This window comes from Anopheles ziemanni, chromosome 3, assembly GCF_943734765.1.
Source record: "Anopheles ziemanni chromosome 3, idAnoZiCoDA_A2_x.2, whole genome shotgun sequence".
Lineage (NCBI taxonomy): Eukaryota > Metazoa > Arthropoda > Insecta > Diptera > Culicidae > Anopheles > Anopheles ziemanni.
Genome location: NC_080706.1, coordinates 4,536,999 through 4,607,205, shown reverse-complemented (window position 1 = coordinate 4,607,205; position 70,207 = coordinate 4,536,999). Strand labels below are relative to the sequence as shown.

At 46.0% G+C, this 70,207-nt stretch overlaps 6 protein-coding genes and 3 non-coding genes across 9 annotated transcripts; 3 read left to right on the top strand and 6 right to left on the bottom strand.

Moving 5' to 3' along the window:
- Positions 1 to 38,964: 38,964 nt before the first annotated feature.
- Positions 38,965 to 41,723, bottom strand: LOC131289331 (putative sodium-coupled neutral amino acid transporter 10). The gene is made up of 4 exons (XM_058318564.1): positions 41,533 to 41,723; positions 41,356 to 41,473; positions 40,883 to 41,285; positions 38,965 to 40,822 (listed from the first exon to the last, which is right to left on the bottom strand). Exons 1-4 carry the CDS (start codon positions 41,617 to 41,619, stop codon positions 38,965 to 38,967), a joined length of 2,466 nt encoding a protein of 821 aa, XP_058174547.1. The 5' UTR covers positions 41,620 to 41,723.
- Positions 41,724 to 42,273: 550 nt separating this feature from the next.
- Positions 42,274 to 49,523, top strand: LOC131289327 (uncharacterized). Its single transcript, XM_058318558.1, has 5 exons — positions 42,274 to 43,307; positions 43,385 to 44,200; positions 45,081 to 46,023; positions 49,067 to 49,243; positions 49,318 to 49,523. Exons 1-5 carry the CDS (start codon positions 42,274 to 42,276, stop codon positions 49,408 to 49,410), a joined length of 3,063 nt encoding a protein of 1,020 aa, XP_058174541.1. The 3' UTR covers positions 49,411 to 49,523.
- On the bottom strand, positions 44,309 to 44,380 carry Trnad-guc (transfer RNA aspartic acid (anticodon GUC)). Its single transcript has one exon. It is a non-coding gene; the product is annotated as a tRNA-Asp (tRNA).
- On the top strand, positions 44,582 to 44,653 carry Trnad-guc (transfer RNA aspartic acid (anticodon GUC)). Its single transcript has one exon. It is a non-coding gene; the product is annotated as a tRNA-Asp (tRNA).
- On the top strand, positions 44,972 to 45,043 carry Trnad-guc (transfer RNA aspartic acid (anticodon GUC)). Its single transcript has one exon. It is a non-coding gene; the product is annotated as a tRNA-Asp (tRNA).
- On the bottom strand, positions 46,089 to 47,895 carry LOC131289018 (protein disulfide-isomerase A6 homolog). The gene has a single exon (XM_058318210.1). The coding sequence runs from the start codon at positions 47,705 to 47,707 to the stop codon at positions 46,388 to 46,390; it is 1,320 nt and encodes a 439-aa protein (XP_058174193.1). The 5' UTR covers positions 47,708 to 47,895; the 3' UTR covers positions 46,089 to 46,387.
- On the bottom strand, positions 49,335 to 51,270 carry LOC131289017 (microfibrillar-associated protein 1). The gene is given in 4 exon segments (XM_058318209.1): positions 49,335 to 50,003; positions 50,072 to 50,808; positions 50,876 to 51,045; positions 51,119 to 51,270. Coding segments are annotated over 4 exon segments (1,413 nt in total). The 5' UTR covers positions 51,189 to 51,270; the 3' UTR covers positions 49,335 to 49,567.
- A 165-nt stretch (positions 51,271 to 51,435) lies between these two features.
- LOC131286852 (male-specific lethal 3 homolog) lies at positions 51,436 to 53,341 on the bottom strand. The gene is made up of 4 exons (XM_058315856.1): positions 53,117 to 53,341; positions 52,854 to 53,032; positions 52,616 to 52,782; positions 51,436 to 52,551 (listed from the first exon to the last, which is right to left on the bottom strand). Exons 1-4 carry the CDS (start codon positions 53,222 to 53,224, stop codon positions 51,518 to 51,520), a joined length of 1,488 nt encoding a protein of 495 aa, XP_058171839.1. The 5' UTR covers positions 53,225 to 53,341; the 3' UTR covers positions 51,436 to 51,517.
- Positions 53,342 to 55,809: 2,468 nt separating this feature from the next.
- Positions 55,810 to 69,572, bottom strand: LOC131287662 (uncharacterized). Its single transcript, XM_058316734.1, has 13 exons — positions 69,390 to 69,572; positions 69,100 to 69,259; positions 65,798 to 65,831; positions 62,086 to 62,233; positions 60,590 to 61,677; positions 60,414 to 60,514; positions 60,103 to 60,352; positions 59,907 to 60,033; positions 59,592 to 59,838; positions 59,057 to 59,516; positions 58,348 to 58,745; positions 56,716 to 58,280; positions 55,810 to 56,679 (listed from the first exon to the last, which is right to left on the bottom strand). Exons 1-13 carry the CDS (start codon positions 69,570 to 69,572, stop codon positions 55,810 to 55,812), a joined length of 5,631 nt encoding a protein of 1,876 aa, XP_058172717.1.
- Between the last annotated feature and the right edge of the window lie 635 nt (positions 69,573 to 70,207).

Genomic DNA, 70,207 nt, shown 5'->3' with positions numbered 1-70,207 from the left:
GATGCAATTCCACCGCACCGAGCTTCATTCTGCATGGGAACTGCATTCACAACATAAAAAGTTAAAATCATGTTTTTCCAATATCAAGAAAATGATGTTTATTGTAAGTCTACAATCAATATTTAGGCCTCGTTATTGCAAAAAGGCTCATCCGCAGGTAGAAAAAAATTCAATTTCTGATTCATGACAAACTCATTTGGAGTATGTGCAACATGAAAACCAAGACCCCCAAAAAAGCGAAACAACAAGTTTTCCAAGAAATCACTGCATAAATGGATGAAGAAACAACTTTATTAAGGTTTATCTTCGAGAAAATTCTTGCTTCAGCAATCTGTTTGCACAATTTGGAGATCAATTTAAGCCATTCATAGAGGAACTTTACCGTTGAAATGTGTTATTCATTAATAGGGTGACACATCTCTTTCATAATGAAGGAATAACACCTGAATCTGAAGGAAAAACAAAGTTAGGACTGTAGTCAAAATTAATTTCTGAACTTTCCTTCCAAACTATGATGATGATACATTTCAATGTTTGCCTGTTTGCTTTGGCAACTGTCTTCAAATTGTGGATTATTTTCAAGAAAACAAATTAAGAAGATTTTAAAATACTCAACGAAAAGAATTATACCGTATTTGACGACTTAAGCATTTGAATTATTTAACTCAAAATATAACATAATGAATCAGATAATAACAACGCGTGTAACTTTTTAATCCAGATTGAATGCCTGAATGCTCCATGTCATCGTTAAAAGAGAATCTTCATCATAAATTATCGAGCGGTTTTGGATCTCGTTGATGTATTCCTTTTTATTACATCTCTTCTACAATGTTGTTGCCTGTTTGCAACGAGGGATCTATTGTTTGCAGCTAAATATATCCCTCAGTATTCTGTGTATTGCCAGTAACAAAAGGCCGATGTGTTTTCGCGGGAAAACCCATGCTAATAAGATTGGAAAAGGCTTTTATTCTGAGAACGTGTAAACACGGTTCAATACCGTATGGTAGGATTTGTTGTCAATTATAAACATGTCTCTCCAACATAAGGCCATCAAAGAAAATGTTTCTTAAAGTAACTTGTTGTTCAATTCGAACTCATGATTAATTGCGGAGGGGTAAATACAATTTAAAGTAAAGTTGTAAACAACCTGTTGTTTGCCCTTAGAAGCGAGTTCTTAACGCCATTATTTTACATTTTCGGGATTAAGTCTAACACTTTTCCGCTGAAATGACTTTAGCGCGTGGTTTTCTTTGGAAATATATTTCTAAGCACAAAACCAACCGCGTTTGGCATATCACGAGTAGAGAGATTAAATTTCCCCAATACCAAATTGTGTCGGTGTTGGACGATAAGCCTCTAAACTGACCACCAACCATTGACCTGTGTGGTTTCTTCGTGGGATTTTCCAACACCCATTCTTTCCTTGCCACTGAAAGACTTTTCCTAGCCCCACCACACGATGGATCCCCGGGAAAAATGAGAACAATAAGGCCGGCTCCTTGCAATAAGCCCTTCCAATAAGTCACCTCGTACGTGGACGCCCAAATCCGATTAGTTCCGTGCGCTCGCCGGCGATGGAAGGGCCGAAGGTGATGATTATTGCTTCTTACAGTTGTCTGCAGTTGTGTTTGGCTTTCGTGACCGGCAGCAAATCATTCCCGCGCGCAGCCATTTCTGATATCAAATTAGAGGCCCTAATGCTTGTTCGACCACTTGCGTTCAACGTTCCAACTGCTAGCTTCTAGCCGGCCTATGCCGCTGGAAAGTAGATGAAAACGAAGGAAAAACGTCAGAACTAATCGATAAAAGCGGCCTCCGTTGGGTACGTTGACGATTGTGCGCTGACTTTTATTTCCTTCTTCTGGCAAAAGTTTCGCCTAAACATGCGAACGGACGTCAGTGGCAGTTTCAAGCTGTTTCTGGTTGGCGAAAAACAATGTAATAAATCCATTCGGAATTGGTTGTATGTGCAAGCCTGCCCCCGAAGAAATATCACCCAGAGGAACGAGGAAAACATTGTATGTCACTCGTTAAAGCTAGCCTCGCCCCACACCGAGTGTACACTTCTCTTCGTGTAATTAAAACTCCACCAACTGGCCCACCAATCATTTTCGAATCACTCGTTTACTACCAATTTGCCGTAATTAAGCTGGTTCGCTCGAGGAAGCCGTTTCCTTTTGCGAAACGACCGTAGTTTTGAAGCTCCCTCGCGGGGGGACTCGCCTTTACTCCGGACCGTGAAGCATCACGAAGGGAAAGGACCCGTTGAGAGGTCGAATCGAAACGAAGCAAGACATGGTCAGGGTCACGCGAACACAAATCGGCTTCTGCAGGTCGTGCACGGTCGAACACGGAAAGGTGGATCGATTCGAACTGCGACAAGTTGTTTACAAGCTTGCGGTTCGTGATGAATCGAAATTCGTCATTCGCTATACGAAGCAAGAACTTGTGCTGCCAAAAAAATTTTGTTTGTAAAGCCAAAAACAGCGCACGTGTGGGTAATTTTCGGAAATCCTATGTTCTTCGAGAAATTTCGAACATTATCTTCTAGATGTTCTATTTCGGGCTACTTTTAGTATGTTCCTTGTGTTTCTCAATGTTTCTGCGCGAGCTGTTTCCATTGAGGTGAACCTTTTTGGAGAGGCTCCATTCACAAGCTCATTGTATTTGTTGCAGTTCTCTACACGCCAATAAACAACCAACGTGAAGTAGGATGAGGGAACAGGGCCTCGGATAGAATCAATTTTACAAAATAACTTGTTTGCTTTAATAATACAGTATCTGTAACACATTCCGTGGAACGGTTCGGGCTTATCGATAGTTACAAAGAAATACGAAATACGGAACTGAACACGCCAGCAGCATCCATCCCGAAAGAATACGAAAGCTTCCCGGAAAAGATTATCTGGTACGGACAGGCCTGGCCTAAAAAAATCTTGCGTAGATCCTACATCCTTCGCCTTGGGAAGAATCTAGCTCCAGGACGGCTTAAATTCCCTGCAAAGCATATTCGTATGTTTTCTCCTTCCAGTACCGAACTGGAAATCATTCCCAGAAGTATGCACTCTCCAGGCGTGTGTAACTATTGAAACATTGTTTCGAGGCGAAACACACTCCCGACATTGTATGAAAAACGATCCCAGATTCCATTTGTTTGCCTTAGTGATGGGTAGATACGACAAAAAATCGGAACCGCTTCCGAATGACTCCACCAATATCGGAAGCGGCTCCGTAAGGTAGGTGCAATACTCCGAGCTCGGAACCGTCTGGAGCCATCCGGAACCGTCGGAGCCGTCAGCCGGAACCGTCCGGAATTGACCGGAGCCGGAGGCGTCCAGAGCCGTCCGGAGCCGTCCGGAATCGTCCGGAACCGTACAGAACCGACCGGCTCTGATTCCGGCTTAGTAAAACCCACGATTTCGTCCGGAACGTGCGGAGCCGTCTGGAATGTGCGGAGCCGTCCGGAATCGTCCGGAACCGTCCGGAGCCGCTAGTCGGCACCCGGAACCGTCCGGAACCGACCGAAGCCGGAGGCGTCCAGAGCCGTCCGGAATCGTCCTGAACCGTCCGGAACCGACCGGCTCTGATTCCGGCTTAGTAAAACCCACGATTCCGTCCGGAATCGTCCGGAGCCGTTCGGAGCCGTCCGGAGCCGTCCGGAACCGTCCGGAACCGACCGGAGCCGTCCGGTGCCGTCCGGAGATGTTCGGAGCCGTCCGTAGCCGGCTCCAGCTGCCGACTAGCGGCTCCAGACGGTTCCGGACGGTCCCAGACGAAATCGTCGGTTTTATTAAGCCGGAATCGGAGCCGGTTTAAAGATGCTCGGAAGCGGTTCCGGGCGGTGGGTGCGGTTCCGAGAACCCATCACTAGTTTGCCTGTCCTGTCAGAGGCAAACGTTTGTCTTTGATTTTCCTCCCCGTTTCACTTGCATTTGGAACCAGAAATGAACAAAAAACCACAAAATTCTACCTACTATTCTAATCTACTTTCATTTTTATAAAAAGGTGCATGCCGATAAATTGAAAAACGTTCCTTTGCGAGCATTTCTCCTTATTGACAAAACATCGACAAACATTACGCTGTTGATATAAATTTCATTTTTATGTCGCTTTGATTTACGCACAATAATCAATTCGTTCGCGAACGGGTAATTTGGAAGGGTCAAAAACAGAAAACCGCACCGTTTAGAATGCAGTAAAATGGCGTATGAATATTGCATCCAATTTGATTGGCTTTAAACTCAAAATCGTGCATCCCATCCCGTGTCGCGATCATAGATTTGCATTCCGAACGCGGGAAACAAACCTCAATCATTTAGGCCGATTTATTGCATTTGAAACGCCGGCACTATACGTGTTCGAGAGTTGGCTGCTTTGGCGCATAAAAATCACATTCGCCAATCGAAATAAATTAAATTTTATTGACCACAATTTAGCATTCAATGAGCCGGAACAGATTTGTGCTTCCTCCTCCCTCTTCTCCCCAGCTTCCACCGAAATTCGTAATTCAACCCACGCTAAACATCATAAAACATAAAACACCGAAGAAAAGGGGGAAACGGGGGTGTTGGTGCGAAACTGAACATGAAAACAAAAACTCCCGAAAGGACATCCATCCATCAACCGGGTACCGACGAGACCATCAAATTGAATCCTGATTGCGTCAGCAGGTGGCCAACGCGGAATGCATAAGAACCCATTCGATTCGATTTTTGGTGTGCCCGCACACGTACACGTACGACGCACAAAGTCGGGGAACATTTTCTCTTCGATCTGCATAATCGTGTTTAAAATTCTTCATCAAACGTATTGCCTTTTCCGCCCCGCGAAAGCCACACATTCTTCGAGTTCCATTCCTCCGTCGAGGCGTCGAGGAACATGAATCAAATAAAATCACCACACCCATTATGTTTATGGCCCCCGTCAGTCAGTCAGTCGGTCGATGTCGGCGATACACATACAGTCGTCTCGGAGCTATCAAAACCAGATTTATGTCGCCATTATGATTTCCACATTCCTTGGCGCTACTGGGAGAAGGCGAGAAGCGGAGAAAGATTAAAGCTGCAAAGGAGCGTGGAAAGAAACTGAACAACTCCAAGACAGTTGCGCCAGACGAATAAAATATGAAAAGCGGCAGAAGGCAAAGCAGATGGTGGAAAAACGAATAAAGTAAGATGAAACATTGATCCAGCGGGATGAAATTAGGCACCCATTCTCGGTCCTGGTGTTAACCGTAAGCCTTCCAAAGCACTAATGATTCGAATTTATTGCCGGATTGTTGCTTAAAGACACTTGAAAATCGCGTCGCGTGCGCCCCGCGTTCGTTCGCAATCATTTTCCAACTCCCCTGGGGAATGAATTTTCACAAACGAGCGAACCGAAAACCAAACGTCCTGAGACTGGGCGTTTCGACATTTCCTCGCCACACACCTATACGAGCTTGTCGCAATTCGTCCGCTTTACATTTTCTCCCTCCCCCCCGGGGCGGCGTTTGTGCCGTCTTTTTCCTAACGCTTGGCCGCCGTTGACTGCATTTCCGCTTTTGAAGATGGAGGCCTCCGACGTGGTTTTGCAAACGCATCTCAAGACAATGGAAATTTATGTGCAGCCTCGTGCAGGGCATATGTAAATAGTGTTGGGTAGGGCCCGCTTTACATATCCGTACCGGGTTTCCCACTCGTTTGTTCGGCTGCCCCTTCCCGGAAAATCCTTTCGCAAAGCTTCGAAGAACGAGCCGGGAAGGGTGGAACGTTTGCCCTTTTCCCGAAGAGAAAATCCGTAAATTTTGTGTCACACAAAAAGGGCTTTACGAAATCTAATCATCCCGGGGAGGACCTCGGGCGGGCGGGCGGGCGGGCAGGCCGGGCAAAGAAAGGAGTATTCACCCCGTGCACGAGTAAATCGCCCGGAAAACTGGTTTTAGCTAAGTAAATCCAGCATGGGCTTGGCACGCCGAAGGAAAACGTACCACGTTCCCCCATCGTATCATCGTTTCTCAACCTCAAGATACTTCCGTGTTTAGGTTCTTCGCAACCTCCGTCCAGGACGTGGGTTTTCCCAAAGGGAGTGTCATAAGAATGTCATCGAAACGGTGGGAGCCCAGAAAATCTGGAGGAATTGTTGGATTTTTCATAAGCACACAGGAATGCTAATAGCGACGAATTTCGATGCTAATTTTCCGGGAAACACGATTGATGGTAATCGAGTTGGGATAAACGGCATTATTCGAAATGTTTATCCGATAAACGATGTTGATACCAGAAAAGGAGTAATTTATTGCAATTAGTAGAACTATTTCGTCTCCCAAAACGTTTTAGTTAAGCAGAAAAAAGGTTGATAATTGTTGTGATAAATTCCATTCAAACATTACCCATAGACATGTTTCCGTCGTCCGCTAAATATGATTGAATCGTTTTTTCTCCTAAACAGTTTAATTTTGGTTGAACCCATAGCACGGAAGAACAATCTGTTATGTTCACAGCCTTGCGCTGGAACTGAGCAGCATGTTGCATCATGTTCCACAAGCCCAACGTATGATCGATTAAGTCGAAACTACCGATTTATGCGAACAGCAAAAAGAAACTCTCTGATGTTCATTACTCCGAACGAAACACGATTCACCCATCATCGGTCATCTTCACTCACCTTTGCTGCGGAATGGGGCAAATGAGGGAAAATAAGGCTTGGAATTATGTTTCGATTTTTTTTGCATCCCTTTCAAGCTACTTTCCTTTTATTTCCTTCGCATCCCGCGGTCAAAAACAGACCAGACAATTAAAAAAGAATTAGGAAATCCCCCAAAGGACATACCGTACCGCGTATGTTCGTTTGGTTTGCTTGTTTACTTTGCGATTTTCGGTTTTTGGACGATGTGGAAATGTGGTTGGGAATACCGTTTAGCCCCCTGTCAGCGGCATGACCAACGAGATCTTATCAATCAAGCGAACGGTTCTCGTGGGCCGAGCACTGCTGACATGCCGGGGAATTATGACGAAAAACGTCGTGTGGGGTCCTGGTTTGGAGATGTTCATTCATTCATTCCATGCTTACCATCGAACGTCGAATGATGGATTACGATTCCTCGACTTTCGGTTTGCGAAAGCGTTGGGTGAGGTTTTGGCGGATCTTTATTTTTCGGCAGGTAAACGAACTAATTACCTCATAAAGATGTAAGTAGCCTCTCGTCAGGTGTATTTTTCATCGTCTTCAGCATGTATTTTCAACATTATAAACCTGTGTCAATGTTTACAAAAACCTTACAGATGAATGTTTCTTCATTAAAATGTTTGCTCAATGTTGCAAGTTTGATACTTAAAATACTTACAAAAAATACCGACATTCAAATGGTGAAACACCATTTCGTTATTCTTACAATTTCAAGATTTAAATCTATTTCAATTGGGAGAAAATCTAATCTCGGATGATGCCAAATACCTAGAAAATGGAACGCGATGAAAAGCATAATTGGATTTCCATTATTTTGCCAATCTACTCGATACCGTTCAAATGCACCTGATTGGGTTGGAAGCAATGTTGTGCCAGTGACCTACGAAATAAAATGAAAATCTCTATGCATAATTTAAGTACAGCGTAGGTTTCGTTCCATTCAACGAACGAGAACTTCAACGAAAGCTTAATGCTCGCCTGGGTCATTGTTCCGCATGTCCTTTCCTAAGAAGTTATTCTTATGCCTCATGGCAATCCCCGTTGAAACATTAAAAATATCTCATGATCCAAAATTATTTGCTTCCGAAGTATAATGAAATAAGGCGAGAGCCTTCCGCGAAGTCAGGTAGTACTTCCAATATTTCTTTCCGTTGAAAGAATCTCGGTTTGGCTTCCGACCGCCCTTCTTTGATGCAGTTTGGACTATTGTTGTGCTGTAAGCAAGGACACACGTTTCAAGGGAGAATTTTCCATAACATCGTGTACGTTCTATTGTGTAATTTTCTTCCCCTAAAACACTCCGGACATAACTGAGTCCTTTATTTAGTAAACGTCTTAAGGGAAGAAAACCACCGCATGAACTTGTGTTTGACGGTCCGGTAACGATGATCCGATGATTTCGGCCACCGCCGCTAGTCCTTCATTGTGGCAAACGATGCAACTGACATCGCAATCTCCATCTCCCGTCGGAAAGCTCGCGAAGCTCGACGTCTCAAAACCAGTGCACTTCCGGCCATAGACTAACAAAACCAGATTTTCGTTCCCTCCGATGGTTGTTACTCAGGATGCACTTACACACACATACCCACCTACGTGTGAATCTAGTGATCCGAATGCAATGTTTCCCCGGAGGCATTACAACAGCACGACGGAAAAGCGCCACGACCGCAGCGCTTGAAGAAAGCTGTGCTTTGTTATTTGTTCGGCACGGAGGTTCCTTGGCTTCCGGGAGGACGTTCGTACTCGGCAGGGCTGCGAAAAGATGGTTTCCGCGGAAGTAGTTTCAAGGAGGTGGTGCTGCACGAGGGAAGCGCAACGTCCATGTAGCCGCCAGGGAGGGAAGCGTGCAGCCGCAAAGGCTTGCTGAGATTGAGCAAATGTTGGTTCGGGCGGGGAGAAAGCAGAAGCGCATAGATTTGCACCGAGAACCAGACCGAGCTTAGCATTCCCTTCGGAGCTTACTTTGGGGCACCGGATGTTGAATCCACAGTCTCCGCCCATGATGGAGAAGCAATTTTCAGTGAACATGGAGCAGAGTTTGAGCAAAGTATTCCATCGCCGTCGGTGAACCAGCTTTGAAGTTCTGTTCCAATGTTTTCCACTTGACTTTCCTGGTCTTTTTTTTTTCATTTTTGACCGTTAGTATTTTGATCAAATTTCCTTAAAATTAATCCTGTACTACAATTGGCAGGGAAAAATTTCCAATAACTTTCCCCAGTAACTCTGTTGCTCTCTGAACCAGACACACACACAGGGTCTACCATGGCTTAGCATTATGTTCCTCGATTGCTCCACTCATTGCCGATCGCTTATGATTTACAAACTTTCCCTTGCATCCTTGCGCAAAGTGGGTAAAAGCAAAGTTCACCTTCCCGGGCATTTATTCCATCGGGAAAAAATACACCGATCCAAGCAAAAAAGGAGGGAACTGGGGGAAAAACCAACGCTGCAATGATAGAAAGCCACTCGAAACAAGTGAAACAATTGCAGCAGTTTAAACAAGCTCTTTTCCAGCCCATTCCCGTTGTGATTTGAGCCGGGAAGGAAATCGGAAAAGCGGCGAGGGTTGAGATAAAAAAAAAGCAGTGCTCCCAGCGATAGTTCCCATGAAAGCGCCACTCCGGGAGGAGAAAAAAAAATCGTTCTACTAGACACTGGGCCGTGCAAAACTTTTCCAATTTTCACCGTTCTGCGTTTCGAACGGTTGCTTCTTTCATTCGCCAGCCAACCGTCAAGTGTGTACAAAGGAAGCGAGGAAAAAGGACTCCCTCGGGTAGGTCCATTCACTTCCTTCCTTCCTTTCTTTTGTAGCGAAATTTTCTATCGCCCTTTAAACTGTTCACTTAAACTGCTAACCTCTCCCCCCTTCCAGTTCCGTGCGGTTTGGAGCTCCCGATACTCGGAAGGTCTCCGCTGGCAGTTTGCGAAACCTTCTCTTCCTTACTAGCGGGCGGTATAATCGGGTGGGTGGAAAAGAAAATTTTCCCTACACTCCACGTCTAAATAGTGTTACATTATTTCCACCTCGGTGCGACACACGTTGCAATGATGGGGAAAATTTTAAATTAATCTCATCTTTTCCATTCCCGAAAAAGCAAATATTCATTTTGTGCGCCATCAGCAGTTGCGGTGATATTTAAAATAAGTTTTTCTGTGGTGTGGGGTATTGTAAACGGCCAACATCACGAAATTCAAGTAAATCTCATATAAAATAATATGAGAAATATTATAATAGCATAGAAAGGATACATTCGTAAAATACTCAAACAAATGAAACGGTATGTTAAAAAACTATAATGTCTTAGCTAAAGAGTAAAAACAAAGCAATTAACGTAAACTAGTTGATAATAATCATAAGAGAACAAAATAAATTGTTTACCGTTAAAATTCCCTTTTCAAGACATTAAAGCACATGTTGCAAATCTTTGAAAACGTATTTCATTCATATTCTCTTGTGCTTTCGTCATCCAACAAGTTCCCTCCACGAACCATCTGACGCACGGTAGCCGAAAAGACTAAACATACTTCAAAAGCAACCTACAATATCAACCTAATTTTCGTCCCATTCATTCCCCCTTAACGTCCTCTCCCTTCCCCTTAGCATAAGGGAGCGGGATCCGCTTTCGGATGGTCTGCCTGACAGTAAATGGAGCTCACACACACACACACACACACCCACCCACCCAAAAGTTGAATTGGGCCTCCCTGAAAGTATGACCTTAAATTTCATTTTCCCAACCGAACCGAAGGTGAAACTTTAAGACATTTCAATGTGCCAAGAACGCGTTTCCCATTCATCTTCTACGGGCTGCGGGTGTGATGTTGTTTCGCCGCAAGAAAAAGCGCCCGTGGGAATGGGTTCGGAGCAAATTAATTTTTCAAAAGTATTCGCCTCATTAAACTTGAGCTTGCGGTCGCTTGGAACACGCCAAGTTCTCCGGTAGCCAGTCCGGGATCCTCAAGGACAACTTTCTGCCGCGCGAACCGGGTAGAGAACGGTTGCTGAAATTCCTGTGCAAGTTATGCCGAGGAAAAGAAAAACTAAAGATGCAAACGGGCCGAAAGGAACATGAAATGGAAAACGATCTAAATAGGAGAAACTACAGCAGTTCAGTCATTGCACCACCTGTCTCCAGCTTATCAGTAACAGTCGGAACCAGCAAGCGACATTCTTATACCTGACATTTAAGCTTTTCAAAGTTTGTTTCATCTGAACTGAGATTCAAATATAATTTTCCAGCCATCTCTAAAAGAAGTCACTTCATGGACTGAAAATAAATTAACAAATTTCAACAGACATAAAATCTGCTCATGAAAAACATGCAAAAGAAGGCCTGTCCGGCTTCCAATGCAGTAAAGCACAAACAGTTTTCGCATTCCAATAAACCTATCTAAAAATAAACTGACCGGAATCGGTTTGATTTGCTCGTTCGGCTGGAAAAATATTTACATCATTCAAACAAAAACAACACACAACGTTTGGTGCCTCCGAAAAGACGGAAACTCCTACACTGGCGTTTTCCAGTCTTGATAAAAAAGCACACACTACTAGACAACGAAGTGGCGTGAGTATTTTCGGTACGTGTAGAGAGCTGAGCTGTTGGGCGAAATTGATTAAAATCGTCCTGCCAGTGTCTGTTAAGCGGAGCAGCGTCTCTGTTGTATCCCGGATGCTGGAGCATCTCCAATCCGGCCATGGACTACCATCCGGTGCATCGTAAGTCGACCAACACAAACATTTTGTTCGCACATACGCCAGCCAGCCGGGGGCTTACACGAGCTACCAGGCTAAAATTGGGATCCCAAGGCGAAGCTTGTGTCATTCTCCACTGACGAAGGCGTCATTCCGGCGAGTAACGGCGAGTTTCATGTACGGAGATTATTATTGGATCTGCCGAGAATGGCACGTGCGATTATGGCTTTGATTGCTTCCGGGTTGCAACATATTGTTTTGGCATCACCCGTTGTATCCCATTACATGTTGTATTAAGCAACACTCGGTGCATTCGCCGCACGCATTTGAGAGGGATATTCAAATTATTCCATCGGTTGCACGGAATACTGATTGGGCTTCCCAAAATTGCCGAACAGAAGCTGATACGCACTGATATTGAAAACCATAAATTATTCTACGTCCAACGGTGGTTTTAAAACAGTGGTAGTTTAAACTTGTGACACTTTGAATGAATGAAGACAGGACGCTTAATCACTGTGCGTTTGTTGCTGTTTTTCTAGAATTAACGCCAACCCTCGTTATCTCCAACAACATGCTCTCAGCTCTTGTTATACCGGCACGTGTTGGTGTGTTTGCTATGCGCCGGCCTTTCGTACGACAACAGAACGCCAATTACACATTCATTGGTTCATTCTAAACCCATCGCCATTTTCGACGACACCATCGAGGCGACGTTTGTGTTGCTCTATTGCATTAACATAATTATGATAAATGAAAATGTTATTACTTACAATCCACCGGCTCCCCAAAGTTTCCACACCTCGGCCACTTCGGCCTCAAAGTTTCCACACCTTCCGCAGCCTAGCTTACGTCGCGTTCTCTCGATTCTAAAAACCCATAGCTAAGCTTGTCCATTCTCGGCAACTTCCTCCCACTCCCGCTCCTTGGCAATGCCAAGATGCGGATTTAATGTGGCTTTATCTTAATAGAATGAAATCCTTCTCCGGCGACAACCAAACGGCCATTGTAGGAGAGCTTTCCCTCGGTGCTGCCGAGTTCGGTTGGTTTGCTTCACCTTCGCCATTTCGTTTGCCTCATCGGTGGAAAAGAAAAGACCGCCCATTTTGGAATCAAAAAAAAAAAAGTGTAAAATACCAAGCCAAACACAGAACCGGGCGGACGAAGAAGCGGTGGACGAATTTCCCCGAAGGTTCCACTCCATTGTGGAAAATAAGTAAAGCAAAGAAAAACATAAACTTTCATTTCACTTTTTTCGCCCGGAGGTTCGTAGCAAAGTTGTAGCCCGAGTTGTCAGCACCTTCTCCCGAGGTCCGTTGTCGAAGGATTTTTGTTAAAGGGAACCGGTGGTGGTGAGTTCACGCAAAAAGGACTATGGTTTCCGTGGGGTTGAAGGAATTTTAAAGCGCTGGGATTTTTACCTTGAACATACTTGTACGTCATTCTGGATGAAGGAAGAAGGTTGGAATTTGAGAGTCGATTATGATTTATTTTACTGGCAAAAATATAAAATCATTACATTTGAAAAGTGAAATCAAGGAACGGTTTTTAATCAAACTAAAGCGTGATGAAATATAAATTTACACTCTCTTTTAACAAAATAAACCACCACTTTTTATTTGACACGTTAAAATCGACCTTCCACAAAAGTATCACAATCTTTAAAATCGCAATAAACGAAACAAGCACAGAAAGTAACCGTTTACTTTTTTTATTTCTTCAAAACAACTTTCGGTAAGCCTTTCTCCGAAGGTTCCAAGCGGAAAAACGAAAAAAAAAGAAGATAATCACCTCGGCCGCGCCATCATGTGGCTTAAATTATGAGCCCGCTGATAATTATATTAAGATAAGCGCGGCTGCGAAACACTTTGTGGTGAGCTTTTACTCACGGAAAGCCACCATCACCACGACCAAAGACCACGACGGTGTGGTCGAAAATGGTCCAAAAGTTGAAAAATTACCTGCCAGCCCGAGTGATCACATTTCTCATCCGCTAATCTACCGTTCGGCAAATAAATAAATTCTGGCAAACACCGCCGGCACCGAATTTCAACTCTTTCACGAAGAAATTCGTGCAAAAGATCAACTATTGGTTTTCATGGAGTGCTGTTTATCACACTGTTTATCTGTGTTGCGCGAAGTTTGAAAGTAAATAAGGCCTGAGGAATGTTGTTCATTCAAGTGGTTTAGTCTAGAAGTATCCATGGAACTGAATAAAATAATAAGTAATTAAATTTACTTTCCTCGTTGTTCTTGTTGTGGTATTTATGCAAAATACCAGTTCCTTATTATCGCTGCATTATAAATATACTTTCATTCACTTAGCAAAAACAACCTAGAAGAAGAGTGCACAAAGTGATGGTTCAGTAAATAATCCATAAGGTGGATGGCAAACAAAACACAAAACTTACTGCCAACTCCCTTTTTTATCCCGAGCTTGAAACAGACAGGATACCAACATAAATTCTTAACACGTTCTCATATCCACCATTTCCCTGTTCCGACGGGTTTCAACGGGGCCAGGAAAGTATGCTTTCAGTGAAGGAAATTGTCGCCTGACGTAGCTTATTGCATTCCTGCTTCGCGGCCGACGGAAAGAAATCGACAAAAAAAAAACAGCTGACAACTGGGAACTGGCGTACGAATGTTTTTTGCAAAACCGACCCTAAGTGGGTCGAGGCGGAAGACTTGCGGCGATGGTATGCATTTTTGCAGCCACCGAGCAATGATTATTGTAAGGACGAAACCTCCGGGATGCCCGAGTAAATCGTACGGAAACGAAACAAGCTGCGAACAAGATACTTATGGGCAGGAGAAAAGCAACTGGAATTAAACATACACGTTGCGTTCTTTACAACGTCTTTATTGGAAATATCGGATGGAACATTTTTCTTAGATTTTATTCATTTGTCAAACTATTTGTTCGAAAGTGCGATAAGAAAATGTGTCTATTGATATGACCACAACTGTTTGTTGTTCTAACACAGCAGCAGTACAGCTGACGTGCCTGGAATGCATCTCTCCATGACAAACATAGGAATGTTTCGCGCGAGAAAATTGAATATACATGAATACTGCACGATGCTCTTTGCTCCCGCATGAGCAATTAACATTCAAATTGAAAGCAAAGCCCGACGATTCCCTTTTGTGTATGGTTTTCTTCTATCGATCTAGTTCTTGCACTCGTGCTAATGGTGGCAGAAATCACTGCTTGCATTTTAGTCAAAATATATGATTTTTCTTTATTTGGATACAAACATCCTTCAGTTTTTTCACAATTGCGAATTGGGCATGCGATTTGAATATACGCGCAGAGCAGATCGTTGTTTAATAATTCAAACTATCGTTCCAACTATCTCGGCATTGTTAATTAAAACATAAAATACCCGAACAATGTTTTTCGGCAATGCAACATTTTGCATGCGCGCAAATAAAATGTGAAGATAAATAAATGAAGTAAGCACCAGACAAATGATACCGTTTCCAAAGCGCAAATAAAACCGTCCTAGCACACAACACAACCGATACTAAACAAATTCATGAACAAAACTGGGAATGCAAAAACAAAAAAGGAAATTTCCTCCCGTTGTACATGACGATTGTTTCCTTTGGATCATAAATAAAATTAAAATAAGGCAAGAGGAAAAATACAACCAACGCACGTAAAATAGAGCACGCGGGACTGCAAATAAATAAACATGGTTCATTTATTGCCTTGGGAACAAATAAATATCTCATCACATTTCGTTCGGATCGCGCACGCCATGCACTCAAACATGTATGCATCAACATGATCATTGCGATTGCTTGGCGCTGCGGGGAAAAGTGGGTGCTCTCAAAACAAAACAGAAAAACATAAAAAAGGATAACTTCATAAAGAGTATGCTTGTTTGTAGCGCTCGTACATAATGTGATTCATGAAAATCATGCATTTCGGCAAATAAAGAAAGGGTTTTATTCTTCATTTTCCTGTTTTTTTGGGAACGAATATAAAGGCAAACGTTTTTGCAATATGTGTATTAGATATTAATCAACGAGATTACAAAAAGAAAAATATGTAGTTTTTAAAGATTAAATCTAAAACAGTGTTACCATCTCGAATTCGATCATTTCAGAAGTGAACATTAATTCCCAGTTATTTGCAGCTAGCCACTTTTGCTTGCCATCTAACAAACTACGATAGTGAGCTATTTTTAATGAAATCTGCTCTACAAAGGCTTTGCCTTTAGCAACCGTGATTTTTTCCACACTCCCATCATCCCGACACACACGTTCGACCCTCGGCTCGATGGTGTCGTTAAACGATGGCCCCTGTCGGTGGTTGGAAAACCCCGTCACTTGCAGTGTGCACCCGGGAGAACGCAAGCAGGACCCGAAGCTAACACAGTTTTGCTCGTTAACGCCCCGCCGATGATGCCCGGTCGTTGCAGTTTTCCTTTCCGGAAGCGCAAGGATGTGAGTTGAACCCGTTACAACGTTTGTGTGCACTTACGTTGTCGTACAACGTGTTGCCTGTTTCCTTAAATCGAATTACAACTTTCACCACGCCCCATTTCGAGGAGTGGAGGTGCTTCGTTCATAGCTACTTGTTGTTAAAGTGATGTCTGGTTTTCTTTTTTCACTTCATCAGGTTAAAGTCTGAGACAAACAAACAAACGAGAAACGAATCTGAGAGCTAGTTTTAAAATGGTTAGCTACGGGAAGGGTAATCTACCGACTTGATATTTTTGTCTGTTCCTTACCTTTGTCTACTCACCACAGAGATTTAGAACATCACTTCACCGATTGCTATTTCCGAAACATTGTTTTACTTCTCGCAACCAATGGTCTTTCTTTCAATCTTGCAAAGCTAACTCTTGTGCAAGAAAACGTGCTAACATCACATGCAAGCCAACAAAAAAGAACATTCGCAACGTGATTCTTCTGCTATTTCGAACAAACTTTAACTTTACTAAACCAAATTTTACCAAACTAAGCAATCCTTGACTCACTTGTATTTCTTTTTCATTGTTTATTACAACTCTCCAAACATCCCAATCAATCAGATGGGCCAAAAAGTAGCCTGAGGAGCGAGAACGCACCGGACCACCAGCATCGACACGATTCCGCGAAGATAAATGATGTTTCCGAGCCCCCTTCCCCACCTTCCCAACCACCCAGCAGCCAGGACATGCAATTAAAATATCGACCAACATCGTCGAGCGAGCGAGCGCACGGCACGAGGCGGCATTCCGGTAGGAAAATAAACAACACATAAAATTTTATGGATTTTTGATGAAATTAATTAAATTTCAATTAGTTACTTGATCCTTTGCCGTAGGGTGCCACCGTGGTGGAGGAAGGAAGGCTGGAAGGAAGTTGCAGTCGAGTTGGATTGCAGTGTTTGTGCGTGGCAATGTTCTTGGAAAAGTTCTTTTCTTCGGAGGAAAGTTTGCGGGACCGGAGATGTTCAGCCTGCCAACCTCCTCCGATTGGCAAAGCGAGCGTTTTCCTCCGGGCAAGAGGAGGAGGAGGAGGAGGTGGAGAAGATAAAAGCACGGCCGAGTGGAAACCACTCGCGTTTGCCAAATGGCACTCCGAAGGGCCATCGTAAACTGGCTGAGGTAAAATGAAACGAGGCGAAAATATGTGTTTGAGCAACAGCGTCGTGTTCGGCGTCATTAAAAGGCGAAGCTTTCCAACCCCCCCGCCCCATTGGAGGTGTTTCCGTGTGGTCGCACACGTTTTCGGAAAAGCCCGTATGCCAAACCCGGAAGCAGATCTTTCGCTGCATTCGAAACAGAAAACCCCCGCAAGAACGGAGGGGGGACGTTAGCATCACTTCGCGCAAGAAAGAATTCAAAGTTTGCTCACTTCAAATCGCAGTGATGCCGAAGCGACTACGACTTCTTCTTCGATAACTTCTATCCTCACTCCAACCAAAAGGGGGAGGAAGCAAAGGCATTCGTAGACGACACAAGATGACACGGGGCGAAACAGAAGCCAGCTAAAGCCGTTTCCCGCAGATCGGACGGATTATTTCACGTCGAGTGCAGCAGCAGCAGCGAGTCGAGCGAGCAGACAGAATTTTTCATCACAGAAAACTATTTCGGCTTGCAAAATTAATGGCGCATCAGGACGCCGCAGCGCCTCCAGGAGTCACCGCTTCAGGGCTTGCCCACAACGCCACGGGACCGGCGCTCTTCGCAATTTGCCCGTCCCGTCCGACCGATTTAAAGTCACAGTTGGTGCACTTTGTTTGCATCTTTAGCGAAACACTAAAATGCAAATTTGTCACTCGGCCGAGGCTGGTTCCTCGATGCGATGGACACCTTCCAAGCAGACACGGGATATGGCAATTTCTGGAACGAAATTAGTGTGACTTGTAGCGCAAAATATGAATAAGGAATCACCGACTGGGAAGAAGGGCTCTTTAATCGGGGTTCTTGTTTGTTTTGTACTCTGAACTTTTATCCATCACACTTTGAGTGAGCTCTCAGTTGGCGAAACGTGGCATTGAATGGCACAACTTTTCATATGAGACTGCTTTATATTTTTACTCCGGACCCTCCCTGAAATTAAAGCACAGAATTAAGTAGGAAAGGATCTCGCTTTCTACAGAAACCATCCTCGTTTGCATTGCGCCGTTTTGTATGAAACATTATGCACCACGCAGCGTACCCTCCTCCATTTCCATTCGCTCAATCAAGCGCTTTCTAATTGCACAGTTGTATGCTAATATTCCCAGCATCATTCACCGAACGACCATCTGGAGCATCCTACTTTTCTCGGTGTGCATACACTTTTTGCCAGCAAAAACCGGAAACAAATACAAACTGAGCAAATGGATTCCCGAGAAAGGATTGAGTGGTTCTTCCCGTGTACTGTTAACTTTTTCCATGTAAACGGTGCCATTGGAAATAATTTGCATCATTTGACGTTGGTTGTTCAACAGACTGTTTCAATTCGAGTCGAAACTAAAGTGTGGAATTCCGTTTACGAACCCGTTACATCGCCACTGAAAGCACGAGCATAAATAAAACATTATTGAATTACATCCAGCAACCTGCGATTTCCACAATTCATAAACGCTCGACCCGAAAAAAAGGTGCCGCAATTGGAACCGTTTTAAAATAATTGTAATCCGCGTCGCATTAAAAAAAATCCCATGAAACTAATTCGAAAGTTATTGCGTTCGCACTTCGCACATCGTCTTGTTAAGCCAGATTCCATTCGGCGCTCAGCGTTTCGGTTCGCGTCGTCCCGCGAGTCCTCCTCGGGCTCCTCCGGTGGAATCATTAAATCCAATTAATAAACCAACTTTACCATCGTTACCCTGCTGTCCCTCGGTCCCCCGCAAATCCTCGATCCGAGGGAACGGGACTGACTATTCATTGTTAATATCGCTGCAGGTCCTTCGGGGGGATGCGGCTTGCTTGGCGCCCGCCCCGGGCCTCGGTCCCGGATCCCGGACAACCTGTTTCCGTGGGACGATAAAAATTAATTTAATTATCATTTCATTGCTCCGTGCCTCGCTCCGGAACCTTCCACCCGGTACGCGGACGCAAACTCGTTTCGAAAAGATATTAATACGCTACAAGATCTCGTTCGATGAGGCCACGGCTGCGATGCCATTTTCCCGATCGTTACACTTAATTAAGAGGCTTACCGTGGAGCAAGAACTGCGAGTGCCGTTGCTTTGGGGTTCTGGGGAACTGCAACGGACGTCATCTGCCAACTGGCGTTGGACCGGAAACGCAAACAAGATGAGGCGATCCTTGACACTGAACATGTATTCTTTATTGCTAGTTACTATTTAATCATAGGTACGATCGATTAAGACATCAAGGAAAATCAAGCCTCAAAGGAACATAGCTCATTAATAATTAAAATTAAACAGATACTCAACAATTTAAGTTTAATTATGGTTCATATTTTACGTTTAACTACAGATGAAAGACGAGAAAGTTAATAAGGAAACTCTTTTTAATAACAAGAAAATTTATCCATATCAGAGATAAACGCTTCCTCCTACTAAATCCCAAAGAGGGATGCGCCGATGCTAAAGTGTGATAATTACACAGCTAGTGTTTTAAATATCAACCACAGATCAACCACCCTCGGAGCCGACGCCACGATACGATCAAACGAACCCGTACCACAACATCTGCAAACTGATTTCACAAATTTGGAACGTCCCTCTTTTGCACATAACATGCCCGCGGTTCGCCGCAGGAAAAGAGGTTTAATAACAGGTTTTCCTGACCAGTCCCGGATGCACTGCGATGCACATACACACCGAATCTGCGAACATGATGGATTATGCAAATCGGTTATGTCATATCGAGATCGCCTACCATCACGATCCGCATTCGGTCCTCCTCTGTGCGAGATTCTTTCCGTTCCCTATCGCGAACAAGATTCATCTGAAAGCTGCTTTCCCAAAAGAATCTTCATCCGGATCGACCGAGAAAAAAAAGGATCGAAAAATGCATGTCAAAAACCAGAACCCTCGAGCCAATCTCGGGAACGAAATTTTGCTGCTGTACACAAGTCACTATCGCGATGTCATATCTTAGGCGGCAAGTGGCCGGGAGAGCCTTTTGAAGGGATCTCAGGACCCGGCTCGGGTTTGCCGTCAGCCATTCCGTTGGCACCGGCACCGAAATGGCACAAAACCGTGCCACGCCTCGTTTCTCGCTCTGCGGAGAGGATGTTGAAAAACCGAGTCGGATTTGTGTTGCTTCATTCTTTGGTGGAATCCGCATGCGATATTAAAGTTTGCGCTGTCGCTGATGATTTGCTTGTTTTCTCCCAAACTTCACGCCTTTGTAATTCACTTGAACACTTGCCAAAAATATCATAAAAGTACTCGGACATCGTTCGGTTCCTAAAGACTGTTTGCTGTACCGAAGTGAAGCTCAACGCAATGGAGCTCGAGATCTCGCCAACTGGCCTCCGTTGGATAGACATCTGTAAAGTTATCCTGCGCTGTAAAAACTCGAGGGCGCGAAGTGACAGAAACATACGTTCCAAACTCTAACTCACACCTTGCCCTACGCCAAGGCAACGGAATGCAAAAGGAACGCCTTTTCCGGAATATAAAATTAAGTTTTTGGTTGCTTAATATCGCTTACGATGAAGAGATGCGAGGCACTTTTTGGGCGAACCGAACCGACTCTCATCCTTCCGTTTTCCCCCCACCATCCGCCGGTTATTTTTGCTCCCCATTTAGCCTACAAATTCCAGCCCAGTTCTTCCAGCCCAGAACAGTTGCTCAACATGTCGTTTTCACTTGTCCTGCTTCTTGCGAACTTTCCGCCCCGCGAGCTGATGCTGCTCGTGACACTTGCTAATTTCTTTTGCGTTTCACTTTCTACCTGCACGCGGGAAAGCGTCCCGGTCGTGGGGAAAATAAAAATTACTTCTCAGAACGAACGAACAACAAAAGAGCACCATTTTACATTGCAATGCCCGGGCGCATAAGGGAAGCACGCTGTACACGTTCGTGTACCGATAAATAACTCAGCACGAAGGCGAACATGTTCAAGTTTCAATTTCAGCATTGTTTTTTTCCAAACAGTTTTGCTTCCCCTTTGAGAGGATGTCTCAGGACGACGGGGATTGTACACTTGCTTGCTGGAGATAAATTTATTTATAATCCTCTAATGGAGTTTGACGAACTTTTCGTGTAACGTAATTTCGTTCCTCCCATTTAAAATTGCTCCATTAAAATTGTTTTTGTATTACTTTTTACGTGTTTTCTTTTACTTATTTTTATTCATTTTGGTCAATTGATTCATTTCAATAATGTATCCTTTTTTAAAAAAAAACCCAGATAAATGAAGAATAATCGATAACGATCCAACCCGAGAGGATAAACACTGCATAATCAGTGCAAATGGACGATGACGATGGCTTGTGCAATTTCCTTCCCATCCATTATGCTTCACCGAATTATCATAATCCACAAACTGATGAACTGCGCTTCCCACTATCGATACGTTACGTGGTAGATTTGGTTTTTTCCTCTCGTAAATTCTTCGTTCATTCTGAACGAGCTGAGGTCAGCTTCGGGACAGCTAAAACTCAATTAGCCTAATTGAAAATGCTCCCCAACCTGGGGAGCACACCATCAATGGATTCCATTTTTTTTTTCGGGAAAACTACCCATCAACCGGAGGAACCTCGCCTGGAATATGGGAAAATGGATAGAAAAGTGCCTTTTTTGCGAGAAAAATTCGAGACGCGGAAAAAGTTTCCGGCATGAATAATAATAACAACCAGGCGGGGTGAAAAAACGCCATCGCTGCATCGACGATGCACTCTAGGCTGAGCCTGCGAAGTGTGTTAGCGTATTCAATTTGACCATCTCGGTGGCCCTCTTTTCCTTCCCCTCTCCCTTCCCGATGACAAGCGGGAAATTTGTGATTGAAATTATGAAAAATTCACCAAACGCGCGCACACCTCCGGCAGACTTTCGGGCGGAACACGCCTTTCCATTGCGACATCATCTGGTCGGCCACTCGGCCAGGGCAGAATGTGTTTGTCTTGCTAGTCTAATAATAAATGCTAACAACGGCACGTAATCATTCTTTTTGGCGCGATAACGATCGACCATTCCTCGTCCGGCTGCTGCCGGAAGGGACACAACTCTCGAGGAAAAGCGCTGGCCTTGCCTTGCCCGAGCTTTTAAACGCTGCTGTGAAGGTGCATTCCTGTCTTTTAGCATGTCCTCCCACTTTGTATGCAGATGGCAAAGTGGAAGTGGAAAAATAACACTCACTTATGAAGAATGCAACCACTGCGCCGGGAAAAACCATTCGCCTGAGGTCGCCGTGGTCGGTCGCTTGGCTGGCGGTGTGCAACCGGAAGTGATATGCTCTCGCGGGCTGTTGGGGATCGGGGAGGATTTTTCCCGGGAAACTCTTTCTTTTCCCCCCCCCCCCCCTCCCCCCCCCCATATTGCTCCAGGAAGAGACCGACAAACCGAAACACATCCGCACAAGCGGCAAAAGGCAAAGTGAAAATTTTCTATTCCGAGTACTCAGAGCAAACTGTCTTTCCCCCTTCGGAAAACGGGGATCCCTCCACCCTTTCACCCCAAAACCTAAGCTTCATCCCGGTTCCGGAACCGGCGGTGACCAGAATAGATGATGAGGCGTTCTTTTTCTTTGGTTGGCGGAAAGCTGGCGGGAAAACTCGTGGTCTTTGCTCTCTGTCAAAGTTGCACCGTGCATCGAGCATCATCCTGCATGCGCCCGGGTTTTTGGAGAAAGAGCAACATTCGCGCTCGATTTTGTACACTTTGATGTGGTGGCGAATCTCGGCATGGCGTCAGCAAGTTCGTTTATTATTTATTTATTCCCCTGCCTGGAGCATTTCTGCGGCACAAAAAAGACACGTTAGACAATCGCCACCATTCCGGATGTCGACAAAAGGATTATGTTTAAAAATATCCTACCAACTTTAGTTGTGAAAATTTTAACTCCATCGGGGTTTAACGTAAAGTGCATTTAAAATCCTGTCTGATTTTAATTTCTAAACCACCATTGAACAAACAACCATACTTGATTGTCCACCATGACACACAATGTGACGTTTTCGAAACAATGCGTTCCGTTCCTAAGGTCCTCCCGTCATATCGGAAATAATCTTGTTACGTTGGCCGGACGCAACATTCCTACGCTAACACCAACGGTTCCGTGTACATCGGTGAAGGTTGGATGTCCTATTGGATGTTCCCTGTTAGGACACACCTCGATGCACGCGATTGAAGAAGAAGTAACCAACGCACGCCAACGGGGATTATCTGATCGTTTCGGTAAATATTGCACACTTGCCACAAAGTCGTCCATCCGTCGCTCTCTGTCCCCTCAGGGGAAAGGAAGAGGGGGGGAGGGGAGAGTTTTGTTCGCCCTCCGGAAACCGAAACTATCCGTTTAAGTTAGCGAAAGGCCTGTGGAACGTCAACAATCGAGCTCGGATGCAGCTGTAACTGATTCTAAGTTCGTACGGAGTTGAACCAGGGAGTTCGGGGGGGTTACAAAAACCACGAGTCACGAAATCAGCAGCAAGGGTCGACGGAGTACCGGCGATTTCTTCCGCACTCCGGATGCCCGCCTAACATGGTCCACGGCCAACGGGTAACATTGGAGGGAAAGCCTTCTGGGAAAGGTTTCAAAAGTACGGCTCTAGCATTGACCACCAACGCATTGTGCGTTAGTTACGTGTATTCACCGGTCAAAGCAGTCCAGAATTGTCCAGAATTCGTATCCTCAGCAACCAATGACGTTAAAATGGTTCAGAATTTAAATTGAAATGAAGTTTTTAATAAGTAGATGTGCCGCATCAGCAAAACCAAGTTTGAAAAGATTGAGATATCCCATAGTGAACCCAGCATGGACCTGGTTGGACGCTCCAGAATGCGTCAGGCGTTCCGCAAACAGTGGTCATCGACAATCGTGTCCTACGAGTTATCCGTCGCCTCCGTCGTCGCAACTGACAGATGTGTGCTTTTGAGCCCCTTCACGGGCTTGAGGGGGAAATCGGTAGGAACGCGGTGATTGATGGAACCGTGCCCTGGCGCACCACTGTTCGATTCGCTACACGCACACGTGCCGAGGCTTCTATCCCGACCCGTGAAACATCGAACAACTGAGCACCGACTCTCTCGGGACTGACTCGTTGGACGGAACTGCTGAGGGCTCGCGCGTGCTAACAAATGATGCCTACGTGGCAACGGAGCAACAGTGTCGACTGGAAATTGTCCAATTTTACACGAACAACCCTCCCGCCAGCTCCGGCGTCGTCCTGGATCAGCTTCCTGTACGCTTTCACAAGAGGCGCTTACACAAGAGGCGTGGTACTTTTATCATGGCACCACAACATGGCACAGTACAACATCATGAGGTCTGGAAGGTCCCCCGGACTGGGGCCTCGGCTCGGACAACAACAGGCCTATAAAACCCGCAAACACCAACTACTAAACCAATCAACCAGACTGGACCATCGAACCCCTTCCCTCTCCTTACTTGAACCTACCCTTGCGTCGGCACGAGAAGCAATGGTCGACGGATTTGATTTAATTTTTAATTTGCACCTTGACCAAGGCTCTGATTGTTTTTCCCGCCAGATCGATTCCGTTGACGCCTGGGAAAAACGCTGGGGGTTCTGGTTCATCGGGTGTGAGTGTGTGTGTGTGTGGGTATGTGTCGGTTTCGATGCGCTGCATTTTGCAAGTGGAAACATAACACCTTCCGGTTCCTGGATGATTCCGTTCGAGTGCACAGCAAAGATAAGCTCTGGGCTGGAAATTGTGGTTGTGTAGGAAATGTACCACCATTGGATTGTATCAGTGATGTGGTTTGATGCACTGGAAACACTTCACTTTTCCGGCACCCTAGCGAGGGAAGCAAGGATTAATGGTTTTTGAAGCTGCCAAGCGTAGTGCCTGTCACACTAACACTCTTTCGATGAGGTTGACCTGACAGGTTAAGAATTGATGACGAACCCGTCTGAACCCGTCCGGGATGCGTCTTACATTCAGACTGGATACTCTATATTAAACACTAAAACCAAATGCTTCAAAGTCTTCTACTAAAACGAAACCCTTCTGAGTGAAAATTATCTTCCCTTTTCCTCACAATAGATAAATCCAAAAGCGAGTGAAATTGTGCGTGTAATCGACGTGTTTATCGTTTGCTCAATGGAGGTGTGGGAAAACGTTGCATACCTCAGATGCTGTGAAAATGGTAATGTAAAATTAAATCATCACTTCACGCCCCTTGGCTCGTACGCATTTCTTTTCAAAAGCATTTCCAAGGCGGTGGCAAATGAATGAAAATTCTCTCAATAACGTTTCCATTCAGTTGATTTTCCGCCAAATGGAATACAAAACGAAAATGAAAGCACTCCAGTTGGGGTAAGTAGATCACGAAAATAGAAACAGATGTCGTCGTCAAGCGGATTAGTACAGAGCATATATTCTTAATGTTAAAACCATAGGAACATGAGCAAAGGAAGTATTGGATAAGTTACATATCTTTGGAATTATTTATCTCCGAATTTTGGAATGCTTATCATCGCATCTATGAAGTGAATAAGAAATCAGAGGCTTACTTTGAATTTATTTAAAAAATATTGAAATTTAAAGTTTAAAAAATGTTGAAGTAAAACATTAAAGCTCGATAAAATATTCGCTTGATGTCAATAAGCATATGTCTCATACCGTAGTTCTAGCCCTGTTACATTATGCAATGCTCCTCTTTCCTTTACATAGATTGTGATTAACCTAAACCTCGCAAGCCAACGCAATTGTGCGCTATAAAATGCTACCGCTTCAAGCCATCGCAGAGGAAAAATGTGATATGTCGTTAAGCTCCACTGGGTGTCTTCCAAACGGTGCCACAAACGCCGACGTTTTGCGCGCGGCAAACCGAGAAACGATCATCAATTCGATAGCATTAATGCAACAAGACCGAGCATGCCGAAGTCGTAAAAAATATTATTTATTTCCACACAAAAGGGCGCCCAGTAGGCCGCGTGACGGGGAAACTTGAAAACCGCGTGCGTGAGTGTGACTTTGCCCTCCTCCAGAGCGAAACACGGAAAGGACGAGCCAAAGTGCTGCCGAACGCATATCCTGCGCTCAACAGTGGGCGTAAAAGAAACCCTCGCGATATGCGAAGGAAACAAGGGCTCGCTTGTAAAAAAAATGGCTCCTCGACTTCCATCCGTCGAGCGGAAGCAACAAATCAGCGAAATGAATCACCCTCTTCACTTCGCATTTCATCAAACTCCCTCGCCTTAACCTCTATATAGGATCCCGATGAAGCATGGGACGAACGACAGCGTGTGTGAGCCACTAGTGCTCTTCCGCCCACTTCCTGCCTCGCCAAATGTAACAAGTTCCTACTGGAACGATCCTTCCGGGGAATTGAGGACCTCCGCGGGAAAAAAAGGCCCCCCCGTAAGCGTGCCACAATAAATAAAACTTTTTACATTTATGGCAATTGATTAGTCAAACCCGCGCGCGCAGGAAGGATGTATGGTCGTTAAATTGTCCTCAATTAATGTTAAACAACGCATTACCGGGAGGCCTGAAAATGGGCCGTAAACACAACTTAAACTGGTTTTATTGGTGGTGGATTTTGCCTTGTTTTTTAATGCAATTATCACTCGGGAACGAGATTGATTTATGTACCGCAATCCACATGCAGTTGTTAAACCCACAGCGTGAACACATCAAAATAAATAATTCGTTTATCTACCAAGAACGATGATTTGATGTTATTCAGTAAAAACGATGGAAGAAAACATGCTTCAGCTAATTTTAAATCCTCGCGATATGTTTTATGTTTCAACATAACAAGTCATATCACGTCTTTGATGTAAAGCTCTATCGGACAAAAACTTCAAATGAATACTTCACCCGCAAATAACAGTCTAAATCCCTGAACTAATTATAGAATGCGTAACGAAACGGCGAAAGCAAAGCTGCGTACAACGAAAATCATTCCTTTTATGCTTTTTTTTTGTGCCATTGGAAAATGGGGAAAAAATGAGAAAGCTGGCAGGCATGCGAGCCTTCCACGAACTAGACGCATCGAACCGGAACCGGAAACTTTCCGAGGCCCCAGTGACCCCGAATGCCCCCGGAGACGGCAAAGGATACGTCGCGCTGGGATTGATCGCCTGGCCGGGAAACCCTTTTTCGCGTGGCTTTTCGTCAATTTTTTCCAACACTCAAGCGCACGTTATTTGATGAAAGAACCCGGAGAGACGGCTTTCGCACAGTGTTTTGGTCATTTTTTTTCCATGCGAGAGAAAGACGAACCGGTCGAAAGGTGGACCCACTTTTCGCGGGTGTTTTAAAATGCATCGCGTGGCTTACGTTAGGTCATTATTAACTTATCACTTTGTCCTCCAGCGTTGCCATGGGCGTACCCCTAATTAACTTCAGGAGGCCTACGAAGAGAATCCAGTTTTTTTTTTTCTTCTAAAAAGAAACAAGCTTCCCTTTGCGAGTAATTAGGGCTCATTTTAGAACCACGTTTGCAACGTATTATTAAACGATCTTCAAACTTTTTGTTTATGTGTTGCAGGAAAAACAACAGGAAAGCTGATGGAATGGGTAGAAGATCGTTAAAACGTGCGTTTTAAAACGTCTAGTTGAATGATACAGTGATTGGACTACTCCCTCAAAAATATACAATTGGCAGAAAGTACTCTAACAAACATTTCCATCGTTCGATTTGTATAATGAGATTTCAAAAATCGAAATCGTCAGCATTTTGTTGTCCAACTTTCCAAACTTAAAGCACATAATGCGCAGAAACCTTTCACCAAACATCTCATTTATTCGACCCCCCCCCCCCCCTCCCCTCTCCCCTTCCTGGTACCCATAAAACCAGTCGTACTCCATCCGGTATCAGCATAGTTTCCGGTCAACAACCGTTTCCAAAGCCTTATCTTACGACAATTTCCCAGGCAATCAGTTTTAATCATCATAATAATCGTCACCCGAGCCCCCGCGCTTCCCACGCACCGAACGGCCGATTGCAAATTTGGAAATCATTTTCCGTGGAAAGCCCCCGGAGGGGGGGGGTGTTTGTGATAAATTTCAATAACGAAAATCAACTTTAAAACCATTTTCACAGATTGTTAGTTATGTCCCCACTCTTTTTGGCTCGCTCCCCCATTTCCGAAACCGGTGTCCTCGGGTGTCGTTTTTCCAGATTTATCCGTGCTCCATTGTTTCTCCTTGGGCGACGGACCTGCTCAGAACTGCTCCTGGTAGAACGGAGCGATAACGGCAGAGGGGCTGCCGTGGTAAAGGGGGCGCCTATTTCCGGGCGTCTCTGGTGGGCGTCGAATTTGCCGCAAAATAACTTTTCATTGCCTTATAATTTAGTCGTTTTTCCTGGCGAGATCGTTGTCGAAAGTATATTAAAAGCGTATTGCTTTTCTTTCGTCCCCTTCGGAAACAAGCGGCGATATTGTTATGGTTGCGCTAAGAGCGAAGCCGAGGGCTAGAATTATCTGCCGTTTTGGGAGTACATAAATTGATGTGTGGTTGGAAAACCAACCGAAAATGATTGTTCAAGAAACCACATCACGAAGGAACCGCCCAGAATTCATTATCCAACTCAAATTCACCTTCTTCAAATGTGCGAAATCTTTAACTGTAAAGTAATAAACTTCAGCTGTGCCAGAGAATGGTTTGAAAGCAGTTGAATTCGATCGAACGTTCCCGAAATCGGTGAAGATTCACGAACCGGTCACGGAGCGACATAATAGTCAAAGCAAATTCCGCTTCAAGTTATCCATTTCCCATTACCAAACCCATCAAACATCGTTTCGCAGGACGTGTTCGTCTCGCTATCAGACATCATGTTGCATGAGGCAAAAAGGCCATGTTCTAGAGCTACCCAGAAACACACCCGGAACACACACCGCCGAACGGAACATGACCCTCGATGCAAACCTCCCGAGACATTATGGTGTCTGCCGTGCCGTGCGCAATTCGAATGTCGTAAAATTTTACAACGTATGCTCCCGTGAGGTTTCGATGATAACCTGATTATGACGGGATCCAGACCTATGTCGCCATCGTCCTGATCCCCGAGACGGTTCGCTTCGGGTGAGAAGGCTAGAAGGGGAAAAAAATCCCCTAACACGATACTTAACCTATTAGAGCCAACGGGAGCCATAAAGACGTGCTGCTGGTGCATCGACGCCTAAGGTTAAACTGCATTTTGCCCGCCATGGGACTAGGCGTGACGTGGAAAAAAGGGAAACTTTTATGGACCCAGCTATTCAAAGTAGATAACGGTAGTCCGAAAGGCGAACTTTAGAGAGCCCTTAGGGTGCGGCTTGCGTGCCGCAATCCAGCCAGAACCGGCTTGCAAATACGATAACTACATGACGATATCCCGATACTACCACTCTCTGCTCGATGTATCTTCTGTTCCTGACGATCCAGAAGTGGTACACTTAAAAAATCGCCTTTACGAGCAAAAATGTAACACGGCTACTGGAGGTACATCTATTGATTTTTGGCAAAGGCGCGCGGAACTCGCAAAACTCTAAGACCATCGGCAAGTGGAGGCACCTACAAGCTCCCAAAAAGATGGAAAGTTGGAAGGAAGAAGTGATCCAATGAAGTTTAAAACTGCGACCGCCCCAGCAATCCGTGCTCGGTAGACTTTTTTAACGTGCCACGTGAATTGTCTGGGCGTGTAGTAAAAAACTTCGGCTGGTTTTTTGGCCGACTCCAAACGGTCCGCCAGTAGCAGCATTCCCGTCACGTAACGGTGATCGATTTTTATTGACCCAGGTATTATTTTACAAGCTTCTCTTTCTCCCGAGATTCGGGCCTAGCGAATAAAACAACATAAACGAAGGAAACATTTTGGGTGTGGAAAGATGCTTTTTATTACCCTTTAAATGTCAGTACTTAATGGCTGCTCGGTGATGGTGTTGTCGTTGTTTCTAAGCCCCGCTTCCCCACCCCCCTTCGAAATGTCACGCATGCCCGCAAAACACGGGGCCCAGATCTAGATTGTTTGAGTTATGGGAAAAGTTTGCCACCGAATAATGGATTTCGAATCAGGTTGTGCAACAGGTAGCTGGCAACCTTACCTCAGACGTTACCGGGCGTTGGCAAAGTTTTCCATAGATATCTTGAAAGATTTCTGATGAGGATTCGTTCTCGGAAAATGTTCCTCATCTTCTGATTGGGTCTACTGCTAAGTAACTTTTTGACAGATAGTGCCTGCATCTTCATCTGGGTGTAACCAATTGGAGGGGTTTTATCTGACAGACTCCTACGTTACCGAACTTGATGCACAAGAGTTAGCGTTACCCTTGACGACCGAACTGCCGCAAATAATATCAAACGATGTGTGAAACATTCAGAAAAATAGCGATTAAAACTTACCCTAAGCTAAACACTCAACCGACAGGCAGTTTCTCTGAGTAACTCCACTAAACTCCAGCTGAACACTAGAAATAGAACTTCCCACGCGAGTGTGCTTCACCAGAACCGTTGGCGGGTAGGGTCCTTTCCGTAGGATATCTTTTGTAGCCGGCTCAAGTTACCCAGTCCCAGCACGGTGCTGCGTCAAACTCCAACGAAGAATTCACCGAACAATGTTGCGAGACATTCTCACCTGCGATGGGAAGGAATTAGCCGGTTGGAATCGCACGCCCAGTTTAGCATGCAAAGTCCATCCGCCAGGCGGCGTTTGATCATGGTCAACAACAACAACAACAAACCGTGTACGAGACACAAACTGCCCGCGGCATGCCAGAAGACCCGACGCCAGGAAGAACTTTGTGCTCGACGTGGCGACCGGCCGGGAATGTTTGGAATCAAGGGTTGTGCCGTAAGAAGCCGATACGTACACCTCAAGCCGTAGAGGGGGAGATGTTGCCCAAGGGGGGTTGGTTCGAGACTACTTGTGAGACGATAACCATTGTTGGGCTAAGTTTCTGTAGTTTATCTTCCGAAACGAGACTCCACTTGAACAGGAAGCCTACCACCGACACCTTCCTTGCTGGCTAATTGGATGTGGCTTGGCTTTGTTGAGGTAAATATCTCCTTTCTCTCTTTCTCTCTATCTTTGTTTTCTTCTGTTACTTTACAGACTGCTAAGACCAAAAGGTAGTAGGCTTCCCTATGTACTACAGCGTTTGAAAGTTACGAGTGTTCCAATGGTAAATAGACACGTGGCACGCAAAAAAGTTTACGTCCTTTACGCTTTATCTTTATGATGCTAATTTATTGTAACGCAAAATGTGTTGTTAGACCTACTCTTCGAGAAGTTCTTTTTAATTTTCATGTTTTCCTGAAAACACTTTCAACGCCAACGGTACACTTATAATTGCACTCGCGGCGGAGGAGCTTATCAAAACTATGAATCGGCCAACTAACTCGCTTTTCCATCCAACAGGCTGCTCCTACTCCCCTCCCTAGGGTTTCGTAATTCCAGCGAAGTAATCAATCTTCTGAAAGCTTACGGCTTAACTGAATTTACTCGACCACAGTAACGAGCTGTGCATTTTGCGAAACCCTTTTGGTTCCCAAGTTGCCAACAATGGAGCCAAGCTTTGAGCCAGAAAAAGTGCCATTTTTCTGCATGTAATTTAGTTATTGCTTGCGCCTTAAAAAGTGCTTGCACCGGTTCCAACCCCAAGCATATTAAAACATTTCGTCCTTGCCAGCCCGGTCGGCTGTTACATTAGCTGGCTTTGGGAGAGCGAAAAACGCTCTGCGAGGGAAAATGATCATAAAAATTCATCCTATCGGGTACCGTAGACCGTCGTAGTTCGGGTGTTTGGGTCATTCGGCAACACTTTCGGTCCGACGAAACGTGGCAAAAATGGTCCATGATTTATTGCGCCAGATGTCCGCGAATACTTGCATCCCCTCTCCACCGAAAGAGGGCTATCCAGACTATCAGCTGGCGAGTCATGAATTATGTGCCCGTCCCTAGGCAGACACGAGGGACGAAATACTTTTTACCGACTTCATGTAATCCTGACCTAGCCGAACGTAGCTGCGGAAAAACGATCGATCCTTTCGCCCCGAGCAGAAAGGATCGTTTAGCCTAATTTAAAACATACTTGCTACTTATTATCTCCACATGCGCATCCGCGCGATTCCTGAAAGGTCAACAAGTGCCGCGTATCGCGCCCGAGTCGGAAGTGCATTGCGTTAGGTCATTATAATTATTGCCACTCCAACCCGAAGGGTCCTCGAGAACCAACGGAGTCCTTTAAGCACCGGAGTCCGGATCGATATTTAACGACCAAACCGACCGGGCGTAATGGCACTAATTTATTAGAATCCGCCTGACCGCAGCGCTGGATCCTCGCCGCTGGAGCAAAAAGGATTAGATTGCATTTGCCCGGAACATCCCGGGACCCAAGGTGTAGGGAGTTGGGGGTACAGTGAGGGGTCGTGGTGTAAGCAAACATTTGCCGCATTCATGCACACGGATGATTGATTTTTATTGGCCATGTTTCGTGTTTGCTTCACGCAAATACCACCCTAAGCATCGGTCGCGGTGCAACAAATTGGAGGCACACATATGCCGATGCAGTTTAAGGTTCAGTGGAAATTCCACGCCAGAACGATCGCTGATGGAATGCATTGGCCGTGCTGCGGCTAGGCAGGGAGGTAGTAAATAATACATTTAAAGCAGCGACCTTTGGCAGGAATATCGACTTGTTGATTTTCATGAAATTAATTTCACTGATGCACTAGGTATTATACTTTTTTTGGGTATTGAATATGCGAAGATTAAAGCAAAATGTAAATGCTAGCCACTTTCCTTCACTATGCTCAGTGTTTTAAACAATAGATTACTTTGTAATAACTCACTTCAATTAAAATCAAACATACTATAATATTATCAAACAAAATCAGATTCTGGAAACCCTTAAAACACGATAGAAGATCAAAACAATTGCTTCGAAAAACTGGTGAAAACAAAAGATGGACTAATGAAACATTTCACGTTGCCATGGTATTTTGAGTCTAGAGTTTGGTTTGTTGTTGTTGTTGAGCCTTAGGCAGCGCTCTGTGAACAGTCCAACAAACACGACAAACACGACATTGTTCGAAGGGTGCTCTGCGACTTGTCGTGAAGAACTGTCACTCTCCCAGCAGCAAGGTAGCAGAATAAACAAGGTATATACTGTTTCTCCGTGGGATACAGCCCTGCACGACAAAATCAAACTGTTTTGTTCTGTGTCGTGTTTGTCTGACATGTTCGATGCAGGTTGACAGAGCACCTCCATATGATTGCATGGATTTGATCGTTTTTTTTTTGTCGTGTTTGTCGTGTTTGTCTTGTTCGATAGCTCACAGAGCGCTGCCTTACAAGTATTAGACAATTAGCTAATATGGTTTGATACTTCACTTCAGTGCAACTCAAAACCACTAGAATGTAATCAAATTCAATAATGAACAACTATAACAAAACGAATAATCAATAAGCAATACATTAGATGCTCTCGTTATTTCCAGACGAATGCTATCTTGTGGGTTGGTGTTTGGAGCTGTCTAGCAAATGATTTAAAGTTCCTCTGATGAAACATTTCATTAGTGGTTTGAGGTTCAAAAGGTGGTTTAATAGTTAGCTTAAAGTGAATGTCGCTTTCGTTCAAAAGGGCCTCAAGAGTAAGTTTTTTACAGCTAGTAAATGTCCAATTTCATTCCGCTCAGAACAAGGATAGGAGAATTGTCATTGCAATGTAGAAAAGGACGATTCCCCCGTGGTTTGGGACCTTTGGAGAAATGACTTTAATTTGAGGTTTTAGTCACCAACCTTGCTCGGTTTTTGTTCCGCCACTACCATCACAACCGCAAATGGCCTGTGAACCTGTAAATGTGTCCCTAGCATGCGACATTATGCGATTTCTTTCACCATATTGTTCGCCGACTACACTTTCCTTCACTTTTTTTTGTCCTTCCTTCTTTCACTTTATCACCACAATTGAAACTATCACACTCTCGAGCGAGCCTTCGGAAGTAACTTTTCCAAAGCCTCAACGCCCCACCGTTCAAGTGCACTCCTTCTGCCCACCAACCCTCCTTCTCAGTATGGAAAAACGTGCCGGTTTTCTTGATTCTGCCGTTTTTTGCTTCGCCCAACACAAACCGTACGAGCGTACGAGGAATGAGAAATTGTGCGAGACTAAATGATTTATGTGCGGGTGACCGGATAAGACCCGTCCCGCAAAAGGAAGTGGCCGGACTAACAAGCGTGCCCCCCGCCAAAGGCGGCCCAAAGAATGTGCGGGGCATAATGAATCCTTTACGGGCGACGAGCCACGGAAGAAAAGAAAAGCGTACCGGCAGAAAGAAAGCCCCCTGCTTGATTTGAAGGTCCTTGACGAGACACAAAGGTCAAGAAAAGAAGGCAAAAGGAAAGCAAACCTAACGACTCGCTCCTGGTCCGGGGCCCGACACTTGGGCACGCGAGAAAACCTCGGCAACTTTCCCGCACCACCACGGAAGTCGGTGCGTGACCGCGAAAATGATCGCACATTAAGCTACGACCTACGACCGACGCCGGCGGGAGGCCCGATGCGTGGCGAAAGATTGTAGTTAATGTAGCTACGAACGGCTGCATATTTAACGGTACGGTCCGTTAAGCTCTGGACGGGAGAAAATGTACACCTTTTGGGGAGCCGGCGCTATCAATCTCCGCTAAGTATCAGTGGGTTTCCTTTTTTCTCTTGATTTGGAAAACACATTTTAATTGAAGTTCTGCTTTTTTCCGTTCCAGCTTTCGGTAAGGACACAAAAGCCAAAAGAAAAATCACGTCAAACGGACCTTCAAACAGGACAGCGCAATGAAAATGGCCCCTTTTTCAAAAACCGAGGCTGCCATTAAATGAAGCTAAATGAAGACGGATGAAATAATTTACCCTTTCCAAACGGTGGTTTAGAGCTGCGACGTAAATGGGCGAGTTGAAACAAATTCCATTAGCGCAAAATCTGGCACACAATGAAAGTGTGAATTAAACGATTTAAGGAGCGCCGAACGTGAACATCGTTACAACCACTTTTACGGGGGACGCACGTGGTTGCGAAAGGATGGATCGTGTCACTCCGGAAGATGCCGTCACTTCAGAGCGTTACACTCATTTGCATTAATCGTAACCACGACAACCGCAGACAAATACTTCCATCGCACGCCGCAGGAAATTCAATTATTGCCTATCCATAAAGCGTGCGCTTGCTCGCTTTTCCCGCGTTTCCAGCATCTCACAAAAGTGCACCTATTACCTTATGGAAAAGCGTCGTTAGGGTCTCGTTAATGTCGTTAGATTTATATTATTCCAGCCTTGAAGGTGCTCGAAGTCGCAACCCCCCGGCCGGAAGCTGTAAATATTTGGATTTTTCTCTTCCACCTAGAAATTGTAATTTACTGTAAGTTACGGTGCGACGGGTACCAATCGCCAACCGCACGGTGGGTCGCTCATTTACATTCATCACCATGATTTATCAAGGACTCGGAAACGGCCGCGTCGATAGTGTAGTGTCCGGACCGAACGCGATAATGAACTTATCCACGGTTGCAGAGAACCGAAAATTGTGTCTCTCAAATCGCGCAAATTGGCGAGGGATTGGCGAAAAGAGGCCGGAAGGGGGGATGGAGAGGTGTGGCAATTGTTTTGTGCTTCCCATTTTCCCACCTCGTCTGCTCGTGAAGAAGCTGCCTGGATGGACGTGGAGTTTTTCGTAGGCGTTGCCTAATTATACCTAGCACTGAGATGAATGTAGCAAAACGAATTAATTGCAATTTGTATTCATCATTCGATTCGCGCCGGCGAACATCTAACTACTCGTCGGTCCTATCCGGTGGATTTGAGCATCCTCCAACAAGAGTATTTCCCTGAACAAGATTTTAAAGCACAAGGGCTTCCGTATTCAACAGAGAGCGTTGAAAATCTTCATAGGATGGTGCTAATCTGATAAGACGATAACACCGGATACCCGGAGTGTCAAATCGTTCCGCAATGTCTTATCAAAGTTCTGAATCCGGTCATCAGCAGCAACATTTTCTCGAGCCCTTGGAACAAATTTGAAAAGCTGTTAAGCTGCCCATATTTCTTGCCAATCGAAAAACAAAAAGATGATGATCCAGGCTAAACTATTCCAGTCGAGTCGAAACTTCCACTTGCCACTTTATGGCCCTTGACATGACATACCCGCTATCTTGCCAGTGCTGATGTGTCGCTGGCTTGTTGTGAACCGCTCACATAATGCCCAAAAACTGTGCGGAAATAAGCTGAGGGTGGATAAATGTCGACCAAATATCGAACGCCTCGAACGTCTACGTCCGTTTTCATTCCACAAATACTTTCCTCATAGCACGAAAGGGAGACGGGACAGAGAGTGGGTGGAAAGTGTGATGGAAGTTTGAAAGTGTTTTAATTGTCAGCTAAGTCCGTATCATCCCTTCCCGGATAGCCTCAAAATCAGCTTTCACCCGAGATCCGAGCCGGTAATTCCGGGAGGGTCTTATAATCGGTGGGATCGCTCGGTTGGTAGGGACGACCGGAGTATAAAAAGGGACAAATAGGTTGATAGTCCGAAAACTACAACCACTTCAACTTACAGACCTTCCCTACCCTTCCACATCAGGCTTCCCTCTCGCTGGCCCAAGCATCCGAAGCACAGATTGTTCAAGCCTTCCGAAATTCAATTTTCCGATCGAACAACGATGATAAGGATAAACTTTTGCCCGTCGTTCAGCGTGTGTCTTTCGGGAAAAAAAACTTTCTATTACTGCCCACAACCTCTCCGACCTCGCTCTTCGATGGCCGCCTATCTAGACAATGGTGTCTAATATGATGGTGGCCCTCTCCCCCGCCAGACCTCAAACCGGGACCGGGAAAAGTTTTCATCCGGCAAACACGTGACGATGTGTGGCCGTGTGTGGAAGTTGGGAAAACACCCTACGCCCAACACGTTCGCACGATGCGCACCATGAACGCCAAGGAATGCCAGCCGAAATGTGTGTTGTGCTGTGGAATAAAAATTAAATTTTAGGCCCGCTTTTATTCGCACCATCAAACTCGAGTCAGAAAGGGCTCTGATTAACCTCTCCGTGGAAGATTTATTCTTTGGTTGGGACGCTGAAAGTTCTGCCATCACCTCCTGCACGTTTCCTCATCAGTGAGATCAATGACCATTCTGTAGCAATAGAATCCCTCCGACCTGAGAAGGACCACGAAAATCCACATTTAATGTGTTTCTGGGAAGAATCTGTTGACAAACATAGCTTGTTTTGGCGAGCTTTTTGATAATCCTCCAACGCCAACTGCAGATGGAATTCTTCGGAAAAGAGCGCAAATGAATCGTAATCTTCCCAGGAAGGCTCCTTGCGATTTCAAAACCTGACTTTTTTAAATTGTGGCAATCGCATCTTTGTCCTATGGATTGTTTATTTGTTTATTCGATTTCCCCTTATGGGTGTCCACGTTTTATACTAAAAAGTATCATCATAAAGATGGTCCCAACAACACGCATAGCAATCCAATTTAGTTTTGCATCCGCTATCCACAAAACGCAAACAAACATCTCGTTCCTGAGGGCCGAGCATGAGATCAGATTGAAATTTAAAAACGCAAAGCTCATGCCGTTCGATTTGAGACACACACAAAAAAATCCGAACAAAAATCCTTCGAAATTCAAATCTAATCCTAGGCCAATCGCCTCGTAATGGCATGCGAAAGACTACCTCTACCGAGGGCCCATGGATATACGAAACTATATTTCTACACAGAACAACGGAGCTAGATTTCATTTGCATTTTTTAGCCCTCCGCAACTATCATTTGGCAAAACAAGCATGGTCCATTTTCTTATCACTTCCAATGGAAAACATATCTTTGCTGAAAAGGGCACTGATATAAAGAAATAGATGAAGGAGGTTTTTTTTTCAAATGGTCGCTGTAATGTTGGATCTCGCAAAATATGCTGAAATAGCAAGTTGATTGGGACACCAAAATATCCAAAAAGAAGATTTTAAATTTACAATTTAAATTAAAGATATGCTGTTTTAGCTTAGTTGGAAAAGCTTTTAATTTTGCCTGGATGTGTTCTACGCGATGACAGACGGTATGAAACTCTTTTCAATCCGAGCTAAAACAATGGCCAGACTTTTGGTGGACCGAAGAAAGATCTTAATGCTACAACATATGCTCTAAACGCTTGCCAAGAAATGAATAACAAAGGGTACTTCTACTGGCAACTGCGCTAAGCATTATCATAATTTGGCTAGCCGAAAGGATGATGACAAAGCTTGACGTGAGTTTGTTTTTCCTAATGCAATCCCAACGTTGCACTAGAAGACATTCGTAGGGAAAATCTCATCGAAGAAGCTTTGTGGTTTAGAACAGATTAAGTATAACTTGTTTCATCTTTTTCCGTCACATGATCAGATCTTTCCTTTATCCGATAACCTTTGCAAAGTATACACCCCCACTTTTCCATATCTCCAGTATAATTGATTCCGTTTTTGTTTCAATTTCGCCTTCAATTATGAATGCGATTAGATTATTCTATGGATCATACCGAGCAGGTTTCATGGAAAAACTTAAAAAGAAAAACCAAACGGTCGAATCCGGCACCGACAAATAGCATATGATTCCGCCAATATTTGCACACAGGGTTACTGAATAGAGGATTTTCAATTTTGCAATGCGCGTTTTGTGTGGCTGTCAGCAAGTTAAGCGAGCTCTACGAAACGAAAACTTCCAATTCCCGTATAGTTGCACCCAATTGCAATCCTGCAATCACTGCAAATGCAGGATGAAGTGAAAATTCTATGCAAACAAAAAAAAATGCATCCATTTAATCCCCAACACAGTTTCTATGACTTATGGCCGTACTGATTGGACCTCTCGGCATTTCCCTTGAATGGGACGGAGTTGCAATCTGTGCATAGTTTTAAAACAATGGAAGAACATTTATATGATTCTATGTTGTAAATAAAATTAGTTTTATTCAAAGAATTCGTTACGGAACACCACTTCAATATTGTTCAAAAACTATTTTCAAAATCAACCTTTTTCCATTTTATTCAGTCTGTAGTTTTATCGAAACCCATCCTTTTCTAGTGCATCACCTTTTACTTCATGTTGACCTTCAACATTCCCTGCCGTTTGAACTGAAGCGTTCCGCTTCTTTTGACAGTGTTCATCTTCACCTGGATTGACTTCGCGTTTCAAACGCATTGCCAATAAATCTCGCTTTCCAGCAGCCATATCGGCATCCTCCTTTAATTGTTGCTCCCCTTTGCCGTCCGCTGGCACCTCGACGGGCAAAGGTGGTAGTGGTTTTTCTACCTTTTCTTGATGTTGAACTTTGGTCTCGGGAAGAGAAGCCGTTGGTTTGTTCATTTCTTTAGCACCTTCTTCGGCCTTGGTGTCTATTTTCAAAGTATCTACGAGATCGTGTGATGCTTGTTTGTTGACGGAATCTGTCTTATCCTGATCGTTCGCAGGGTTTCCTCCCATAATCTGTGCTTTGTTTTCTAGCCTGTTCGGGTCAGCTATATCTTTATTCTGTTCGATGGGCAATTCACCACCTCCAGCACCCTCCAAACCACGATCCACATCGTTTGATAGGATCGCCGGTTGGTCGTGATACACCGTTGAGTTGGTATCATTGTTCGAATCTGCTAGCTTTGGAACAGTTTTATTACCTCCTGTCTTGAGCAGCTTTACGATCGGATCATCTAGGACAACCTTTGGGTCTTTAATTGTTTTAACCTCTCCCACAGGCGGTAGTTGCTGCTTCTCTTCTTTTGTTGCGGCTGGCTCTTCTTCGCGGGAAGGTTTTGCGGCGCTCTGTTCGGCTATTTTCTCAGCAATTTCATCCAGCTTCTTCAGTACCAGCTGTTCCGTTTCCTTATTTTTCTTTACCAGCTCTTCCTTGATGTTTTCCACCTCGGCCTCTAGCACCTTTTTCGCGTTCTTAAGCTCCTTGATTTCCTTAGCTATGTTTTCCTTCTCTTCGACGGCGATTTCGTGTTCCTCCTTCAGTATCGCTTCATTATTGATGGCCACCCGAGGTTCCTCGTGTGCTTCCTTAACGATTTTAGTATCCGCGTTTGACGCTTCCGATACCACATCAACGCGTGGAACGTTAGGGAGAACTTTCTCCACCACAACTGGCTTACCCACTGGCGGTTCAGGCGTGGGGACATCTATCTTTGGCATGACTTTTTCTGTGATCGCCTCTACTGGCAACACGGGAGGTGCCGGCGGTGGTGGCTTGAAATCTTCAACAGCTTTCAGCACTTGTTCCTCTGGATTGACCGCTTTCTTATCGAAATCGGTCGGTGCAATCGTTGCTTCATACTTTCGCTCTGGCGCACGATCGATCGCTTGTAGGTTAGCGTACGTTCCCAGCACCATAATAATGAAACCAAACGCTATCATTACCTGGGCCAGTTGCCTTTCGGTGATGTTAGTTTTACAAACCGTCATGTAGCAGGCGGCCGGAATGATTATACAGATGGCCACTCCGATCGTCGAACCAACCAAACCGATGACCACTTCAATCGACGGAATCAGTAGACCGAATATGAGTGCAACCACAACGATTGCGATCGTAAGTGGGCGGAACTTGGACTCGGGTATGTACATGTGCGCATCGGATGCCCTTTTGTACAGTAACGAGTACAAACTGACGCGGCAAGGAAATATCGCCAGTGGAAAACTGAACGCTACCGAGAGAACGAACCCCATCTTGATGATGTCGCTGGCGAAAGACGGCGAAAAGTCGACCAGAATGTTGCCCGAAAACCGATGCCCGTTGAAGGCGACATAACCGAAGAAACCTATTGCGACGTAGATCACCGTACAAATGTTTGTCGATTGTCTGATGACGCGGCTCATTTTATCGAGCGATGTCGTTGGCATTGTGGCGTACACCTCGAAGATTTGCCTAAAAAAGATATCGGAATTACAGTTTGAAATGGATTATCATATTACTATCAGTACTCACATCTGACAGGAAAGTGCCATCGTGAATATCGGCAAACATTGCAGAATGCCACTCCATTTCCAGAGGTCTAGTCGCTCGAACCAGCCGCTCTGTTCAAACTTTACGCTCGATTCCGAAATTACCTTCAGCACCAGACAAAGATAGAACCCAAGCGACGCAGTACACACTGAAGCTAGGCTGTCCACATTGCGTAACATTCCGAGAGGAATGATGCAGACAATTGTCACGACAATCATCACCCATGTCCGGAGCGTGCTGCTCTCGTTCATCGCCAGGATCTTGGCCGTAATCGGTGGTCCAAGGTCACCGACCACCACAAAGTAAGCGATGCATGTTCCCAACAGGTAGCCAACGACACATAGCTCTACCAGTAGCTTTCCACCGGACCCGAACGCATGAAACGCTAACAGGAAAAGCACATTTCAAGCAATCTTGGACGTTTGCAGATAAGATTAGCTTTTGCTGGGACTTACCGATTTGTTCAAAGTTTTTCCTCCTAGAAATTATGGCCGATTTCACCATGTAGCTGCATACCAACCGTGTAACATAGCTGCTAAGCAGTAGAAGCACCACCGAAAGTACAATCCCACACTGAAAAGAAGCATTTCAAAATGAAATTCTACTGTGCCTTAAAAATTCACCTAGTGTACCTTTTGGAAGCAAAACGGCATGGACAGGATACCCACGCCGATTATGCTGTTTGTTAATGTCACCGTTTGCACAGAGTTCGTTTCCATTACATTCTCCGTAAACTATTTCGTATCATTCTGGGGAGGAAACCTGAGTTGTTTATTATATTATTGCAATATACACAATGCACTGTTTCAGTGCGTACGCGGCATTTTAATGGATCCAACGTTGTTTTGATTATTCCAGAAACGTCAACATTATTTTACCAAGATCGCTACAGCTGCCGTAGCTGGATTCCGCACAAGGTGACTAGGGGCACCTGGAACAGTTCAAAACCTAAATCGGTGAATTATATCATAATTACTTTTATCAGAAGGAAAACAAAGCTTTCTATTCATAGGAAATAATTGGTTAATGTTTAAAGCAGTGAAAGCCTTTTTTTCTTTGCTGTATGTTTGCTAGTGTCCCCAAACATTTGTTCTAATCGCGATCCGAAGTACTAAAGTAGTACTAGAATTCCAATTGGATTTCTGCAATCGTAACGGTTTTGCTCGTTCGCCATTCAATGACGCCATTCAGTGCGGGAGTGTCTTTGGCGAACAACGCTAGGAATTGAAAGTGTTCTTGGTTAAATTAACTGCAAACAAAATGCGCATCGTTGGTGTAAGTATATGCTTATTCAATCAATTAGTATAACAATAGTAAAAACAATGAAGAATACTTATTCTATGTTGTAGATTACTCTTACCCCAAGCAACAATATGGGGCCTACAACCATACTGCTGCGTCCCCCGGTAACTGTGCTGAAATCTACTTACTGGCACATTCTCCCGTGGTTCTTTAGCCAAAGCTTGCCACAAAGCGATGGACCCACTCCGGGAAGCCCCCTGGCAGTACGGATCCAAACGCATACCGATCCGATTCAACACTTACGGAGCCGGAAGCACCCCGCGTTCGATGGCAAAGGTTTAACCCTCGAACGACGCCACCAGGAACCGGATATGATCATAGTCGATCATAAGATCGAGCTCACGATAACCGATTTCCAAATGCACTGCCCCGGATTCTACGGAACAGTGAAACAACTTAACCTAAACTTACTGTTGTCGGAGCGCCACTTTAGTGCAAACATTGCTGATCCGGAAAAGCTTTGGCGTATCATGTACGAGTGCTTTTGTTGTGAATCTTTCAACGATCGGCAAGTGAATGATGATAATTTGAAGAGAACGTTGTTCAAACAATTCTTTTCAACTCGTGCCTATGAGTGTCGCCACAAACTGAAAGAGTTGGAAGAACAGCTGGTTTCTACGTGCACCCGGAAGGTTTTGGAAGGAATCATCGAATCTATGGTTCATGATGTTCGTCGCATGCAGGTTAAGCGCTATGAGGAGAATATAAAATGTTACAGGCAACAGCTTCGAATGGTAGACACTGCAAAACGGGATCAAATTGCCATCAAAACGACAATCGAGTCGGAAATCGATTTTGAATCGAGTGAAGAATGTGCACAGCTGACCATTAGCGATTCGAAAAATGATCTCGAAAGCATGTTGCATATTTCTGAAATCGAGTTGAACGAATCAAACCATATGCTAGAGCAATGCCAACAGTATGAAGCATTTCTAAAAAATCTCCTGACTGCGATTCATACTATCGAAGGATTAGTTAACAAGCTTACCTCAGCTCCTAATTGTGCATTCGACCTGGAGAAGGCACGGTGTGCTATCGAAAACAACAGATCGTTGCAAGTGCTGACTACCGTACCCGATATGGAAAGTAGAACACGCTACATAAGGTAATAATGTAATTTGTCGCGTAGTTGTTTAATGTTGAAATAATGTAATCGTCTTGTTTGTTATTTTTCGTTTTAAGTGATCTTAAACAACAGCATCAAGCTTTATCGTCCCGTGTTCCTACGGCGCATCGTGAAATCGAAGTTAGAAAGGAAGAAATGGCTTTGAAAATTTCTCAAATGCAACAGATGAGAGATCATATTAGTACATATGAAGGCAGTACTTCCACAACTAACCGCGGATTGAACTTGGAACGAATACTGTGCCAACTAGAGAAAAGCATAAACCGCATTTCTAATCAAACAATAGAAATAGTCAAGTTCGAGAAACAAATTCTGGATAAAGAGAAACTCGCCTGGTCGGAGTACATGCACATATCATCGATACCTTACGATGAGCTTGTTTCTATTGCAGCAGCTAAGTGTGCTTTAGAAAAACTGCGACCCGAAGTACAGGATGATTTCGAAGGATTTATATTTGAGCGTGCATTGGAGGTAAATGGTCCGATGGCATGGATAGAAGGCTTCTCATGTATAGCCATCTTTAAATCTATTGATGCGGCGAAAAGTGTGCAACAAGTTATGCTGCGAGAGCACAATGTCGATTTCTTCCGTTATAATGTCCTGGAACGAGTAACACGTTCGGTAATATTGCACAAGCTTGGCGAAGGTGTGCCGAGCCAAAGAACAGGATTAATACAAGGGAACGCAAACATGAGCTACGAAGAGCTCGCTTCAAAAGTGAACGTAGTTGTGAACCATCTTCAGCGCCATTTTCAATTGAAGTGCAATTTAAAATTAGTGCGTGAATCGAACAAACGACACGAATTGGATTTGAAGAACCTGCTTGATGACCTGCATCGTTTGCTGATCGAAAAAGAAGTCAACGTTCTTAGGTAAGTATGCTTAGTTAGTAAGAACTATGAGTTACTCAAAAAGATATGCTTCCTACTGCATTTAAAACATCCCGCAATTAAGTAAGTAGGATACCAAAAAGAATAGTTCTCCCCGACGGGGAATCGAACCCCGGTCTCCCGCGTGACAGGCGGGGATACTGACCACTATACTATCGAGGACTTGCATGTTCCGGGCATTTCCTCTGTAATTGAACACAACGAACTAAAGCTAGGTGACGAAAAGCATCAAATTATAAATTAGTGAATATTTTAGCTTGATGCTGAACAAATTATAACTTAAATTGTGGAAGATATCTAGTGAACATAGGTTTAAAGTTGTGTCACACTTAATAAAATCCCTTAATGAGGCGGGTTAGCAAGTCCTCGATAGTATAGTGGTCAGTATCCCCGCCTGTCACGCGGGAGACCGGGGTTCGATTCCCCGTCGGGGAGAAACAGTTTTTTTCGAAATTTTCTTGGATAAGAAACGATCAGTTTTGTTTACAAACCAGTCATATTCTAATCATGTAATACTGTCAAATCGTGTTAGACAAACAAGCTTTCCGTGATATGCATTGATAAAAGAACCTTGTTTTTTTTTAAATTTTACTGTTTCACATTCTTTTATGCTGGGTTGTTTTTAAATTCTTTTGTGAACCTAAAGCAAATGAGATGGTTAACACTCATCAGATGTTGCTTTGGTTTTGTGTGTTGCAATGTGATGTAGATACATTCAATTTAAAAGTGCCTGTAACGATCGGGTTGAACAAGTCCTCGATAGTATAGTGGTCAGTATCCCCGCCTGTCACGCGGGAGACCGGGGTTCGATTCCCCGTCGGGGAGAAAATACTTTTTTATTTTTCTATCTTTTTCTTTTTAGTGTATTGCTAAATGGTCAATACCAAGACCTACCGAAGCTGATAAAAAACATGTACGATGCTACGAACAAACACCAACAACTAAAAGCTCGGGAGGAATCTCTAAAAAACTTTATTGAGGAGTTGGAAACTGACAATACCCCATGGGAACATCTAACGCAAGAGCTGCAATTGTCAGATAAACTTGAAAACGCAATCAAACAACAACAAGTAACACGGAAAAGATACTTCGACGATTTAAAGAAACTAACCGACAGGTGCGATGCCTTTCAAATGGATCTTGATCGTAATGCTGAGCTTCGCTGGATGAATACTTCATCATCCGGCATATACGAGAAGCTCGTCGCACATTGGACCACATGCGCTGATACCCTTCAACGCAGCATTCGAAAGATTCAGACGAGCGAATCGGTTTCGATGAAGTCCATCGAAATGGAACAAAGATTAGATGCTAGCGAGAAGGTTATCCGATCGCTGAGCATTAAAGAAAACAATCTCAGTGAAAAGTTAAAAGCATCCCAGCAAGCACTTGCAGAGTTCCTTGAGGAATATCCACCGAGACCAATGCAGACACGCTTCACTGGTTCAACACAGGCGTCTCACGTCAGCAGCGTTCTTTTGGCCAAAATATCACAAACTCAAAAAAAATTGCAACCCATACCACCGGCGCACAAACCGGAGGAAATTGTGCGCTTGAAGAACAAAATCAAGATTCTAAAGGCGCTGGATAAGCTGCAGTCGTCGTTCAGGGAACTTTACTTGAACAACATTTTACTTCTGTCCATCGATAAAGTGAACATGAGGAAACTGCAGCAACTGTGTAAGCTGGTGGCGACCGCTTCCGATGATTTGACCGAGCTTGGAGGAACCGTGAAGGTATTCTTCAACTATATTTACAATGAAAATGAGACCAGCGAATATGACAGAAGGATGTCACTACGTCAGGTAAGCCAATTTTCTTTCTATCAATTTTGTACATTCTATCATTTTCGGTAAGTTGTTGAATTAGATCAGATCGATCTTTATTCATCTCTTATCAGTTCTTTATTATCAGTTTGACTATCTGTCCTTGTTCTAATTGTGTTAAATTATGTGCTTTACTGAACTCTCTGAACAACTGCCGGAATGGAAAGAACGACGGCAATGGTTGGTTGCGGTAAATGCAACGACTATTTTGTTCCGAACTTCTGCTAAACCATATCTTGCTTACAAACTAAAAAGCACACGGAAGCTCTTCCATGGGAAGAAAGAGCGGTTGTGCGGGAGGGGGACCACCGAATAGGTGAAGAGGATGGAAATCAGTCCGTTTTTACAGCTCGTCCTTCTCGTCCAAATCGACGTCGGACAGATCGTACTCTTCCTCCTCGGGTAGCTGTCCGTCCTTGCCGTCCCATGCTTCGACGCTGTGAATCTTTGGCAGCTCGGCACCCTTCACCGGAGCCGTGTGACCCCGACCGAACGAGAGATCCCGCAGGAACTCGTTGATGCCGTCCTCCGAGAAGGAACCGCGCAGCAGCGAGTACTTCATCTTCTTCAAGTTGACGACCGCCATGGCCGGATAACCGAAGCCACCGATATCGAGCGTGGACTCGAGCTCCAGCTGGGCGCCTCCCTCCGTCCACAGCCAGCCCCACTGCTTTTTCTTGTACTTATCTCCCATCGTGGTCAGGATACGCAGATACCGATTGCGACACTCGGCATTGCAGTCGAGAATGTGTGGCAGTACGGACACGACGCAAAGTGGTTTGTTTTCGCACGTATCTCGTGCCACCTTCTCCGAGGTGAGCTGAACGACTTCCGGTGTCGGTATGTTGTCGCTGTACTTCTCCAGCGCCCAGTTGACAATGTCCGACGAGGTACGACCACCATCATAGTCTTCGGCCGAGTTACGATCCTTCGGTCCGCCCGGGAAGTACTTGATCGTCGGATAGCCCTGCACGCCGAACTGGGACGCCTTAACCTGGTGTACGGTTGCATCGAGTGCGCCCAACTTCACCTTGCCCTTGAGCTCCTTGGCCGCCTTGGCCCAGTGCGGTGCAAGGTTTTTGCAGTGGCCACACCATGGCGCGAAGAACTCCACCAGCCACGTGTCCTCGCTCTGAAGCACCAGCTTGTCGAAGTTGGCATCGGTCAGCTCGATTACTTCGTCCGACGAACCGTTGCTGCCACTGTCGCTTCCGCCGCTGCTACTGCTGCCGCTTCCACCACCGCCGAGAATGTTCTTGATCTTCTTCTTTGCCTCACTCAGTGCCGCCTCAGCAATGTCCTTCGCCGTGCGCTGTCCATTGTAGTCGACCGGCGAGCGTTTGTTGGCACCGAAAATCTTCAGCGTCGGATAACCACGTACTCCGTGCTGGCCGCAGAGACTCTGCTCCTCCTCGCAGTTGATTCCGCCGACCTTAATCACTCCCTTCAAAGCCGTGGCGGCCTTGCGATATTCGGGCACCAGATTGCGACAGTGTCCGCAGAACGGGGCGTAGAACTCGACCACCCAAACTTCGTCACTCTTCAATACGGTCTTATCGAAGTTTGCCGCCGTCAATGCCACGACATCATCCGACGACGAATAGAGTGCCAGGGAACCGCTGACACAGAGCAGAAAAATGCCTGCAACCGCTCGGAGAATCATTTTTGCACCGATTTATTGGCCTCACTGATCACCACGTCGGCGATTGCTTCAAGCTGTCCGTTAAACTGGCCTGCTGTGACTAAATAGTAGCGAGCTAATGCACCGATCTTTTCTCTGGGTAGAATGGAGTATTATTGCTCCTACCATAAACAACAAACGCCGCGAGGAAACCGCTACTTCTGATTTGGTCGTCGCTGATTGGTCTGAAACATTTTCATGCCCGATTGACACATCATTCCTCGAGTCTCGAGCTGATGAAATACCAAAATATCTTTATTTGGGAATCTTGGAACATCTCCGTTTTGTGCACCTTGGCAAACATGGTCAAGCAAACATTCAAACGTACACCAAAAATTAACGTAGTTGCATGATTTTGCATTTAGTTCAAGTTCTTTTATTTGAATTTGGCAGAGTATAACGGCGTACTTTTTATTCTAACTTAACTTATTATAAATTCACAAGACTAACTTCTCATAATTTCTGTTTAAGTTTTTGTTTGCAAGGATTGTTCCATCTCGCGCATCGCTGCCCAGAAAATATCGTTCGCCGTATTCTCTCCGTCGTATTCTACGGGAGAATATTTATCACCGCCAAATATCAGCACAGTCGGATAGTGGTCTATGCGGACAGTCTGTTCACACAACTTCCGCTCCGCCTGACTCTCCTCGCAGTTGATCACACCGACGTTAATGACCCCTTTAAGGGCGGTGGCAACCCGTTGATATTCAGGCGCAAGGTCCCGGCTGTGTCTGCACCACGTAGCGTAAAATTGAACCACCCATACCTTATCGCTGTCCAGCACTGAAGTCTCAAAGTTGGCCGCAGTTAACTTGGCAACATCATCGGATGGCGAGTAAAATGCAGATGAACTTTTCAAGACAACGAACCAAACTCCAATAATTGCCCAAAACATCATCACTGCGATATTTTCGATGGCGAAATCAAATGCAGCAAAGGAGATAAATCTTCCAGCTACCGGATACTAGTAATTGAAATTCTTATGGCCGATCGCTTTTATACCATCTTCCAAAGAAGGTGAAAGAGAAATGGTATTTACCGAAGCGCGATCAAATATTGCGTTTATTTGCTTAGAATACACATTGACCACTGTATGGATGTTTTCGCGAAGAAATCTGGATTTGGTGTTGATGGATATTCTTGAATCAACCAATTTTTTTGACGCAAGAAGAAGATGTTCTTGGAAGGTTGGTTAACACGTGCATGCATTGAAATTGTCATTCATTTTTACTTACGTAACTTTGTGTTAATTGATTAGGTTAACATAGATTTCTTGAATGGGATTTTCCATAGAAGTATGAAAAGTTTTTTAATCTTGTCCTTTAATCATTTCTTCGACAGACAACATCATTTGAATTCAGCAAAATTACCGCAGTCAACTTTACCATCCTGGACAGTAATGGGATTGAGCTAGACACAGTCGACGAGGACCAGCGGCAGCTAGCTTTCCTCCTGATATTTATAAGCTTCTTGTACGTTGACGGCTGCAAACTTTTCGTAATAGATAGCTCATTTCAGGTATGTTTCGAATACCCAAATATAAAGCAATGGTTGTGGCTTCATTTTGACGACTTGACTATTTCCATTTACAGGACATCTTTACCAATGGACTACAAAGCATGATACACTTGTTCAAAACCCACTTCCCGAATATGCAGTTCGTCATACTAGCAAACAACGCGTAGTGAGTACAACGTTTGTGAATTTCTATTTCTTACTCTGTTTTATTCGCGTTCCCCTCTGTTTATCATTTATTTCTTATAACTAAATATGTTAATCGCAGAATTTTAATCCTAGAACAAAGAAGAATTGTTGTACTCCCAGAACAAACTTTTAATAAAACTACACATCGCGCTTCTTGCGATAGAGCGAAGGTTTGTCGAACACTTGTTTCATGCCGCCGGCCCGTTCCGTGAGGAACATGGTACTGTTCGGCGTGTCGGCTACCCACGGTGAGTCGAACTTGGTCGTGTCCTGATCGACCAGATGCGTGTACTTGGTGCGTCCGCATCGACCAAAGTTTTTCACCTGCATCACCTTCGGCAGGATCGTCTTGTCGAAGTGGTCCTCGAGCGTCGGTGCCGAGAAGTCCTGCTTGTAGACGGAGTCCTCCTGGTCTAGGTAGAACGCACCACGATGGTAGTACTTCTGCAGGAACTTGTACTTGCCCTTCACGTTTTTGTTGGTTACAAGCTTCGGATTGTTGCGCAGCTCCTGACGCCGTTCTTCTTCCGTAAGATTTCGCAGGCGTTCGATTTCTTGTTTCTCTTTTTCCAATCTGCAAGAAGAAAGGTAAAAAAGATGCATTGAATAAAAGTTCCCAGCGCTCCCGAATCAAATACTCACTGTTCCTTTTCCTCACGATCGCGTTTGATGCGTTTCAATTCTCGTAACTTCCATGCTTCGTATTCCACCTCATCGTTCTCGTCGTCCGTGTTGACGTCGTTGAGCGACGGTTCGTTTTCAACCTTGGTCTTCTCGAGATCCTTCTTGATACTGTCCTCCACCAAACGAAGCGTCTGCTTTCGACGCTCCTTGGCCATCTTTTTGGACTCATACTCTAGCTGTTTCTGTCGGTTTGCTTCGCGTTCTTTTTCGATGATAGTGGTGCGGTCCTTCTTTCGAACAAATAGTGGCTTCAGGCGGGGTTCGTTCTCCTCATCGCTTTCAGTTTCCTCCTCGTACTCCGAGCTTTCCGATTCCTCCGAGTCCGACAGTCCTTCTTCTTCCTGTTTCTGCAGCAGTTCCTCCTCTTCGCGCTGCTTCTGTTGAAGCATCTTCGCCTTGAGCATATTACGTCTGCGTTCAATCTCCGTATCACTGAGCTCGGCCTCGGATTCCGACTCGGAGCCCAACGAAATGCGTCTCCGCCGGGAGGTGACGTTGGCGCTATCTGCGCCCAGATCCCCATCGCTATCCATCCTACGCCCATCGTCGCTCCTACGGCTCTCGCCTTCGCTTTCGGACTCGACGAGTTCCGGTTCATGTATAACGCGATGGCGTTCACGGCGCTCGTATTCCAGATCTTCTTGATTCTCTACGCGAACTGCCTGCAAACGGCGAATACGCGGATCGTCTACATCCTCCGGAAGTTCGTTGTCATCGCTGTAAAGAGATGCGTGATGTATAAAAACTAATCGCACTACCAACAACGTCATCTACTCACGACTCCTCCCGTTGCTGCTGTTCTTCGTTGGCCCGGCGGTTCTCCATGAAATCATCATCTTCCGATTCTTCATCACTGCTTGCATACTGTGCATACTCTGGACGCTTACCGGATACGTATCGGTGCACCTTTACTTTCTGCATAGAAATTTCACCTGAAAGCAGAACCAGAATGATTGCATGATGCTTCGTAGATTTTCACGGGAATATAGTTCGATGCCCAATTACCTTTAGTGTTTTTAACTGGAATTGCACCAGCGGTACTTTGAATACCGTATTGCGTTGTTGGAGGACTCATTTTGATGTTTTTCAAGAAAATACGAGCACTAAAATGAGGGAAAACTGCGCTAGTTTCACTTTTCGATCGCTTTTCGCGACGGACTCGCTTCACAACATAAACAAACACCAAACTGTCAATCGGATGTTGAAATTTGCGCCAAGGTTACTTTAACGAAGGGTAAAACTTCATCTGAGGTAAATCTATCCGAGCTGTGTGGTATTCGCAAACGAAAGATGAAATTAAAATTCGATTTAATTTGTAAGTCACATTTATTTCTATTCAGTTTTATGCGTTACGATTTAGTTCGACGTGCAAATAGTATTCATTCAATGAAATTTTGTTTTCGTTCACACATCATCGCTGTCTTTTGCACTAAAATAAAATGGTTTTCCAAACCACTCCTCGTGCTCTTCAATGAACTCGGCAAAGATGTCCAAAAACTTCAGCAATAGTTTGAGCTTCTCGTCCGACATTGTGGTGGCGGAAAGAAATTCCGGTAGCTTCACTATCAACCGAGCCAGATGAATCGCCCCGTAAATCATCGACGGTTCGGCCGGGGCGTTCGAAGGCAAGATACGCCACCGGAACACTTCATCCAACACTTCTTTGGCTTCCCGCGATATGGTAACATTCTGTGGCAAAACGGTGCGCAGAATGTTCAAGCTGGACCCGAACGGCGACAGATTACCGCCGGATTCCGGGGCCACCGACTGTTGGCTCTGCCCGGACTGGGAACCCTGCTGCTGTAGGGCAGCGAAATCGAGCACGAACTCGTTCTCTTCGTTCTTGTGTGATCGCAATCGTCGCCGGCGACGCTCTTCGGCGGAGGCGGCTACGGACGATTGTTCCGAATGTTCACCGACCACTGGAAGATCCGTCGGTGGCGACTCCAGACGGACAGCCAACATATCCAGCGATAGATTCTGCGACGCAATGTAGGTAAACTGCGATAAATTTTCTTCGGCGAGAACAATTTCCGCCTGGGCCTTCTCCTGAGGGTACAGCAGGTAATCCTTCAGCGTGAAGTCGAAATACACACGCAGCCCATCTGCCACCTCCTTGCAAAGTTCCACGTTCGTACGAATTTGTTCGTAGTCCCGCAGCTTTTGCTCACTTCGCAATGCGGAGCTGTTCCGTCGGCGAGACTTCATTTGTTCCTGATGACCACACTCGAACAGCTGGCGGATTGTATAGTATCGCACAAAATCTTCCAAGATTGTCACGACCGGCAACTTGGCCGGTAGCTCTACCCACATATTCTCCACAAAAATTAAATGTTGGTCCAAATCCAGGTGCTTGCGGAACTTGGTGCCAGCTTGCAGATACACTTTTTCCTCTTCCTGTGTACTTTCTACGGAGCTGCTGTAATACTCGTCCATATCTGGAAACAAACATTGAGCGATTGTTAACTGAATACCGGGACGGGTAAAGAAGCTTCCCCTTACCGTCCATATTATAGTCATTGTCATCCCTTCCGAAGCCTCCGTTGCTACAGGAGCTGCCTTCTTCCGACGATCCATGATGCGTTTTTGCGTTCGTGAGGCTTTCGATACGATCGGTTAAACTTTTGGCTCGTTGTTTTTTCCTTTCCTTTCGATACAGGTACGCACCCCTAAATGATAAATTTTGGGTTTAAAACGCTAATGTCGTTTAACTCCTACCCCTGGCTGGTCAATCACTCACTGATATAGTTGCGACTTTTCCGCCAAATCTTTTTGCAGCTGCCGATTTTCTTCGGTATCCTTTAGAATGAAATCTTCACTGACCTTCCGGTCCCAGGAGGAATTCCAGCCCTGGAAGTGAATCAGATACTCCACGATGCGGCGTCCGCGCTTATCTTTACCCTCCGAAACCTCCAGCACCTGCAAAACCATAAAACTCAGCTTGTTTACTTCACTTCATCGAGATTGTGGACGAATCCTAATGTTCTGCGCCTGCGAAACTACCTTCGAATCGTAGAGAACTTTTGCTTTGGTTGGATCCGGTTCGTAGCACAACACCTTTTCACCATCGCAAAATTTGTACTTTGTATTGTGACCGCGTGTTGACACCATGCTCTGTGAATCAATTTTGAGGCCGTTGTAAGTGAAACACTCCAGCTAAGATGAGCAATGAAATGCTTTAACACAGTCGTTGATATTTAATTTCCAAAGCTGAACAGGGAAATTCTATACTGCGTACGCCGTGCAGTGAGTTTTGTCGGTAAACAAACGGCGGCCTTGATCGGCGAGCTGTCAAAACACTGCTGTCCATTTGTTTTGCCGAAGCCGGTAGTGCAGTTCCAGGTCGGTAGTGCATCAGAGCGGATGTTAGCAGTGCATAAGTTTCCTGAAAGGGTTAGCGGAAAAGTAAGGTTACGGCACGACCGCGTGGTGACGCCGAGCTGGAGCTCAGGTCAGACAAATCCTAGCTGCCGCACATCTCGTGCCGTTTGAGACAATCAAGCGGACCACGAGTTCTTGTGTCCTGACAACGGAAGGAATTATCCCTCCCGTGGACGGCGGGTGGACATATGGCTATTATAGCCGGTCCTAAAGGACGAGCCCCTTCATAGGAGTTCGGACAGAGTTGGTACGCCTCTGATTACGTGTAAGGGAACAAATTGTTCGACTTAGCGTAGGAGGATATACCCCGACTCGCATATCGAAAGAAGAAGAAGAAGCCGGTAGTGGACTATGGGCACATTCTTCTGTAAGTCTGGCCATTTATATTATTTTTCATTTGAGTAAAAACTAATCAACGATCATTTAAAAATTGAATTCGGAAAATGTCTTTTTTTTTCATAAAAATTCCATGTGTTTCAACCACACCACCACACTTACCTAGTTTTTCTTTCCATGCTGGTTCCAAAACAACCCCATCCAAATATTGTACAAAATGTTTTTCGCTTTTTATTTTCTCCACAATCATACCTATTCGAGTAATAACATCGAGCTTTATGAACAATCAAGAAAATGAAAATTTTTACGAATTAATACGAAAAGTACTGGGCTGTTAAAGACATTGCTAGGGCAGGAAAAAAACACTCACAACAACTTGTTCAAGCTCATGCTAGTTTCTCTCCCTGGTAAACGTTTCTTGCTGTTGTGCCGTATTGTCTTCTTGTCCTACGTAATTCTTTTACGCGAAGAATAGAATTAGTAAATGGGTTAGTAGATCTTATGCTGCAGGTTTTATGTTTTTTTTTTATTTGTTTTGTAAATATTGTTGTCGTTTATCGCTCGTTTTGTCTTTATTTCCGACACTCACTTTTTTCCGTATTCCCAATTTGTTGGCTTTATTTGAAGCAATCTGGATGCTTCGTGATTGCAAATGCGTATTCAAAAGTGTAAATCCAGCAGCTGGCTTAAGTAATTTTTTACAATAATAATGAAATTTTGATTATAATTTTTGAAATTTCCTCACCAAAACTATTCGATAATTATAGAAAATACCTGATGACCAAAAAGGCAAAGATAGAAATGGTTCAAAATGAAAGCAGCTTTTTAACTGTTCTTTTCCATGTTGTTTTACAGTACACACCGCCATGTTGTTCGTGTAAATTTGTTCGATTTACAAATTTGATTCCTGCAAACGACTTTTCGTGTTAATTATCAGAGGATACATCGTTCGATGGTTGGGTAACCATCGATTAATTATACGCGGGTGAAGGCCAGTGTTACGAATTGTGGCCATTGTTTTTTTTTTAACTTTCACTATACGTCCACTATTCTACGCTACCCTAGCTACTTATCTAACGGTCTATCAATTTTCGAATTCTATCAACGACGTTCGATCGCGCGGGCGGATCACATTCTTTGTGCCATCCGCGGGTCTGTAGTCTATTGTCATTCCATCCAGCATCATCGATGCCCACACACACGTCTGCGGGGGGGAAGAAGGGATGTTTTACGAAGAAAAATGGCTGCTGGGTAACATGCTGAACATTAAACATGGCTTTAGCGAGCTCTAACCATCGGGAGGCGCTCGTTGTAACATTGCAGTTCGTAATATAGTGTAAATAAATAACACGCCATCTTATAACATGCATAACACACACACACGCAAACATACAACCACACACATCTACACATACAAAAAGGCCTACTTCTAGTCGAAAAACGTAACATGTTCGCAAATATATACGTACGTTCCGCAGTAAACACTAGGATAATACTTGTTCTCCTCATCCCCGAACACACCAACCATTTCCGTTCGTTCCATGCACTAAAAATTCTTTTTCTATAACTGTTCATCATACCTACTGCCCCTGGCCTGGCACGTCAACCCATCGGAACCGTAGTTGGTGTAAAACATAATCGAAAAATACTAATTCAACGCCCGTTTCGACTTATTCGCTAGAAAGGGATTCCTTCTTCGTCCGCGTATCTACAGTATAAGCGTATCGTAAATATGTCAAAGGAGGGTTTCGAAGAAGGAAGAAGGGAAGGGGTCCATTAGAAATCCTGGCAAATTGGACTAAGAGTAGATACAGGTAAAACACGCTAGAAAATAGAAGAAAAGAAATTGCGAGCAGTTTGCAAACGCAATCAAAGCTGGACGGCATGTTTCAGAGTGGGAGTAGTTGGGAGTACCATGGAAAGGATAATGGGGAAAAACGGTTCTACTGTTCCATCGGGGTGCTTCCCGAGGTGCTCATTTACTTTCCCTTCACTTTGGTGGCACTGGAGGTAGTCGGTCGCATGAAGCCTCCGGTACGGCGAGCCGCTGCTACTGCTGCGGCTGCCGCCGACGACGCGGCCGATGACTGCTGCCCGACGAGCGCTGACGAGCGTGCCGAAACCGGCGTAGGACTAGCGCCTCCACCAGTGCCCGATCCAGCCAGACTTCCACTGCTGGTGGACTTGCTGCCCGAAGGGAGCCTTCCGCTGGATGGCGCAAGTGAGTGATGATTTTCCTTAAAGCTAGCACTGGCCCCGAGGGATGATTTTGTGGGTGGCTTCCGGGCGACGGCCGTCGGACCGATGCTGGATCCACTCGAGCTGCTACGGCTTGCCGGTGCCCCTCGGTGTCCGATATTGCTCGCCGTGGCCGTGCCCAGGGGACGCTTGGAGGGCGAACTGTTCGCCGAGAGGGTGGTCGTGTGAAGCGCGGACCCAGAGTTAGAGAGCGGTGAAGATTTGGCAGGGGTGCGTAGGGGAGGAGGAACCTTGCGGACGGTATTGGTTGAGACGGCACTGCTCAGCGACGAACGGGACGAGCGAAGGCTCGTACGGGAATTGCTTCGCTCCACGTCCTGCGATAGGCCCGGAGCTGCAAGACGATGGTTTCCAAGCGATCCCAATGAACCTCCCTCGCCGGAAGGGGCCGTACGCCTCATGGACGTCGTCCGACGAGGCAAGAGATTCTTACTACCGGGACTGGAGGTGGTAACCGAGGTGGCCGGTGAGGAAGGTGCCGCCCGAAGCGACCGACTTCGCTCAAGGCTGCTGGCCGGCTGTTGCCCATTTTTCACCATCAACAGACTGGCCATACTCGGGCTGGATCGATGGCCACCGGAAGTTGCGAGCTTGTTGCGCTGAAGACTTCCTCCCGTCGGTACAACGTCCACACTCGTTGCAAGTGACTTTCCACTCGCTGACGTCACTGTAGGCCGTTTACTCTTCGTGTCCGATCCGTAGTCATTGCACGAAGACACACTATCCTTACCCTGGGACGGAGTGTCCGATACAAGGCTTTGCGTTTCCTCGAAACCTTCGTCGTTGAGTTCGTGCGTTGGTGGAGCACCCTTGGCGTTTAGCAGACCATGCTCCTTGGTCGGACTCCATGTTCGTTCCGGTGTAGGAGACTTTAGGCTGCGAATGGCCTCACGCACGTCTTCCTGACTGATGCGGCTTATGGTACGTCCCACTTTGCTTGCTCGGTTCAACACCGCTTCGGCGTGCGTTCTTGGTGAGTCTCGGCCGTGGGTAGCCGAAGGGCTCGATGTCACTGTCGTCGGTGAAGGCGTCGAGGTGGACGAAGATTTCAGTTTATCCTGCCACCGTTTCAACCGTTGTTCCTGTTCCTTGGCACTATCCTTGGTAGTACCGATAGTGGTCGCTCTGGTTCCAGAAACCTGCCCAGTTCTGGTAGTGGTTCCCGAGGGAACCAACAGAGGACTTTGGGCAGCACTGTCCGGGAGTGACTCGGGGGACGGTGAAGCCGTCGTTGTGGTAGCCGTTGTGGTTGTTTCGTTGCCACTACCCGCACCAGCACCCAGGTCAATGGGTCGCTTGAAACGACGCGTTCGACGTGCCGAGGAGAACCGATCGAACTGGCCATCTCCAAGCACCTCGGCACCGAGGGTTTCCGTCGCCGAAGAACCCTTCCCGGAGTCACCGGCCAGCACCAGCGAGTCCTTGGAATCACCGACAGAAGATTCCCCACCGCGGCTGCTCTGATGATGAAGCCGACGGCAAGACGAACCTCCGCTGGATGCGGTAGCGCCACCACCGTTACTCGCTCCGACGTTGACATTCCGCCTGATCGAGGGAGGCGTTTCGATGTTGTCGGAATCGATCTCAATCTTATTGTTTGTCGACTCGTCGTACACGTGATGTGCTCGGCGAGCTCTACGGGGAGGTGGTGCCACGGCCGACGAGGGTGGTGACGTACTGCTACCCGCGTCTCCTGCCCCGACGATCATCTCCGATCCACCCGACGTGGTGCTGGCCGTGCTGGACGATATCGTGGACGGTGTTGCCACGGTATTGCCCTCATTCGGAGGTCGAATGTATATCGATTGCTTTTCGTTGCCGAGCTGCCGGATGTAGATCGATTGCTTGTTGCTTTCATCCACTCCACCGGTGACGTCGTTCGTCGTTTTACCACCGGTTGGCGATGTCGCGGTGCTGTCGGGTAGCGGAGGATTATCCGAACCGCGTCGGATATAGATTTGCAGACGATCCGACGGCGGTCGCTCGCCGAGCGCTTGGATAATGTTCTTTCGCTTGTCCTCCTCCAGGATCGACTGGAGATTGGAGCTGGGATTAGCGCCCTCACGTGATCGTTGCCGGCGATACCGCTGGCCAGCCGCCAACGCGGCCGAGTCTTCACTTTCCGTACTGCTCACGGTGTTGAGCAGAGATTTGCGCCACGTCGACTTATCCGCATCGGAAGAGACCGCACCTGAGGAAAGGTAGAGTTTGCGTTAAAAGAAAACCCAAAGTGCCTCGCGCTATATAAAATGCCCTACCTGTCAAGGCCTCTATCGTGCCAACGACATCCGTCTGCTCGACCGACGTTGCCGGGCGCCAGTTCGGATAGACTCGTTTGTACGTCATCTGCCCACCGAACAGCTGCTGATCCGGGGGCGACGGTGATCCACCACCGCCGTCCGCCGTTGCCACCTGCTGCGAACCGGGCGTGATGATTTTCGGTACATTGGCCGGCTCGGGAGAGGTCACCGTCGGGGGTTTCTCCTCCGGCAGTGGGTCCAGCTTGCTGCCCCGATCGCTCTCGTTGTCCGTTTCGTACGATCGACGGTTGGCGGTGACGCGCTTCAGCTTCTTCTTGTAGTCATCGTTCTGCCGCTCGTCCTGCTCGTTCGCCTGCAGCCAGGACTCGATCTTCTGCCGCCATTCCCTGGAAATTCTGGATCGGTAAGAGAGAGAGCCGCGACCGTGCACGCAACAACCGGCCGGAGAGAGGGTTGCGGTGCAGCAAACGGGCATGGTGTAAAGCGTCATTTGCGTACGTAAGCGAATGATGGTGATGATGCCGATATCGGGTGAGGTGGTCATGAGGCTTAACATTTAAAAGATTGTGCTCCGAAAGGGGTGATAAGAAGGATAAGAATTTCATATCGTCGACAATGTTTGAAATGGAATGTTAAAAGGATAGCGGACAAAAGCAGCAGGCACCACAATAGGAAAGAATAGAGAGGGAGTGAGATAGAGTCGTACCTCGGTTTGTGTTCTTCCACCGCGAGCGGCTTCGATTCGGTCAGTGGTGACGGTGAGCTGGGTCGTTCGCGGTCCGCACCGAACTGGACGTTCAGCAGATCCGGACGCTTCTTGCTGCCACTGCCCGAGCGGGCCCGACGTGCCCAGGATCGATCGAGACTACCATAGGCTGCCGACTTCCGCTCCCGGTTGCTACTCTCGTGCCCGGATGAGCGCAAGAAGTCCATGAGATTACCTTCGTCCTCCTCCGACAGCACGCGACTACGGCGCCTCCGGAGGCTGCCGTTGGGCGTAATATCCGGGGAGGCACATTCATCGCGCATCAACAGTGCGTCGCCATTGCTGTTGAACGATCCGAGCCGTCGGCGGGACATGGCCGGACTGTAACGTAGATCGTACTGTGACGCATCCAGCAGTAGACTTCCTTCCGAATCGGACACTGGTGTTCCGGGTTGGTTAGCTGGAGCGGATGGATAAAAACACACACATATACACAATTAATTACTCTCCTCAGATCAGGTAAAGATCCTCTTACATTGCCTCCTGCGAAGAGTTTCTTCTCGCTGCTTTCGACGTATTAATGCTTGCTCTTCCTGCACCCGTCGCTTCTCGTTGTCCTTGACGGCGTGCTGGAACTTCTCGCTAAAGTTGTGGAATATCTTGAAGCACTCCTCCATCTTGAACGTGCCCACGTCCTCGCAGAAGAACTCCGAGAGCTGAATCCTCATCGCTTCCAACTGCTTCAACGCACGCTGCATCATCACGACATCCTGTTCTGCCGCCTAAAGGACATACAAGAAATGCAAATAAGATAATCTACGGCTAGCTTATTCATCGAGGGTTAACTTACACTGAGGAACTCTTCCATCTGGAACTTGATATCCTCTTCCGTTTTTGGAAGTTCGATTTGTTTCTTAATTTTCTTTATTCGATTATCGATAGCGGTTATCTCGTTACTAATCTGCTCCACAGTCGTCCTGCGCATGGGTAAAGGCAAGGGGTCAGATCCGGTCTATCAAACATCCCCCCCAATCGTGTCTACTTACTTGGTTGCATTCTCCAGCATAGTCAGTTGACACGGGAACTCCAGCAGGGCTGTGTTCTTTTTCTCCGCCTGCAGAGCCACAAAGTGGATCAGGTTCATACCCGGTTTGTTTGCTCGGATATCGGTAAGCTTCTGCAGTGAGGACAGTTTCACACCGGCCGCATTCCCAGCGTACCCTCCCGAGTTGAGGAAGTTCCCTGCCACAACCACCATGTACAGGACTTCCTGAAGGGCTTTATTGTTCATCAGATCTACGAAAGAGGAATTATTTTAATGTCGAATAGGTCGAAGTTAAGGTGAGGAGTAGCTTACCTTCACCAGCGAACAGCATGGCGTTAATGTTAGGCTCCAAGTACATCAGGTTTGCCTTAAATTCTTCCTTCAGTAACATACTTTCGATTCTTAGTTTATAGCTAAAATCAAAACAAAATAGGGTAACAGTTAAATTGTGTACTATTCTGACAGACCAGAAATATGTGGGCACTTACTTAGGCACTTGTACCAGCTGGAGGAGAAACTTTTCCGCATTTCCCAATCGGTTATTGTCGCCATCGAACGCCCGAAGCATCTCCAGCTCGTCCACCTCCGGTAGGAGCTTCAGCAGACCACGCAACTTCTCCGCCCCAATGTCTTCGTGTTCCCCGTTTCGGATCAGCTGAATGATGTCCTCGTTCGACGTCCGGAATTGCTTGAGGAAGATGTTAACGTTCAAGCTGCGCTTCCCATCCAGCAGCGTAATCTCGTTCTCCTTGCGTGACTTGCGCGAGTCGGGAGTGTCCGTTCCGTTGCTACCATCGGCGGAAGTCGACCGGTTGCCCAACTTCGGCGAACCCTGCGTTTGGGTCTGCAGGCAGAACAAGCCTTCCATCTCGTCCCAGTTCAGGTCGGCCATCGGACTGTCCTGATGCGAGTCGGCCACGATGGACCAGATGTTCTGCTTGCCAAGCACCTTCTGGGGTGGAATCTTGTTCCAGTTGATGGTCTTCATTTTCGCACGCGGTACTGGCGTCTCCTGTTGCGGTAGTGGTTTGATGATCTCAACCGGTTCGTCGGGAGTCTTCGAGCGGGCCAACGAACCTCCGCCGGCTGCCTTAACCGAGAGCAGGTTTGGACCGCCAGGGGGGGCCGGCGGTGCCGGCGGAGGTGGACCACCGGCCATGGGAGGCGGAGGAGGTGGTGGCACCCGACCACCTCCCGCAAGCGGTGGCGGTGGTGGTGGCGGCGGAGCTCCAGCGCCGGGTGGTGGTGGTGGCGGAGGCGCCCCCGACAGTGGTGGGGGTGGTGGTGGCGGGGAGAAGGTGGTGCTCGGTGAGGGCTGCAGCGAGCTGCCGATCGAGGGACGTCGTGCCGGACCGCCGCTCAGGTCCCCTCGACAGTGTGGGCAGGTGAAGAACTTCTGTACGCTCGGAGCCCGCAGAAGCCGTGCGGACGCTTCCTTGTCCTCTAGCAATGTAGCACGATGCACAAGCGTTTCGGCCGTGTCCCAGACGATGTCACTGATTTGCTCCTTCGGGTCGATCTGAAGCAGGTGCTGGAGGATGCTTAGAAATGGCGTTGCTTGCGGTGTGCCGGCAACCTGTGCAAACAAACAACAAAATGGACCCATTCAGAAAAGAGAATCACTTCTTAGAACACGCTAAGAAAAGATTGTTTTATTCAGGCAGTATTTGGATTCTATAGTTCCACCATCAATAGTTGACCTTGCTTTCCTTTTGGTGCAAGAAAAGAAGAATCCCATGAGCAAATGGTGCCTACACTAAAGCTAAAGGCGTATACATCTCCAGCGCCTACTAATGAATGTAAAGCCCTGCATGTTAATCTTACTGCAATCTCAGTCGCCGCAGCAGTGCGTTTCAGTTGCATTCAACCTTCCCAGGGAAGGGAAACAGCAGTCGAAAGGGATGTGTTGCACGTTGTTGGCTTATGTAAAATTCATCAAAATCTTCTTTAACTTTTGCTACCGTGCATGATTTCGGGAACCTACCTGTGCTAGAATGGCGTTGAAGACATCAAGATGCGAATTTAGATCGATCCCATCGGGAACCTGGAGGCTCTGGGCTACATCGCATTCCTGCTGCTCGTCGAACACTTCGATCTGGGAGGCGATGTCCGGAACGTTGCTGGCGGTGCGCCTAACCGGAGAGAGTTGTAACAGTAAGTTAGTTAACCATACATCGCTATGGTGTCAAGAGGATTAAAAGTTTTGTTTTCTGTTTCCGAAGGCAACCAAAAAAAGTCCACTCTAGGAAGCGGGATTCCGATGTTCGAAACGAAATACGAAATGGAAGGCCACGGCGGCACGGAGCCACCGTGCGTCCACAGTGGGGTAGGGAAGGAACACATCTACATTTACCACAAATCACGCAATTTTAGTTCTCAACTGTTCGCCAGCCGTATACCGAGGGTGGAGAGCTTCCGACGGCACAGCTCACTTAGCTCCTGTACGATGTTCATAGTGTTATTTTTAGGTTTTTCGTTTTACGCGAACGATGTTTAGTAGGCTCTGGAATGGTTCTAGTTCAATGTACGAAACCGGATACTTTTTACAGATTTTAAAGCGTTGAGCATTAAAGGTCCGCGGGAAGGAGCAACGTAAGTTTTATCACCGAACACGTATTGAGCTACCAAACTGTCATCATAGGTACGATGTCCTTTCGCTTCCCTTACTAAGCACACTGTAATCCTGCCACTTTCCTTCCCTTGTAGTTGCAGATTCGATTTCTTTTTTCGGATTGCGATGGACCAAAATAGTCTACGAGTAGAAAACGACCGAAGGGGATGAGAAAAAGGATGCAGGTCGGACGGAACACGCTTTCGATTATTGGTCCTGGATGGGTTTGCAGCAAGGAATTTCGGGGTCACGTACGGTGGACGGTGGATGTAGTGCTGATTGCCACACACTGTGGTGCCGCAGTCCTTACGGTGACGCTAGGAGCAAACTACTACTACACGCTAGGGCCACCCGACTGGTGCTGCACACCGACGAACCACAATACTATTGTGGATTGGGAGAGTCGCACCGAGGGAGACCGAAGCATTCCAGGACTCTGGGAAGCGGAAACGCCGCAGCATTCTACAGCACTGTATGCGATGCTTTAATGGGCAGTGGATCTCTTTCTGCCCAACGGAAGGGTTCCGTACATTGTACCGAACTATTCGTGGCCGGACGTTGTCGGTGGAGTAATTTTTCATGTACGCGATATTGCATGTCGTAGGTAATTTATACACACGAAATGTATATTTACTGCCGTTTGTTATACTTTTAGGAGGTTACTTCAAACGCATATCCGCGTTTGGGACCAAAATGCGACAGGCGATTAAAACTACGGCATTATTTTTCACACGCGAAAAACATCTGATTACCGATGCGAGCATAAGCGATTGGTGTTTGGTTGAAGTGAGATAAATGCGTACTGCATCGAACATGCCGGTCGCGATGGAAGTCGCGGTAAACGCGATGGAGCACTCGGAGAAAGCCTTAAACCGTGGCTCTCGGCTAGATGATGGCTCTATGTATAACCGCCACAACACACGCGTTCGCTCGAGCACGTGTTGCCGGCGCATGCGGAATCAGCATGGCTCCATCGGCCACATTTCTCTGCTCTGCTGAAATCCCCCCTTTTTTGCTCATACTGCAGATGGAGACTCTCCCAACGTGCTTTGCAAATCATGCTCTTTCTCTTCCTTCGAATTTGTTTGAACGACCTTCACGAGAGGAATCTTCATCGCATCTTGAAAGTCTCGCGATTCAATTTGACAGTTCACGTGTTCGCGTATCTCCAACCAGCTCCAACCTTCCACAAACACCGGCACTTCAGCTTTACCGGCACCCTTTTGATGAGAATCAGTCTGAGGTGGGTGGTTTTTATCACCCCCTTTGGGCCAGTAATGATTCACTGCATATTGACCAACGGTCGATTGTGTCAGTTTGATTTGAACCCCACGTGGCCTAGGGACGTTTGCAACACGCGTTTTACAAGAAAGCATCAATTCTTTGTCGTCTCGTTTTTATTTCTCTTTACACTCTTCAAATCAAATTTCTTCCAACAGTCAAACCACGCCACGCGAAGATGGTGGGCCATTTTGTTGAAGTGTGTTGTGACGATAATTGATCGACCCTACCACCACTATTTGTTTGCATCTTCTTTTACTCCACAACAAACCTTGACCTCCCTCCCTCTCCGCCAAGTTGTGAACTCCTTCCTTTTCTTTTTGATGTCAAGATCGTTCCCTCCATCCAAAGGGGGAAGCTCCAAGTTTCCGCGCCCTTTCGGGGACAAGAAGGCAAGGGAAGGATGAAGCAGAGAGTATTGTTTACAGATTCGAATTCGATAAAAAAGAAATCAATGCAACGCTTCGCTCCTCCACCATCTTATCAGAGCTCGCGCTTTTACAAACGTGACGGGCCAATGGACGGGATTCATATGGCGTCGTTTGGCCTGACCATGATGATGGCAGTTGAGTACCACTGTGTGGTGCCAGAATCCACCGCGAGGTTGTCGGTGTACGGTGATTAGGGGCTTTTATTATTTTTGGGAGGTCTTCTTATCTATCGTACATGCTCCCCGAACGGCGTAGATATGGTGAACAACGGCGCCATCTCGTAGGCCATGTTGAGGTAAGAGCAAAACACAAAAAAAACCAACTGCAGGTTCATACGTCAAGGTAAAAATGAGCACACGACGTTTGTTACATTTGATTGATTATCTCGGTCACCTCGAAAGGACATCAAATGCGCGGAATGTCGTACAAAAATTAAATGCTTTCCATTGGTCTCACTTAACTGCAATGCAAATAGGAGCAAAACCCCAACGTCTATTTGTCACGAATTCACTTCAAAGCTGTAATCACTTTTGCTCGGTGCGTCACTGATTCATTTCCCGTTAGAAAAGTAAAACAATTAATCACTCACGCACCTTCTTATCAAGGACGCTCCGCGGAAGTCCGAACGTGCAACTCCTACACAGAGCGCGGTACTATGTGTTTGTACACTCTACACTTATTGTTGTAAATTGTGATAAAGTCATTCAACGTATTTGACATCACTCCGGGGATCCGCACTTTTCGAGTTCGATTGCTAAATGCACCTTGTTTATCGTCTTCCAAACGGATCTAGTTGTAAATCGGAGGTGGGTGGTTTTAGGACTCACTTTACTACTTCTTCGCCGCAGGACCAAAATATAGGGGACAATAAACCACCCACCGTCCAATTCCGAGCAGGAAGGAACCCCCCATCACAAAGACCCATCGCGGTGTGTCTCCCTAGGCAGCTGGCGATAGCCGTAGCGTTCGCATTGGGGGTTTATAGCTGTCAATATAATCCGATTATCTCGTTGATCTACCTTTACGGTGCTCTCGAACCCGATCGGCTTTCGGCGGCCGTTCGTTTTGTGTATCGAAAAACAATTGGCTCACGTCCGCGACGCGCAGTTTCCGTCGGAGATTGTCAGCACATCAAACGAATATTGGTTCTTATCGTGCTCGGAACGAGGTAGTAAATTGAGGTTCTGCAAAGTGCTTTTGTTCAAACCGCGACACACAACACATTACACTCCCGGTTCCTTTTGGCTTCTGAACTATCGGGCACCGTCGCACGTACGCATTTCGGTTCGAACATCATCATCATCTTCATCGGAGAGCGACGTCCATTTCCATAATCCTTGATGCATCTCGCGATCGCGAAGGGCAATACTCACCTTAAATTATTTAATACTGGTATGAGGTTTAATCCTGCGAGAAAAAATGGTGGCAAAAAAGAATACGTTAGCTCATTCACGTACACAAGTTATATGACAGGCACGAAGTAAATAAAGATTTCCAAGTGTCCTCAATCGATCCGGTGGATTAAGATAGCCCGCGGTACTGCTTGAGATCAGGCGTGTTGAATTGAGTTGCTCAAGAGCTCTATTTCCACTGAATCTTGAATGCATTGCTCCTCCTCGGCTTACCTTCAACTAATTCCTCGTCCTCTAGTTCCTCTTCCAGGGACGAAAGTTCTTGTTTATCTCCATAGTACACAGCGCTGACATCTGGCGTGGTGGCAGTGGTGCAAAAGTCCACCGGTGTACCAAACGATATGGACGCTGCCTGCTGAGGCAGCTGCTGTTGCAACATCACGGCCATCATTTAACCAGGCGCGCAAAACATAACGCGTCCACGTCAAACCCCGTCAAACGATGTGGACACACTGGGGTCCCTCAACTACCAGGCCAACTGATGTTTCACGGCAAAACGAATCTTATCTAATTATTCCCTGGAGTTGATTAAAGTACGATAAGAAGAATTGACTACATCGTGTGTTGATGTGTCCCCACGACTCGCTCCCAAGAGCTCCCAGCAAGTAGCATAGCGAACTATCCTAAATGGTTTCCAACCGTGTTCTCAAGTGCGTTGTCCCGGTTAGGGAACGAACGCGAAGGATTATACCATTACGGCATTTTTTCTGCATTATCAGTGACACACCTTGCCGGTTGCGGTGGGGGAGGATTAACCTGCTTTATTCGCATTCGCAATGTTTTCATCCGATCGGGAAAGGTAGTAAAAGACCGCACCTAGCCTCTCGCATCGAAACTCATCATCGATTTTGTAGATAGTGTGTGCACCTTACCATATCTGCGTTATCAGTTCTATCAGGCTCTTGCGGGCACACCGTTTCTGTATGCGCGGAGTACGTCTGTCTCGCCCTGTTCCATTCGGTGACGACAATACGTCCTCGGCAAGGTCGTACCTACCGAGTAGGTACTATCCCGCTCACGAGACACTTTACCCAACGCGGTCCGACTTTTGGACTCTGCGGAGGCTACCCGGAGTTGGGGAACATTGTCTCGCTAATGATTCTTATCTGGTTGGGCCGATAAAAACGGCCAGTCTGTTTACCCAAAATAATGGACAAAACTGTTCGCAATCAGCGGTTTCTTCTAACCGGTGATTCATTAAGATATCCGGCAAGCGGTCTATTCGATCCGACCTCAAGTTGATGTCCGTAAAAGCTAAACCGTCCATGTGCCATTGGCCCGTAGATTTATATCAATAAGATCTGTAAATGATCGCCTGGACGGGGTTTCCGCGGTCATGCATTACCAACTGTCCAAACAACGTTTACGCCGATCGGGGTGCCTAACAACTCAAATGGACCTGAAATGGGCTGTTCGGCTGCAATAGATCAGTTTGGGTCCCTGGTCCGGTCGAAATCGATATCGGTAGATCGGTTGATTTTTATACGCCAAGGGTAGGAGGATAATCGGCCGGTATATGGAGTTGTCAGACATTCCAAGAATTCGTAGCACCGTTTTTGGAGGCAAGTTCGTGTAACATGTTAATTACACTGCAACCTGGTTTCGCAAGATTTCCAACGAAACGGGTCCACGGTGGCAAATGCTCGGTAATTCCACGTATATTGGAAGGATTTAATCGTGTGCTACCTGCCTGTCCAGACCGGAGTTGGCTAGCATTCCCCGATCGTCGGGCGTTCGGTGAGCCAGTATAATCCTTAAGTGACAAGCACAAATTTATCTTACTCCATTATTTGCCACCTTAACCTGCCACGGATCGCTCGGTTGGGCTTCAGTTGGGTCGGTGGCTTTTTGACAATTCGTAGAACCCTCGAATGGAGCGCCCTGGCGGTGGCATACACGACGATGCATAAGTCATGTATCAGTGTCAAGCCATGCCAATTGGTCTGGCTGTTTTATTGTAAGCCTGTAGAGTAACTGACGATCGCCGCACCAGTTTGTTTTGGGAACCGGTACCACGTTCTAACAAAAGTTCCAAATGCAGGAGAGCAAGCTCATAGGCCTCGGCGAGAGAACCAGTCCGGTGGTTGTGTTAACAACCTCCAGCGTCCTGATAGAAACCGATCTCCAGGCCTCCTCCGTCCAACTGCTATCGCTTGTCTGTCCACCTGCCATCGATACGGTGGATATCGGGGTGTACGCGCGCCGCTGCTACGTGGCTATGGGATTAGGATCAATTTATCACAATTCTCGACTGGGGCAAAATTTTAGTCCGACACGATAGCGATGTTTACGAGCCCTCCGTTGCCGAGGAATTTAAAAGCCGCTAACGTGCTCAGGTGCCATTCTACTTGTGTTTAGCGTCGTTTGCCTTTCGAAGCCGGCACATGATTTATACGACGATAGGGTGTATGGGGACGGAATATATTACGTTTGCAATGAGTCGATTTAAAGAGAGTTTCTTTTTTTTAATTTACCAACTAATCTAAGGAGTTGTCTCAAAAAGCTATTCTTTTAAGGACTTTAGAATCATATATAGTGGGTTCTATATTTATTGAAATGTTTCCCAGTTGGAAATCAAGATTGAACTTGTTTGCAAGCTGGCGTTTTCCTCTTTACATATACTGATGCACAGCTTGCTTGATTTATAATATTTTACATAGCCTACTTATTGCGATATTGTTATGTGCACTACACCTACGTTGTTTTTCAATAAAACATATTATACTTGGCTAGTATTCAATGGATTGATAGCGATCGATACACGATCACAATTCATTTTACAATCAACTCAAACTAGGCCCGGCAATGCAAATTATGAAGTTGATGCACGTATCAGAGCCCATCATGCCCCCCATCTCCTATCAATGTACTCTTCTTATACTTCGGCACGTACATTTTATAAAAAAAGACCGTTTTCGCCAAAGGAATGGTTGTGTGTTATGTAAAACAAAATACTTCACACGAAATAACTTTTCACATGTCCTTTATCCAGATTCTTCCACTTAGGAGTAATAAATCATATTCTTTCCAAAAACGTGCGCAACCTTCCTAAACGGATTTGGTATGATGCGAAAAAAGATGATCACCGATGTGCCGACCGAACGCCATTCTTCCACATATACCCATGGGACGTGTTTGGCATGCGGAGGTTCGCACGCCGAAGGGATCTCCCCGAAAATTGGCGGTTCTGTTACTTTTTTTTCCTGGCCATAAATCTTCTTCATCGGCCAGTGTGTGTGTGTGTGCGTGTGTGATATACTCACCGATAAACTCGTTGCGCATTCGTATCCGATCCTTGAGCGAACCGGCCGAAATGATGACGCAGTTGACGAACGCCAGCAGCGCTATTTGGTACTCGACCGTGGTCGCCTTGTCCAGCTCGGACACGACCAGGTGCAGTCGATATCGTTCGTTTTTGATGGTCTGCACAAAACAAAAAGGGACAAACAACAATGGATTAAGTAAGAGGATAATTCGACGCAAGTGACATTTTGCAAACGTTAACTTTTTGGCGGGAGGTTAAGGAAGGTTAAGAGGTTTTTAATGCGCTTACCTTGTAGTGCTCGAGGGTTTCGATGGCACGCTTGTACCCGTTGGCACTGAAGGCGCAGAGCGTCGACAGGAGCTCGAAGATTTGCTTCTTAACCGTGACATTGTTGGTGTCGAGCGCCAGCCCCAGCTTGTTCACGTAGTCGTTGTTCTCGATGATGTACTCGAGACCGATTCGGGCGTCCATCTTGGCGTCCAGTGGCAGCTATACTCGCGGCGCTCTCGGGATTCTGCGAATGAGTAACGATTGCCCGCCCACGTGGAGCGGGCAGAAGACAGAGGGTGGCGTTAATTATTTTCTAGTTCAATCACGCTTCCCTCTCGGGCTGGTGTTTGGTAGGTTGCTGCCGTCATGACAACACGCATCGGATCGAAGTGCGAGTTGGTGGGCCAATAAATTAGGACCCAGTTAGGGCTCGAAGGGCAACGAAATAGAACCAACACACAGCGGATGACCGCACACGATAGCGTGTCGCGTTCTATCGACATTGCGTGATCTTGCGAGCCCACGCTCACACAAACGGCAGCAACACAAAACGGCGGCAGGGCAGCATAAATAGCCTCAAGTGTGCCGACGACGCCGGCCACGGATGACAAGCGAAGCTGATCACACTAGGGCGAGTCGTAAGTCAATGGACCATGCATAAATCATCGTAAAACATTGTCCTGTTGTCGTTGGGCCCTTTATGAGGTTCTCTTTCTTCTATCTCTCTTTTTGTCCCATGTCTAAGAAGGAATTCCTCCCCGATGTTTATGTTTTTTCAACATCTATAAGAATTTTATATCTGTTTAAAGAATTTATATAGGAAATTGTAAGTTATA

Excerpts from the sequence above, each read along its gene's own strand:
- LOC131289327 (XM_058318558.1), top strand. The coding sequence starts at position 42,274 with ATGGGGCCTACAACCATACTGCTGCGTCCCCCGGTAACTGTGCTGAAA. Across the intron at positions 44,201-45,080 it reads AAAGAAGTCAACGTTCTTAG|TGTATTGCTAAATGGTCAAT; the intron begins GTAAGTATGCTT and ends TTTTCTTTTTAG. Across the intron at positions 49,244-49,317 it reads TAATAGATAGCTCATTTCAG|GACATCTTTACCAATGGACT; the intron begins GTATGTTTCGAA and ends TTCCATTTACAG.
- LOC131289331 (XM_058318564.1), bottom strand. The coding sequence starts at position 41,619 with ATGGAAACGAACTCTGTGCAAACGGTGACATTAACAAACAGCATAATC. Across the intron at positions 41,474-41,532 it reads TGCCGTTTTGCTTCCAAAAG|TGTGGGATTGTACTTTCGGT; the intron begins GTACACTAGGTG and ends GCTTCTTTTCAG. Across the intron at positions 40,823-40,882 it reads ATGGCACTTTCCTGTCAGAT|GCAAATCTTCGAGGTGTACG; the intron begins GTGAGTACTGAT and ends TATCTTTTTTAG.
- LOC131287662 (XM_058316734.1), bottom strand. The coding sequence starts at position 69,572 with ATGGACGCCCGAATCGGTCTCGAGTACATCATCGAGAACAACGACTAC. Across the intron at positions 60,515-60,589 it reads CAGCTGGTACAAGTGCCTAA|CTATAAACTAAGAATCGAAA; the intron begins GTAAGTGCCCAC and ends TTTTGATTTTAG. Across the intron at positions 60,034-60,102 it reads ATGCTGGAGAATGCAACCAA|GACGACTGTGGAGCAGATTA; the intron begins GTAAGTAGACAC and ends ACCCATGCGCAG.
- LOC131289018 (XM_058318210.1), bottom strand. The coding sequence starts at position 47,707 with ATGATTCTCCGAGCGGTTGCAGGCATTTTTCTGCTCTGTGTCAGCGGT.
- LOC131286852 (XM_058315856.1), bottom strand. The coding sequence starts at position 53,224 with ATGGTGTCAACACGCGGTCACAATACAAAGTACAAATTTTGCGATGGT. Across the intron at positions 52,783-52,853 it reads GAAAAGTCGCAACTATATCA|GGGTGCGTACCTGTATCGAA; the intron begins GTGAGTGATTGA and ends TTTATCATTTAG. Across the intron at positions 52,552-52,615 it reads CAATGACTATAATATGGACG|ATATGGACGAGTATTACAGC; the intron begins GTAAGGGGAAGC and ends GTTTGTTTCCAG.